The sequence below is a fragment of the Typha angustifolia genome, chromosome 13, assembly GCF_048772165.1.
Source record: "Typha angustifolia cultivar Huaian chromosome 13, ASM4877216v1, whole genome shotgun sequence".
Lineage (NCBI taxonomy): Eukaryota > Viridiplantae > Streptophyta > Magnoliopsida > Poales > Typhaceae > Typha > Typha angustifolia.
In genome coordinates this window covers 11697865-11769241 of record NC_133251.1, presented here as the reverse complement: position 1 = coordinate 11769241, position 71377 = coordinate 11697865, and the positions used below count along the sequence as shown (strand labels likewise).

Below are 71377 nucleotides of genomic sequence, written 5' to 3'. Positions count from 1 at the left end.
TCATACTACTCCTTTATTCATTTTTTGCTTGACTTCCTTCATCCTGATCAACTCGTCAACCCCATGAACCTTTAGGAGCTTAATGAATTGCTTTTCTGAACCTATTAATGAGCCCCTAAAGTTAATGAACCATGAATATATACTTGCGTATATTTGTATCAGGTTCAGGAAAGGAAAAGACAAAGATGCTTGTCATAATAAACGACAGCCTAGCTACTATTTGCATGCATCATCACACAGTGTATGAAAAATCTGGAGTGATGCTCGAAATGATGAACTCACTGCGATTTAAAGCTAAAAGTTGAGAATATTGATTGGATAAAATTGACTGTTTGGTTCACATATTATACTTCAGCACGCAACCTTAGAGCAATCTTGGGAAGATAAGATACTCTAGAGAAGGAAATTGCTTACATGAAGACGCAACTCCGATCCCAGAAATTTGTCTTTATAGATGAGTCAGAGCCAAGAGAAAACACCAAATGAAACTCAAAGCTAGCTATGGTTTAGTAGATCCAAGCCTAAGTTTAACAAGTACAGACTTGAATTTGGTTGCCTCACATAATCATTTGGAGTGAATCAAACGTACTGATCGACGAAAAGTAACGTAGAACACATCAGTATATTTTCAATCCTGGAAAAGATTAAGGCTCAACTTGCGTATGAAAGTTACATTGTCAAAGTGCATTCAGGTGGCAAAATAGATGGGTGGAAGAGCATTTGCAATGTGATGCCCAAGAAGGCAAGAACCATCAAGCAAAGACAAAGACTGCTTTATTGCAGCTAACTGCCCTCCTAATTTCTCTCTGGAATGATGTAAAGCATCACGCTTCTTCTTCCTCCTCCTTTTTCTTCACCAATAGACATCTAATCAGATTATGTACAAGGCATAAGTTCTCCCTTTTTATAGCGTAAAGGCATCTGATTTCAACATGGTGTTTTGATGCAGTTGCAATTTGCATCTCTTAGGGGGAAAGCAAATGAAACTAATCCTTAGAAAGCGATAAACATGGTGAGTACCTTTCATTCATATATAAAAATTACCTGGCAAAACACATCAGCAGGTCGAGTTCTTGAGTGACACAGTATGTGTTTGGACATTAACAGCTCTTTAATCATGTAGCACTTAAGTGCGATGTTTTTGTAGTGATAAATTTGTCGGTAAATTCACATGTAATTGAGTAGTACAAACTTGATTCAAGTATATGATCGAGTCGTATAGTTTATAGATAACTAGATTGTCTAAAAATTTAAGATATTCAAAATAGAAATCAATTTCAGCAATTATTCGAACAACTAGAAGGCCTTACTTAAGAAAATTTAGATGATACGAGAGTAATAGTTCGGGACGGTGTATGCAAGACAATAAAAAATAAGATATCAAAATTCAATTAATAGAATTTCAAGTCAGGCTAGGCCGGGTCCAAAGCGGGCTCAAGTCAAGCTTTGACTCAATTTATCGGTTAAGATATAGATGGGCTTTAAGCCCATGGGCTTTTTGAGCTTTCCGAGACAGAGAGATTTTATACGTTATAAAATCATGTCGTGATCTTTTGCTCTTCAATATGTTTACTTTTCCTATTTTTATTTTCTATTCTTACTCAAATTTTTACTTACCAACTTGAGTTTAATTCACATAGTTAGAGTAAAATTAAGGTCTCCTACTTGGTTTAGTAGGATTTAATTTTCTAAACCAGATCAGTTTTAATATTTCTTTTACTTTTGACTTTGACTTAAGATATTTTTTATATATATTTCTAAATCTAGTCGTTCTAGCAATTTTACCTCTCCCAATATTTCACAGCCTTCAGAGACTTTATTTTCATGTTTATCTCTGCAAACAGAAGGACAGCAACATCCATGCAGTACAGGAGATGTGAAGAGTTACCAAACAAAGCCACAGTCATTAACTACTTCGATCAAGATAGCAATTTCTCTACGCAAAGCTACAATGTTTGGCGCATTTCTGCTTCAGCAATCCACCTGCAGATCTATACATATGGCTTTAGCATGTCAAAAAGTAGTAGAAAATATCCACGTAGAGATGCTCAATGTGCACCACCATGGATTGGTTCCATAGCTCCCAAAGAGACGAGGAAAGGGTTTAGTGGTTTTGATCCCTATTAACTCTGCTGGATGATGCAGTATAAGAACCAGAGATTAACAAAGGATTAAGGAAAAGACCCACTCCAACACTCCAGAGAGAAGGAAAAATACTAAACAGACGCTTAGGCGAAGCTGCCAACATAAGGTAAGCAGGTATAGTTTGTCAATATATATTAGAATATTTTTCTAAATTCTTTTCCTCCCAAATTAATTAGTCCAAGAAACACTTATATCCTATCAAGTAAACTACTAGAAAACTTCTGCCATGACCATAATCAATCTATATCATGTGTCTATATGGATAAACCTAACACTCGACAAATGACATTACAGAGTATGATATATTTATGTGTTTATATCAAGTGTGTGAATAGCTAACAAAAAAAAAATGATGCCTAGCAATCTCAAACTCATCTCTACTTGTTCTGAACTATCTTATTAGAAAGTCAAATAAGTGCTAAACCATATTAGGTACCACCATCAAATGAAGTTGCATCTTGTCGAAATTTGTGAGCCCTATCTAGGAATCTAACAGTGGCCCAAAAGTTTCTTCCATATTAATTACTATTCTTCAAATATTTAGGGCAAGTATTTATTACAACAAGGACACGAAAGTCAACCTACAATATTCCACCAATATAAGCATGCATATAACCTAAAAAAAATTAATAGTCCAAATTGCAGCTCGCATTTGAAAGTTGTAGCTATAAGATGCATGAATACTCTATTTGGATGGAGAGACTAAGAGAAAAGGAGAGAAAAGAAAGAAAATGATTTTTCTTTCACCTTGTTTGGATGTAATTGAGAAAAGAGAAGAAAAATAAATTTACTCTATTTGATTTGAGGAGAGGAAAGAAAAAATAATAATATGATTACTATTATACCATTTATCTCATATTTAATTATTAAAATAAACTAGCTATAATATCTATAAGATTACTCTTTAAAAAATAAATAAAGTAGTATAAACAAACTATAATATCTAATATTTAAATTATTCTCCTTTAAATTTGTTAATAGAATTCTTAAAAAATTAAGTAAACATTGTAATAAAATATGGGCATGTTTGGAATGTTATAATAGAAAAGTAGTATCTTCCTTTCTCCCCCTTTTCTCACTTTCAAAGAGAAAAGAAGTAATTCTTAGAGGCTATTTTTTTCTCCTTTCCTCTTTCTTTCTCTCCTAAAATTCAATCTAATTAAAAAAAAATTATTTTCTCTTCTCTTCTCCTATCCCCTCCATCCAAAGATGTGCAAAAATTTTGATTTCCTCGATCAACAATTCTTCTAACTCATCTATCAAAGGTTGTATATACCCATTAATATCACTTTCAGATGATAATGGACCAGGAATAGATAAAGAGAATAAAATATGATTATTTTATGCACATCCAGAGAGGTAAGTTATATGGAATCAAAACAAAATGTTACGCATAATGTCATTAATCAAAATGGATTAAAGTAATCACATGCTAGTCTTAGTCGTACGATTATGAGATTCCATTGAAAAGTCTTAGCATTTCATTCTTAGTGCATTCTTTGCTATGTTATCTCCAGATATTGTTTTATACAACATGAAAAGTCTTTAAAATCCTCGTCTTAAGAGAAAATTTTAAATATCTTTATAAGTACTCTATGACAATGTTTCTTGGATTTTTCTTATTTGAGGGATTTTTAAATATTTAATAACTAAAGGGACAAATTGAAGCTTCACTTGCTCCATCCTCCTAAATATTTTATCTAGAATAATCTAACAAGGAATGATAGTTTTGAAAAATTTCATGCACCCTGTATAGAATTCTTGATTCTCATCATTCATTACTTGATAAAAAGAAATTGTGTCCCCATTTGTCTCCTCTCTTAGATTATTAAATAAAAAATTATATTTGCCAAAATATGAAGTAAAATAATCAAAAGCATCACTTAACATTTTATCTATTTCATCACATCCATTTTGCTCTCTTTGAAAATTCCAGCATATCTAGCCTTACATAAATCCATCACATATTAAATGTTCATATATAACTTTCTCTTCCTTTGGAGGAAATGTCTTAATCCATTATCATAATCAATAGATAATTCAGAAATTAAATGGGACAACAATTTATAAAATCCTAGAAGGTAAATATGATCATCACCTTGTCTTACTCATCTAGCTCTTATCTATATTTAATTTCTTGTGGTTACCTATATTTATATGATATATAGCACATACAAAATTCAGTACATAGAATGTGCCAGGAAACAAGTAAAGCGTTTTGATTGTTCTAATTTCACTAGTCAAATTACCTAAAATTATAGTAATACAATAGTATTACTTTCAAGGCTGCAGTTATTATTATTACCTGAGTACCAAGAATAACATCATAAGGAAAAACCTATGGATTAACTAAGAATGTAAAGATATAATCAAGATGATGGAGAATATCATGATTGGACGAGAAACAATATTCTAATGAGTACCAATAGCAATCCTAAGAGGATTAGGTCTAATAATGGACTGAATCAAGACTGTAACACAGAATTGAGGTGAGACTAAAATACACTAGCAATCCAATAAGAATGGCAATTACAAGATATTGTAAAGAAGATCAGGGATGAGACTGTCATATTGAACTAACTCACTGAGCACTATTTCAAACACCATGTTTGGATAAGAAATAATATTTAGATCTGTCCCTGTATTATAATACAAAGAAATAGAAACTGTCTTATGATTAGAATAATATCAGGATTAATATAAATTAATTGAGATGAGCTTAAGATAACCATATAAATGTTAATGTATTCTAAGAAATTTTGTTTCTTCATAAATTTGGGGTTTTTCTGTATTTGATTATATAATTAGAAATACTAAAATATAATTTTATATATTCTCTTGTCTAGATTTTATATATGAGCATTAACACAAGATTAATAAATTTTCAAAGTGTAAAGACTGAATTTTGAGTTATGATTCTAATTGTAAGGAATTGGTTAAAATGCATATGATAGAGATTTTTGTGTCCACCAAGCTGCAAAGAGTTTCAATCAGATTAAAATTGAATATGGTAGAGAAAATTTTTCTACAATGACGAAACATTCAAACTTAAAAGCATTCAAACATGTGTATGGATCATGAAGTTTCGATGCCAATTTACATTGTCGTGAGGAGTTCTGGAGCCAATTTACATTGTTGAGGGATAGTTTTGAAATATTTTATGAGAAAATTGATTGAGAGATCTAGAGTTCAAAAAGGCTATCACAAAATATTTTTGAAGATATCTTTCACATAAACCATAGAAGTTTCATTGCTACGGTTACTTTTGACCAAGATCTACTTGATTATCGGAGCTGTATCGTAAATACATTGGATGCTCTACATTCTTTTATATGCATCATCGTCTTAGGGGAGTAAGACATGGACATTTTAACTTTGTGGATTTGAGCAGAATTGATTGACTGTTTCACGATAAGTAACTTATCATGAGGTCTAGCAAATAAGAAGAACTTTAATAATTAATCATGAGTGTCGAGCGTGGAATGGTTTGTAAGTAATCTTGTAACAAAAATTATAGTGCATATGCTTCGATACGTGGTGCGTGAGATAGATCAATCTCTTAGGATATTTATATATTTTCTCAAATTGTTTGACACGTTTTTACGGTTATATTGATACTCTGTAAGATTGGGAGGAACTTAAGTTTTGTTAAGAAATATGATAAATATTTCTTAAAACATTAGAAAGATTATATCAAATTCATTAGAGATAAAGATAAATAAGATTTTAGTATCTTGTTAGAGAGAGTCAATGGATTAGTACTCACACAGTAAAAAGGGATACTATGAGCATTTTTGAATCCCAATCCTAGCTGCATTAGTTTAATTCAAATATCATTAAGTTCTCACTTCTAAAGAGAAAATTTTCCAATTTGATTTAAGATAGAGATAAGGAAAGATTTTTAATGTCTAAATAAAAACAAAAAAGAAATTAGACCTTCCAATACTCAATAATTCTTGGGAATTTTATGGGGCCCTCTCTCACCTCTATCTCTTTTTCTCTCCCACCCTTTATTTTATCTCAATCTCTTCTCCATCTCTCCTTCTCTTGCTCATCTACTATCCTCCCATCTCGTTGCACCTTTCGTCAACTTCCACCTCCGTCGACCTATCCACCGTCGTCCATCCCTCGTCTCTCTCGCTCTACCTCCCACTTTGTTTATTCTATATCTTTTTGAGTTTAACTATTTTATACGCATACTATCCATTTATTTTTTTTCCTGACGCGAAATTCGTGTTTGATATGATATTGATTCGATCTCGGAACCTGCTTATTGAGTAGTGAAGCTAGCCCGCCGCTAGAAATTACTAGTAGGGGCAGTTTACCATGGAGGGAACGAACGAGGACAAACCCCCTCCCCTCCTCCCCTATCGTGGAACCACGTGGGGCACACACTTCTAACTGCCGGTAAGCTCACGTCTTGTGTGCCCGACTCGTGTTCTCCTGTCGCTGTCCACTCTTCGGATGCCTGCCTTCCTATCCTCGTTTCATCTCGTCGCTCCTTGCATGCCACTTCATCCTGGTGCTCGCGTTCTGCTCACTCGCCGGTAGCTCAACGTTGTTCGAACCAAGTGGAGCCGTCGTCGTGGTAGGATTCGATGCAGTGAGAATACGTACGCGCCACTCGAAAGTCCCAGTACTTGTCGACGTGGCGTGAGTTGCTACGCAACAGGTCTGGTAACCTCCCGGTGGATATAAATAAACAAAGCATTCGCCCTTACTCCCCGACGCTGCTCACTGACACTTTTCCCTCCTTTTTTCCCTTGTTCTCATCCAATAGCCCCCGCTCTCTCAGCCATGGCGGAAGAGGAGAAGCCTCTCTTAACCTCCTCTCTCGGCGCCGAACCCGACGAAGAGAACGCGTATGACTCCGACGACAAGGTATCTGTTTACATCTCCGACGACGAACATGACCCCGCGGCCGTGGAGGCGCTGTCGCGGCCCTTTTCGTGGCGGAAGCTGTGGCGATTCACCGGCCCCGGATTCCTGATGTGCATCGCCTTCTTGGATCCCGGAAACCTAGAAGGCGATCTCCAAGCCGGGGCGATCGCGGGGTACTCGCTTCTGTGGCTACTAATGTGGGCTACGGCCATGGGGCTGCTGATCCAGTTGCTCTCCGCAAGGCTAGGGGTGGCTACCGGGAGGCACCTCGCGGAGCTTTGCCGCGAGGAGTACCCGGCTTGGGCTAGGGTTTTGCTGTGGATCATGGCGGAGGTCGCGCTTATTGGAGCCGACATCCAAGAGGTGATCGGGAGCGCGATCGCGATTAAGATACTAAGTGGTGGGACAATTCCGCTCTGGGGTGGCGTCCTCATCACCGCACTCGATTGGTATGAACTCTAATGATTTATCTTGATTCGTCATGGTAATTTTTTGGTGGATGGGTTGGTCTTTTTATTGGGTGATATCTTGTTGATGATTGCGTTATCTCTTTGTTAGATGATGTAAGTTAGAAGCTTTTTGCCTTGAGACGCCTTGCTTTCTCTTTTAAAAGAATCCTTGTTCTTATGTTATCTTAATTGAAGCTAAGTTATGTTGCCTCTTCTTGGACAATTGGATTCTTTTTGGTTTTACTTTTTTGGGTCTTCGTTTTTTTTTTTCTCTCTGACGATTCTGGTGCTTTTTTAAATTGGAAATTGATTTTGTCTTTCTTACTTGTTACTAAGCTTGAACTTTCGAAATTAAATTCTCGTTTTCAGGTTTACTGTTCCTCGTTCGTGGGGTTTTTTTTTTTTTTTTTTTGTTTCTTCCTCTTATGTTTGTATCTCTTCTATCATCAGAGCCGAAGCTGGTTCACACGAATCCTTTTACTAGAACTGAAGCTGGGCTGTCACTCTCCTGACCAAATATTTGGCTATCTAGGATTAGTACATTACTGATTAAATTTTATTTGACTTTGGCGAGAAAGATGGATAGAGTTCAACACTTAGGTTACAGGGAAAAGAAAAAAAAAAGATATGATAAGGACTGAAAGTGTTTATTTTGGTTGCGGATTGCGACACTTCATATGTGCAGTATTCAAATTGCAACATGGGTTTGTATTGGGCCGATGTATAATCGATCGTAATTGAACGATATAAAATTAGTTTCGCAGGAATTTAATTTTGGGATTTCTTGGGTTTTGACTACTATAATGGGATGTTCCACCTACACTTCTTGAACTATTGCTCATTTCTACGTACAACTTTTAAACTTTTTTTTTGTACATACAAACCCCCTACATTATTAGAAATCTCTTCAATTTTCCTCTGTTTTTTCATTCATAATTTACCATATGACTCACACATGAGTAGATTGGGGACTTCTATACACCTTTATTTTTTTAAGGGAAGAAGGAAAGATAAATATTAATATATCATAATACTCTGTATTCAAGGGCATTATGTCTTTTCACTTTTCTGTTAACAATGTCAAGATTGATGGATGAGAAGTTTTCAATAGTTTAGAAAGTTTATGTGAAAAAAAGTTCAGAAGGTGTATGTAAATATTAGTGAGAGTTTAGTGTCTAAGTGAAATCATCCGTAGTATAATTAAAGAAACTTCTATGCTGATGATACTTATTTTCCTGAGAACATTTTATTAGCTGTCTAGTCTTCAATCAGATGTCATAATTTATTGAAGGTTGTGAATTCTGCAGAAGTATCTGCATTATTTCTTGTTGATTTCCTATTTACTCCTTTTGCGCTCCTGGCAGCTTTATCTTTCTCTTCCTGGAGAACTATGGTGTGAGGAAATTAGAAGCACTTTTTGGAGTTCTCATTGCAACAATAGCAATATCTTTTGCAGTAATGTTTGGTGAAACAGAACCAAGTGGAAAGGAACTTCTGATTGGTAGTTGTTCTTTTATTATTGTAGCTTTTGTTTTCGTCAAACTTAGTCCTTTGCTTATTTCCTCTATTGAGCTCTTGTACCATGAGAACTAATTTTAGTTGTACTTTGCAGGCCTTTTGGTTCCAAAACTGAGCTCCAATACCATAAGGCAGGCAGTGGGAGTTGTGGGTTGCATAATCATGCCTCACAATGTTTTCTTGCATTCTGCCCTTGTTCAGTCGAGAAAGATAGATACCGGAAAGAAAAGTCATGTTCAAGAAGCTGTGAAGTATTATTCCATAGAATCTACACTAGCTCTCCTTGTTTCCTTCATAATCAATATCTGTGTAACGACCGTGTTTGCAAAGGGGTTTTATGGTTCTAAAGGAGCTAGTACTATAGGTCTTGAGAATGCAGGGCAGTTTCTGCAAGAGAAATATGGCAGCCAGTTATTTCCTATTCTTTATATATGGGGAATTGGATTGTTAGCATCTGGGCAGAGTAGCACAATTACTGGAACATATGCTGGACAATTTATTATGGGAGGCTTCCTGAATCTTCGCCTGAAGAAGTGGATGCGGTCATTGATAACCAGAAGCTTTGCAATTGTGCCAACTATCATAGTAGCCTTACTTTTTGATACTGAGGGTCCTGCCATGGATATTCTGAACGAGTCACTTAATGTTCTTCAATCTGTACAGATACCATTTGCCCTCATACCCCTGATTGCTTTGGTCTCAAAGGAACAAGTCATGGGAACTTTCAAGATCGGTCCTATTACCAAAGTAAGTTTCAGTAGTAACTAGCATTAGCAAATTTTGCAACTCCTTTCATGCATGCCTGCTTATGTTAACTGTAAGTTCAGGTGGTAACTCTTTGATCCAGGTGATATAGAAGAATCTTCCACTTGCTAGAGGCATAATGCTCTCCTATTTGGAGGATCCACAGATTTTGAGACTAAAATTTTCTTTTGAACCATCATTGTTTTGACTTCATGTCATTTGCAATTCTTGGTTTTCTCTTGTTAAACATTTTATACATGGTACCATGTATGTTGAAATCTAATTTCGCAGGTTTTACTTGATAGACGAACTGCACCTGAAATAATACATACCTGATTGGAGTATTTTCATTCATTTGTCCTTTTCCATACAAAGTTGTGTTAATTTCAATAACTTTAGTAGTAGTACATGGTTTTTGTGGTATTTCATGACCTGTATAGAAACTGGTTAATTTTTGTGGTATTTCATGACTTCTTGGAAACTGGTAAGGCAATACAAACTCACAGATATTTCAATATTTTGTTAAATAGTTATCCTCACACTAACTGCTTTCTGATGAATTTAGTTCTTTACCTTATTATCTTCATTTGAGATTCTGTTTTATATTTCCTTTTTCTTGCATCTATTTGCCAAGTTCTTCAAAATTCCAAGTGTTTAGAGTTTTTAAAATTCTTTTCCTCCACAAACATCCAATCGATTTAAATCCCACTGCAGCAGTAGCTGTGCTGATAAAATATTTTATTCTTTTAAAAGGTAAAGAGTATGATATCTCTGCATCCAGTAGCTGTATCTTCATTATATCATCTTTAATCATGCATTATATTCTTTCTTGTAGGTAGTAAGTTGGGTTGTCACGGTCTTTCTAATAATTATCAATGGCTATCTTTTGCTGGACTTCTTCACTGGTGAAGTTCGTGGACTATTGCTTGGTTCTGCTCTTTCTGTTGCCTTGGCAGTTTATGTGGCATTCGTCATCTATCTTGTCCTGCGAGATAGTCCACTATCTACCCGGCTTGGTACACTCTTGAAGAGTTCTTGAGCGATTCTTACCATCAGGATAGTCTCTCAGCTCAACATAGGTTGAAATATTGTGAATACAACTGCAAAAGTCTCAGATACTAATTCCCTGTCGGTATCTTCTTCCAGTTGTGTGCTGCTGTAGTTGCACTGTTGTTATGAGCATACCTTGCGGAGAAGTTACTTTAGTGAATCTTTACGCTTTTAATTTTTCTATGGCTGGCTTTTCTCTTCACAGGTGTTCCTTTAGATTCAGAGTAAGCAAATCTTGTAATATATGTTAGTAGGCACAAGTTCGTTTTATTCTGTCTTATTTCTGCTATAATATGGTCTCGATGCAGATCTTATGAGCTATGTTATTGAGACAAATTGCAAGTTAAATATTAAGACCAATATTTATTGTCATAAATTTGTATGTACACCATGAATGATTACCTATAGACTATAGTTCAGTACTCTTATGCCTCTTTATTTCCTGAGCCATTTTGGATAGCTGCAGGACTAATCACTATGAGGTTGGTACTTCTCCACACACACATGAGGTTGGAATATCCCAGATCAAAGAATAGTAAACACTTTCTTTTACGTGAATAAAATTACAGTCATGTGATTAGTACGAAGTTACAAGGTCTAAGAATTTCTTGTTCTCTTCTTTTCAAATCCTATGTTTGAATACGAGGATGAGAAAAAATAAATAAAAGAAGAAAACGAAGTGGAGATGATAATTCCTCTTGTTTTTATACAAAAACTCTTCCTTTCTCTGACTTCTTCTACGAGTTTGGGAAGAGAACCTAAGTAGTAGAAAGAAGAAATGAGCTGCCAGGAAGGCTAATTGGTAACGTCAACCTTCTAATCAAATACAAACCTCCATGATATTTGCCTGGATTGAGATCTTAGCCTGGATTGAGATCTTAGCCTCTGTTTACTTATAGAATAAGAATAAGCTTATTTTAGAACAAGCATTTGGCGTGGTAACTAAATATGTTACCTTATTTTAGTATAATAATTTATTATTCTTTCTCATCTTATTTCATACAACTTTAAAAAATAATATAATAATAATTCATAATTACTATTTTACCCCTAAATTAGATAATATTTAATTACAAATCACTTTAACTACAGTCAGATTCTCTCTCTACTATCTCTTGTATTAAGTATCGTTATTTTTTCTCTCATCTATCTCTTTTTTTGAATTTTAAACATCTCATCTATAGTTAGGATTTTTTTGAACTAGTAAATTCTGCAAAAATAAAAATAAAAAATATTAAACTCGCACACTTTTCCTATAGTGCGGGCTTATAACCCCGCATTACATCGCATGCGGGCTTATAACCTTATATTAATCCGCAGTGTCTCTTTATTTATTCTAGTGTATGATTATTTTATATAGAGTGCAGACTTATAACCCCGTATTACCTCGTAGTTTCACTTTATATCCTCTAATGCATTCTTATTTTAGTGCGGGCTTATAACCCCGTAATGCCTCTTTATTTAGTGCATTGTTATTTTATATAAAGAGTGCAATATTATTTCTGCAATGCGGACTTATAGTTCTACATTATCCCGTAATGCATAGTTATTTATTCATAATGTAGGTATATCGAGTATTTTAAGTAAGCAGTTTTAATAAAAGATAATATTATTTGATAAAAATACTATTTACTACTAATTTTTAACATATAGTCAATAGTATTTTCGTTGTTGAGTTTAAAACATCACTAATTCCCAATACAACTTTATATCACATCAAATGATATAATTATTACACCTTATACTAGCATTGAACTAAACATTACAATAACCTATACTAATATTAGTCTTCTTCTTCTTATATTAAAAATTAAAATACTTATGCTTATTCCATCCTTATTCTATAAGTGAACGAGGGGCTTAGTAAGGCTGTCAAAATAATCAACGGGCTCGAGCTCGGCTTGAAAGTAATTTCAAGCCAAGCTTAATATCTAAGTCAAGCTTGATCATAAATTGGCTCAATCAAATAGGTTCCATGAACTCAAAATAATTATATATATATGAGTAATACTTTCAATTATACTATAATTCTATTATAGATTAGAGCAAGATGACTTAGGTTGAGTATGAAGCTTGTCCATCATGGCTATCATCTACTGTGACAACATCAATTACGCTAAAGATTCTAAGATTTATTTAAGTGGATTGTTATGTAGATCTTAATAAAGTTTAGTTATAAATTTTAATATTATCATATCTTCTCTAGAAACATAAATATCTCTATTAGTTTATATTTTTGAATTATATCTTATTTTAAGTTTGATTTAAATCTAAATCAAACTTAATCGGGCTCAATTTAGCTTATTTATTAATCTAAATAATCGAGCTCAAAATTAATTTCAATTCAAGGTTGCTTAAAACTAGTGTCTATCAACCTCGGCTCTATTACACCCCTAGATCTGAGTGCGTTTACTTTCTTTTCTTTTCCTTAGTGCATCTCTCTCGATATGTTTCTCTACCTACTTATTAGCTTTGACCTCCCTGCGATCTATCCAAATAATCTTACTCAAGTACTCGTTGACTTTGGCAATGTAAAATTAAGTTAGTTTCGGGATATAGGGGTGTGATTAAGTTAGTTGTTACGTAGATCTCATATATTTTATATTTGGTATGGAAATAATATACACAGCCAGAGATCTAAATCCGGAATAAGAGTCTTATTATCCTATTGTCTTTATATTAGAAATGAAACATTAAAGATTTAGATATACAAGCAACAATATTTATTAGTTAACTTTTTTTCAAAAGTATTTTTAACCTTCCTATAGTTTTGATTTTAGTTTTAATTAGGAGAAATTTCAAATTACCTGTGTGGTTATGCCTAAATTTAAATTATCTTATGAACTTTCATTGTATCACTTGTCAATAACTCCCACTATCCAAACTTAACAAAATAATAAAGTATAGATTACCATAATATATGTGATATTAATAATTCATTGTTTAAGTAAATATGTGTTAGGAATCGGTCTAATCCGATCTGCAACGGTTTTGAAACTTCGATCCTAGCTTGATAGCCCTCCTACGACTAGATGGATGCTAGGATTAATTCTTAGTATAAAGGGGGAAGTTATTGTGGAAGAGGGGAGGGAAGGGGAGGGGAGGGGGAGATAGAGACTGAAAAAATCGGACCAAATACTTGGACATTAAAAAAGGGAGGTGGAAGATGACGCTAATAGCTAAAGAGAAGAAAGAAGGAGATAGGGCTAAAGCCAATTTAGCAGACTCTAACTAAACCAAATAATCAAATAAGATAATTAGACTCAATCCATTGAACCTAATCTCTTTTGATGTGATTCGATCTGACCCGATTCGCATCAATATAGATCTTTTAAGATGATCAAAAATTTTCATTCCATAATCATATATTTAAAGAAAGATGTGTGATAGTTAACATAATAACTAAAAGAAATATAGAAGAGGTTATATTTTAAACTAAAAAAATAAGATATAAATTTTATAAAAAGAGGAAAGCAATTTATGATATTTTAATATTTATTATGGTGGAAAAATTTGCTCTTATCATTCTTAAAATTTTTTTTACTACTAAGTGTTTGAAAGAAAAGTTAACATATTATGGTTTACAAAATAATATAATTCTATGCAAAACCAATATGAGGCAATTTTAAATTTGCCCTTCTAATTATGTTGAATTGAATGTGTTTGATTTTGATAATATAATTTAAGATTGAGATAATCAATATTAGTTTAAGATAATAACCGATGTTATTAGGTTTTTTTTATCAAGAATAATAATGCTATTTTATTTAGTTATATTATCCATAGTTCTGTAAATAATAAATAGTGAACTAAAATTAAAAGATATGAATAGTAAATATTAAAGGATATGTTATCCCCAGGAGAACTTATTAACGGGTCTATTATTTTCTATTGACTATTGACTCTCTATGCGGGCCCCACCATCTGAGCCAATTCCATGATCCCATCCAATTTGGTTACTCGTCAACGGAGCCTCCGAAGACGCGGAAATCCCCAAATTACCCCCCTGGAAGACTTCGCTTTTGAGACCGCGACCTCCTCCGATCCCCCTCTCTTCTCTTCTCTTCTCTCCTCTCCTCTCTTCTCCATCGATGGCGCGAGAGATAGATCGGCTTGGCGACACCGCCACCGCTGCCGCTGCCGCATTCATCGTCCTCCTCTTACTCCCCGGAGCCACTGCGGCCGCCGCCAAGCCTCCGCCGTTGGTACTCCCACTCGTCCTCTCCTACCCCAACTCGACGCGGCGCGACGCCGCCGCGAACCATTTCCTCCGACTGCGCCATCTCCAGAAAGTGGAGGACCCATCCCACCCGAACGCCCACATGCGCCTCCACGACGATCTCCTCACCAACGGGTGCAATTACCTCTCTCCCTTTATCTTTCGGAAATTTCTTAGCCTTGATGTTTTGATTCGTGGATTTGGAATTTGAATTTGTTGTTCGTTTAGGTATTACACCACCAGGCTTTATATTGGGACGCCTCCGCAGGAATTTGCTTTAATTGTGGATTCGGGGAGTACCGTCACGTACGTGCCCTGCTCTTCATGTGAGCAGTGTGGGAATCATCAGGTGTTACTTGCTACTTTGATGTCGTACTAGAGCGATGTTTTTTTTTTTTTTTCCTTTTGTTCTTTTGTAGAGATTGCCTTTAGAATAAGTGAATTGGTTGAAAGTTTTCTCGAGATCCGGAATGTGTTGTTCGATTATTTGAAGTTCATAGTGGGATATATTTCATGGATTGTTCGTTTCCGGATGAAATGAACAAGAATCATGAATAGTCAAAATATCGCACTTGCTTTATATATTACATATTTTCTTATGAGGAAACAATGACTTGATATGTGTATACAGCAACACCTATGATCTGAAAAATGCTATAGAAGGGTATAAATGGGATAAGTAAGGACAGATTGACTGGATCTTTCTTGAATTCTTATGGAAGAAATGGTACATATAAACAAATTAGTAAAAGGTACTTATCATTGTATGGTCACATTAATGACAAACTAGAGTTCCTATAAGCAAACTTGAACATATGGGAGTGCATTCTTTTGTTGTCTTATCAATCTGAACCTCTGGATTAATATTGTTCATTCATGCACTCTAAGATAAAGGATTCAGTTTTTTGTTAGTTTTAGTCCTATACAGTTTTGGAGTTGAAGAAGTATGAAGAAGGCCCTGGATAGAAAATCTTATTGCCTATAGTATTATTGACTATTTGACTGTATATCTATGTTGTAGAAAAAACTTTTTATAGATGAACCATAAGTAGATCATTTGCTTATGACAAAAGGACTTGAGATCCAGTATGTCACCCCCAAGCAAGTTCAACAACACCCCACCCTCACTAGTATTGCTATTTTTAGTTCCATGGCCATAGCTGAAGCTACTCTTTACTGTAATCCTAGATCCAACAGCTTCCTCTAGTTCCCTGCAGTATTCATCCTGACTTTCCACTTCTGGCATCAACTTCGATCCCATTAGTGTCACTTTCATCTTCTCCATAGCTCCAATAAGTGATTGGAGGTTCACATTAAGTTCCTCAAGGTGTTTAAAGGATTGTAACCTGTCAGCGAGAGTCGTATCTACGAGTCACAGACAAAGAAGGCGAGGGAAAATATTTTTCCGATGGTGTTGAGGGGCAAGATGAGGTTACTAAATACCAAGTAGACAAGTTGGATGTAGTCTTTCCGAGCCTCATAAGGGTGGGAAAGGGGAAGAGTCATTGCTGATAACTAACCGTGTTGACAACCTAATCAGAAGTACAGCTGGCCGGGGACATGAAAGTGGTAAGAAAGGAGGTAGCAACTAGCAACATCAACATATCTCTGTGCATGAATAAATACCAATGTCTAGAAGGTGGTAACCATGAAACAGACTATTAGAGTTTCTTTTCCTCAACAATGAGAAATGCTTGAAAGATAGACATATAATGTAACTACCCATGGAATCACATGCACTGATGCCCATATTGGAAGCTTGCAGGACATGTGTCCTCTGCATAGATAGATCATATTAGTGAAGAGTGAAGACCTCCTCATTCTTCTTCACAATCATCACCAGAATCTTAAGGAACTCTCCTTCACAAAGAGAGTGAGTGGTGTTGGATTCTTCACAATTGTCACCAGAACCTTACGGAACTCTTCATAAAGAGAGTGAGTGGTGTTGGATTCAAACTTCTTGTTTCATCTTTAATGAGAAAAGTGAGAGAACTATGGTGACAGATTTTTTACAAGCAAAAATCTCTCTACTAGAGTAATTTCTGACATGCTTTGCGGGATTACCTTTGGATTTTTTTTCTTGTTTTAGGTCATTTTAGATTCATGAGAACGCCAAGTTTCTCGAACAAATAGGGTTATGTTGCCAATGCAAATCGAGTTCCTCCTACTCAATAGATTGCTTACTGTTTGTTAAGTGTTTTACTCTCCATGGATTTTCCTTTCCATTTTGGTGCGTTTATATGATTATCCTTATTTTGACTGATCTCATTGAACAACATCTCATTTCACAATATAATTGTTTATTTCGCTTGATGCAGAGAGTATAAAGAATAATTTACATTATCTTTATCAGATATAATAGCTTTTTTCTATGGACTTGCCATTTATAAAGCTTCGCTTTCCCTAAGGATATTGATTGTGTAAGTCTTCTCATGTTAATTCAATTTTTGATTGATGAGTAGGACCCAAGGTTCCAGCCAGATCTGTCAAGCACATATGAGCCGGTAAAATGCAATATTGATTGTTCTTGTGACAACGAGAAAAATCAGTGTGTTTATGAGAGGCAGTATGCTGAAATGAGCTCTAGCAGTGGGGTTCTTGGCGAGGATATTGTTTCATTTGGCAAAGAAAGTGCACTTAAGCCACAGCGTGCTGTGTTTGGTTGTGAAAATTCTGAAACAGGTGATTTGTTTACTCAGCATGCTGACGGCATTATGGGTCTTGGTCGTGGTCAGCTTAGCATAATGGATCAACTTGTTGATAAGGGTATAATAAGTGATTCATTTTCTTTATGTTATGGTGGAATGAATATTGGTGGGGGGGCAATGGTTCTTGGTGGAATCTCTCCTCCTTCTAATATGGTCTTCTCCCATTCGGACCCAGTTCGCAGGTACGATGTCATAAGTTCTACAGGTAATTATGAAAAGGATCTTCTTTTGAAGTTCATTTAATAGATTTCCCACATTTACTCTAGTTTCGGGATGGCAACAGCCCATATTACAATATTGAGCTGAAGGAACTACATGTCGCTGGAAAGGCATTGCGGTTGGATCCAAAGATCTTCAATAGGAAGCATGGAACTGTCTTGGATAGCGGAACAACATATGCTTATCTACCCGAACAAGCTTTTGTAGCATTTAAAGATGCTGTGAGCTTCCCTTTGACTCTCTTTTGTTTATTAAATTATTTTGGCTTATTGACTCCTGAAGTCAAGCTTCAAATGATATGTAGTTAAATAGTACTCTTGCTATCCGAAGGCATGCTGCTTCTCAATATTGGCATTTTTCCATATTCCAGCTTAAAATGTGATACATTGGAAACATGGAAACAGTTTATTTTGCAAAGAACTTCCTGCTAGCTGAAAATAGAGTCTCTCTATTAGCTTGAAATATTGTCGCATCAACTTTATGGTGATCTGTTATTGAACATTTGGGAGCAACATGCTTATGACCTTTAGCTGTAAAGAGTTCTGTGAACTCTACCTACAGATTTTTCTTAGGTTTAATGAGTTTTATTAACTTTTTTGTCCTTTGTGTTGATAATGAGAAAAGATGATCATTTGTTCTTGAACCTAAAATACTATTGACTTGTCAAAGCTATTGATAATAGTTTTTTATATACTTAGATGTACCTGCATCTGTGTACCTTATTCTTATTGTTATAAGGAAGCATCTTCTTGTTATGCATTAGGAATATTGAAGAGTTGGGTTTCCGGACAAATACAATGACAGGTGGCAATGTCATGTGTCCATCCAACATCAATTGGATGTGACCTGATTAAGATCTAGGCTAATCTAAATTTGGCTGACTTGTCTAAACTCTAAGGTCTAAACAAAGTAGTCAAGAAATTTCCATGTACATGTATAAAGTAGTTATTGCTATCTTGAAAGAAGTAATTATATTTTCTTGGAAATACACCAAGAATCAAGCTTTTGGTGCTATCTACTTGGGTTGGCTATATATATCTTCTTCATCCAGTAAACTCCATTGAATGCAACATTTTCAACCAAATCAAATTTTTATACTCTTTGCCATGCCAAGTTAGCTCATGCTCTCTCTTAGGTGCCTTCCACTAGAACAATATGTGTGCACCTACTTTACTGTATGGCCTTTATAGGAAATGTGAATCAATCTCAATTGATTTTCCAGTAACTTATTCTCTAGTTCTGCTACTTGTTGTGCCTGATATAATCATTTGTTATTCTATCCTTTCTAGTAATGCCACCCATCCACCACAACATCCTCATATTGGCCAAACTCAACTTTTCTTCTTGTTTCTTAATTGCTTAGCATTCTTGTCCAAGAAGTGTGGCAGGATCCATGGCAATCATATAATATTCTCTCTTTGCTTTTGGAATATATGATGATCAGTCAATCACACGACACGTTAGAGGCATGATGCTTTAAATATTTACCTTAGGTTATAGAAAATTTTACAGTTGATAGTAATATAGGAAAGTAAAACAAGAATAAATGAGATTATTGTATATAGCACAACTACAATAGATGAAAAGGATTTTATAAACAAAGGGTGAAAGGTGGGAGGAAAGTGGATGACAAGAGTGTTGTGGATCTTGCCGGAGTGGACTATTCCGGAAACTTGATATTACGGAGGGTGATCCTTTTGTCTCTGAAGGAAGGTTAAGAATCAGACCAGTGATTTTGAATCTCTGATCATAATGTTGAAGTTCATGTTTTCTGCATCAATTACATGAAGGTAGAAAATCAGATGCAGTGGCTTTTCTTTGCTTCAAATTCACTTTCTATGCTGTCTCATTTGCCATTGCCTTATTGGATATTTGGAGTTATTTTCAAGTGCTATATTTTGGGGAATCTCTCTCTGAATGCAGATTTGGTTTTTGATGTCTGTAATGCATTTTTGTTTCATCCTTTGTGTTCTTCACACTTCTAAGGACCTCAATGATGTATATAGGCAACTAGGAACCTGATGTACTGATGATTTTCATGTTTCACAGATCATGAGCAACCTACATTCTCTTAAGCAGATACGTGGTCCAGATCCAAATTATAATGATATCTGCTTTGCAGGTGCTGGAAGGTAACAGCTTTATAATGATAAGAGTTGTACTATGTGAAAATTCTTCTCTTCTGTTAGACATCATAATCGTAAATGAACTTTTTCAGTGACATCTCTCAACTGTCAAAGGCATTTCCAGATGTAGATATGGTATTTGAGAACAGACAAAAGCTTTCACTTTCACCAGAAAACTACTTGTTCCGGGTAAGATGTTGTTTCTAAGAAATGTAATAGTTAATGGCACTGCCAGGAAGCTGGCTTGCTTGTATGCTTTATCAATACTTCATTCTTATTCTAGTTATCTTGAAGCAATATATGTGATTTATCTTTTCTTTGGTCATGTATTAAAGCACTCAAAAGTTGAAGGTGCCTATTGCTTGGGAGTATTTCAAAATGGAAAAGATCCAACAACACTTTTAGGAGGTATGAAACTTGTTGTCTAGAGGAACTTATTTATTGTACAATGTAATATTTTGTTACGTTATATACTGCTATTTGTGTTTTCATGTGCAATACTTTTAAGTATACAACATAGCCTGAGGCCTGCAATGCATTGGCATTATGAGAAACTTCCTTACTATTTTCATGCTCAATTGACAAATAATCGAGTGATAAATCTGGCAGGGATTATTGTCCGAAATACTCTTGTAACTTATGATCGTCAAAACGAAAGGATTGGATTTTGGAAAACAAACTGTTCTGAGTTGTGGGAGCAGCTGCATACAAGTGAAGGAGCACCTTCACCAGCACCTTCGTCTTCATCCGATACAAATTCAAACATAAATATGGCACCGGCAATTTCCCCTAGTGGACTAAACACTATTCTACCAGGTTTACAATCTGTCTACCTGTGAAATCACTTTATTTCACCTATTTGTTAATGTTTCAAGAGTTCGTTGCTTGCAACCACAATTAAGATGTACAATGTTGCTAATATTCATGTGATTCTAGTTCCTGTTTGATGTAACATCTATGTATCTAAGAATGGTCAATGTAACTTGCAGTTATCAGGAATTATGATGTTAGAGTTTCTTATAAAAGATTTCTTTACCTCTGAAATTGCTTTGAGTTCCAGAGAAATGACAATTGATGCTTTTATAGTTCTAAAACTGACCCCCTTATCACCTGGGCTAAATGGAATATCCCTAGTCTCTACTTAGGTCCTCTGTAGGTTAATATGTATGCTGACCTTGAAATTCGAACTCATTGTACACAGTAATAAAACTTTTGGATTCTAATTGATTAACGTTGTTCTTAATAGAAATGCATTAGGTTTTTTAATGTAGTAATTTTAACTTTGTGTAAACTATTATTTCCTTTATTTGTTTATCTTTTAACCTGCCTTGATTTCTGGACATCCACCTAGGCATCGATCTGGCGCCTAAGCTTAGGTTATCCTGTCTCTGCTTCTCTAATGCCTACACAGAATTTCTGAACCTTGACACCTATCCTATACAGAATTTTTAAACCTTGTCACCTATCCGATCCTAAGATTATAAATTTTAACCATTTATTTATATTAAAGGCTTTATCTCGTAGCAATTTCTTGCACAATGTTTCATTCTTTAGTTTTACTATGTCATGTTGAATTAGCCGAGTAACATGTCGAAGAAATTAACTGGTAAATTGTTGACTTCACATATTGGTTTCAGGATGCTAGCTTAATGATTTGATTTGGGGATATTCTACTTATCAAACAAAAAATGGTTGATTGACAAACAATGTAGTCTTTCAAGAAAAATGATGGATTGCAATGATCTAATAATTATAATTTCTGTTTAATCTTCGACATAGAGCAGGAAACTCGAATAATTTATAGACTGACATATGCAGATTTCAAGAATTTTGTTCTGAGAGAAAATTACTATTGAAATAACTGTTAGGAGAAAGCAGAAAGAAAGCCAGTATCACTTGATTTGACACTGTCATACTAACTTACACTATTGAGATGGGGAAAGGATCCTTACTGCCATCCTCATATGGTTGGAACTAAAAGCTTGATGGACAGTGGCTGTTGTTGTTGTTGTAGAGTATATCTATTGCCAATGCAACAGCAAAGCAAAACAACCTTGGATGAACCAAGAAATGGATACAGAAGATGCAGGTTACAATTATAGTTTCCAACTTTTTGTATCTGGTACAATAAGATGCAAGGTTTCTATCGACATTGTATCACTATGTTGAATACTTGAATTACTATATATGACAATAGTGACTTCTATGTCCTGAATTTGTAGTTTATTGAAATTCTTGCAATTGTTCAGAAACATGCTTTACAGATTCAATGGAGTTAATTATTTTCTTCCTATCTCTTTGCAGGTCAATTGGAAGTTGGCCTCATAAACTTTGACATGTCAATAAATGTAACGTACGCGGAATTGGTACCACACATCACAGAATTAGCTGCGCTTATAGCCCACGAGTTAGAAATTGATTTAGATCAGGTAAAGTAAAACTTCTTTGAATGCTCTAGAAAAATACTCTATCGAGAGCTATATTGTCTTGGCTAACATATCTGAATATTCATTAAAATGATAACAATGAGTTATAATTAATTGGTCAGGACCATTATTCATTTATTATTCTTCAAGCATTTGCTTAACATATTTAACTCCTGTAATTAAGCTGAAGTTTGCTGTCCTTATAGGTACATGTGATGAATATTACAAGTAAAGGAAACTACACCCTCATAAAATGGGCTATTTTCCCAGCTGGATCTGCTAAATTCATGTCCAATAAGACAGCTATGGTAATGCTACATCATCTTTTGGTGGAAGTTACTTGTAACCCTTTATCATTTACATGATTATTCATATATAAACAATGGTTTTCTGCAGGCCATCATATATCGGTTAACTGAACATCGTATTCACCTACCTGATAATTTTGGGAGTTATCAGTTACTTGAGTGGAATGTTGAACCTCCATCGAGAAGGTACTGAAACGTTTGATATGAACTTATGATCCAAATAGGGAAATCTCATGATGCTTATGCCAGATTTTCAATGGAACTGATATAGACAAAGAGCATTTAGGGATTGTACTCAGTTTAAACTTAATGATTCCCAAAATAAATAGAGAAAAGAGACCGATAACTCAATTGATGGAATTAAGATAACAAATAGAAAACTTTCTGGTTCAATATTCTGAACTTAAAGTTTTATCTTACTAGCGTCTAGCACTTTTTAGGCATATACCATTTTGCATCTGAAATATATGTTGCATTTCCCCTCTTTCATCACCTTCTAAGAATCTTTCATATGAAAAGTTGAGAAAGGCATCAGAATTTTCAAGCTCTTAATATATATAAACAAATATTAATCTTATTTTGATCGCAGATCCATTACCTTTACTGAACTTCATATTGCTATTCTCTTGGACAACAAATTTCCTTCAACCTCACAGCTATATACTTTCAGTAATTAAAATGCATTCCATCCCAGCAAAAAACCATTATTTAAGACACTACAAGAGAAATACTTGTATATTGGTAATATAGGTGTTTATTGTGTCAAATTTCCTTTGTTGTCGTTTGGCATCCCAATTTGTTTCTTGAGTTACTGATAGGGTCCAGTTGAACTAGGGAATTTTTCCAGGTATCGTAAAATTGACAGAATCATTTCACAGATTCACAGGAAGCTATAATTTTGTCATAAATACAATGATCCTCCTGGATCAATGTGATTGCTTATTGTATACAGTCTATAGATGTCCTTTTAGAAATTCTCCTGACCTTTGCGGAAGTTTGTATGATTTTAGCTCATTATAGTTCTATACTACCTGCACTTAGGTACCTCTTGCATTTTGATCTGTTAAGAGAAAGGTGAATCATTGTCTTTTTCCTTCTACTAACTCATAAAGATGAACTGTTCTGCAGGAAATGGTGGCAACGACATTTCGTGGCAGTCATAGTTGGGATCTTAGTGGTGCTGATGCTTAGCTTCTCAGCACTTTTGGCATGGTACATCTGGAGAAATAAAATCAGAGGGCCAGGTACATACAGGCCTGTTGGTGCCACTCTTCCAGAGCAGGAGCTCCAACCATTATAATTTATAGCAGTTGAATCAATTATATGTTCAGATGATTCTTTAGTCGTGATACTATCATGAGAGAGCTAACATATCGCACTGAAGCATGTTTGCCGCTGGACTAGCCTGGTTCTCTGCTTACATTCAGTTCTGTATACAAGTATACACTTTACAAGGAGCAAAATACCACCATTCTCATTGTAAAGGTCTGTGCATAACCAGCGCAGAAATTAAGATCAAGAGCTTCCTCCTGTAGCTGGCTATACAACAAGGTCTTTGTCATGTGATATAATTTCCTTCAAACAATCACCAGTTTCAGGCTTTCAGCAATAGTTCGAGAGCTTTATAATGGTCAATTGCCTTATGTATTTTTGGAGAACAAGTTCGATGAAATGGAAATTATAGTCTTCTGTGAAATGCAATGAGATGATTTGACCTTTTCAGGAAACAGTTAAAAATATACTTATGGTCCTTAGGCTTTAGGTGCTGCAGAACCTAATCATTCTGTACATAAGTATATTCTTCCCTTCTTTTCTTTTTTTTCTCTTTTTGGTTTACTGCATATCACTACTTACATATCATCTTATGCCAAAAAAGAAAAAAACTGTTTATATTATCATATTTGCCAATTGACTCATCCTTTTGCATGATTGTCTCAGTAATTTCTCTTATTTTAAATGTATGATTGTATCTGTAGAGTCTCTTATTTGCATGTATAACTTTCTAAAATTGCTTGTATAGTCTTTAAAATCCTTGGTTTTCTGTATAATATGAACTCTAAACTGATAACTGCATATACCCAAAATATTGCTATATTCTCCTCTTCTTATTTGAGATTGGGTAGTTTCATGAACCCGCTTTGTATTGCTTGGTTATAAATTCATAATTAACTTTCGGCAATGGAAGGAGGAAGAGTCCAATTTCTAACTCCAGTTCGAAATCAAATGCAAAAGCATGACCACTAAGTTTTTAGAAGACATCATCTCAAACCAGTATCATTTTCTTTTCCTACATTTATACTCTTCTAAAATCTCTTATTTATATATAGTCCCCTCGAAACTTAATATTAATGTTTATTTTCTTTAAAACATTTTATTTTTACATGAATTTCTTCTTATTATTTTTTTCTAAATACCCTTCCAATATTTTTAACCATTAAAATCTCAACAATCTGAACGAGAAGGATAAAAATACCCTTATTTTTGTTCTTACACGTTCTTTTCAGTTAATAATATTTATAATTTTAAGTATCAAAGATTTAGCTTATATTTGTGAAAGGTAACATAAACAGTATCTATAGAAAAACTTCAGTTTTAAAAGATATAAACATAAATACAAAATTTAAAAGAGCATGTATAGATAAAGAACTTTGAAGGATATAGTTGTAAACATATCCTTTTATTTGGTTTTGAAATTCTAACGTCTATTTTTTTTTTCTCTAAACAAAGCAAATTCACACAATTCTTAAACTTTGTTTATAAGGAACCCTAGAGGGTATAAGTACTACAAAACCCAAAATATATTCTAAAACTTTGTTTATTCTATCCTCGAACTTGCTTAATTATAGTTTCAACGGTTGTTGTGTGGTAATCAAATTAAGATCTATAATGTATTATAGTCGAAGCTACCATTATACGGGAAAAAAAAATCTAATATATTATGTAAATCCAAATTAAGTCAAGCACTGCTTGACTTGATTGTCGATATGTTCTTTTGATCGGCAAATTTCAACCTCTCATGTACCATGCCTATAATTTAAGTTGATCAGCCAAGTCACTTACATGATCGTCTCCAGTAAATTCATATCCAAGTTATTTAGTTAGTTCTAGTGATCAAACTGGAACTCATTATAATAATAAAACACTATCTTTATTTGGCACCCTAAAGTCTAAAGAGTCCCAACTCTACAACCCAAATCATCCCAACTACAACAAAACCCTCACAATTACAAACTACACTACTAGTACTTCACTACCAGCAACATCAATATCCAAGCACCAAAAGATGACCAGTTTGATAGAACACACTACACTAGCCATGCAAACTAAGCCATGGCACATATTAGTGCTAAGAGAGAAGTCCCAGATATATTGGCAGCTTCATGGGCACTTGGGTCTCTTTGTCTTCCAGGAGAGCTTGTCTCTGTAGCATGGGCATTCGTCCTTGTTCCCATAAGTCCCTGAAGGCACACACTTGCACTCCTCGCAGCACATGAGGCAATACCTCAAACACCTGCCATTCTTTCCAGCCTGAGAGCACCTATCCTTGCACTTGGAGTCGCAGAATTCTTAAAACAACCAATTAGCTAGTATTAGTACGCATGCAAAGAATGCTTAAACTTCACCATGGTGCATGGCACCTAGTGGCAAAGAAATGAGATTTTAACCAAATATCTTTTAAAAAATAAATAAAGAGAGAGAAAAGAAATGGGTGTCATGAAATGTGTCAAGGAGTTGATGTAGGAATTACATTAAAAATATAGACAGTATAGGATATGTATTTGGAACTGACTCCATATTGTTCAGCTTACTTAGTATATTATTTGTTAGAATGTAAAGTGGATAATACAATCATTCTTTAACAACATAAGCTTTAAAAATAGTTAGGGTGGTTTGATTTTTCTATTAAAAAATATATATTCCTCTACATGTTTTATCTAGAGAAATAAATTGATCATTTTGTTGTTGTATTTGTTAATTTATTGTATTTTATAATAACATATTTCATAATACTATTTTGACATTATAATCATATAAATTTTTGTGAATGTTTTATTGTCTAAGAATGTAGAACACATTTTACTCTAAAAATAAATAAGATTGCAAAATAAAATAACTATAAATTACTTTAGAGATTTAAAACTCTACTAGTATGAGTTTTAAATCATCTTAAAATAAACACTGATTCAAATAAACACAAGTAAACACTGATTCAAATAAAAATCATCTTAAAATAAGCAACTTCTTAATAAAAAAAATAGAGAAGAAAATCTCCACATTGTTGAAGATAAGCAACTTAGAATTGTCATCTTTGGCAAATAAACAAATAATCTACGTATAGTAGAATACTAAAGGGATTAAGATTTTCTTCTTTTTTACTACTATATGACGAGAAAAAGGTCTCTGTATTTTTAACTTATAGCCATGTTAAATAAACAGTAGAGGGTTTCTTCTTTCCTTCATATTATCCTTCTTACTTCAGCGGTTCCCTTTTTATTCAAAAAGTCAAACTTAAAACAGTCAAAGCTGGTCAAGGGGAGTTTTTATTTTTATTTTTATTTACATATGGTTGTTATTAGTTGATCTAATTCTTTAATTTTTTAAAAAAAAAGAAAAAGAAAAGAAGAAGTGTAACTTTATTAAAATCTAAGCTCCAAATCAAATAATAGAATTCATAAGTTTGATGTGCATGTAAGTATATATATACATGAGTGGCTCTGCAGTTTTGAGCTTCAGGGCCAGTAAAATAAAATTTCAGGTTAATAGCTACGACTGGTATCCAAGAACTACCGAGATCTCTCAAACGCCTTAATTCTAGAGACGGTTAGTTTTAGGATTAAGTGATATATGAACAAGTTGAGCTAGATGTAGCCTTTTGACATCCATTTTAATCCAAATAGAGACAAAAAAAAATAGAGTTTAAATAATTTTTTGAAATATAGTTTTTTAGATTTGATGCACCGAATCAAACAAAACAAAGACACTGCATTTATTAATACAATATGTAGAAATAGCCCGATAGCGAGTTAATATAATATAATATAGTAAGTTCTTAGTTAAATTCACTTCTTAAATCTATCAAAATGTCTTAAACTTACAAATATTATGAGAGTGTATTTAAATATAAAATATAAATATTATCGTCTTTGTATTAGTTTAAAATTTTAAAGTAGTCGGTAAGTGAACAGAAACTTATCTATTATTAAGTAGATATCTCTCACAAAGTATATATCTGAATAGAGATACATAGCTCCAAAATGGTTCATGTAGAAATGAACCTTACGATCTCTTCCTATTAAACATCTTGAATATCAAACCTACTTACTATGATAATATTTCAGGGGCCTTCAGGGCCATGCCTATTCAAGATCTCGAAGCCTAATTTGATTAAAAGAAGAAGAAGAAGAACTGTGGGCATGCAGTACCCATGAACAAAAACTAATCATCTGTGTCTCATTGTTACCTGATGCCATGGTATCTTGGAGGTAAAAAGAAGTTATTAGGAGGAGCACCATGAGAGCCAAGGTATAGGAGACAGGCTTCATCTTCATCTTCAGAGAGAGAGAGAGAGAGAGAGAGAGAGAGAGAGAGAGAGAGAGAGAGAGAGAGAGAGAGAGAGCAGTGATGGTGGTGTGAGTGAAAATGCTGAGTTATGGAAGCATATTTATAGCAAAAACCTGACATTATTTATTATATAATTACATTTAGACCCCTCCTGGATGGTCAGATTTTCGAAGACTTCCTGAACTATTAAAACTATTTTACTATCATAAATAAAAAATACAAAAGAAAATTTCTCTCTCTCTCTTTCTATCTAAAATAAAAGGCATAAATATGTTGTTTATATGACTTACATATAATAAATAATAATAATAAATGAATTAAAATATAGGAGAAAAAGAAAATAATGGGAGCAAGTAATATTTATAGTGAATATATATATATATATATATATACACAAGGATGGGTTGGCAGTGTGGGATTGTTTCTTTTGGGGCAGTGAGCTTCTGGGGTGGCATTAAATATTAATAAGAGGTTTGGTGGTGAGCCAACACTTGGAGTCAGGTTTCACGTGTGACCACAACTCGGATTGGTTTATTTTGATTACAAGGACTGGACACAAAAGCGACCTTCCATTGGAGGGTTTCCTTGCTGGTCTCAGGTCTCTCAACTAGTTGGTCCTTTTAAAAACTAGCTGGTCTTTTCTTTTATCATATTGTCATATATATATATATATATATATATATATATCAAGGTATGTTTGATGTTATTATTTTCATTAGATAATTGTTTAAAGTTGTTTAGATAAATTCCAATATAGCATTTGAACAATTAGACATTTTGTCTGCAAACATGTAGCTTAAGTTAGTAGGGATGGAAACATTTTAAGAGTCAAAGATTGAAGACAAAGAAAAGTATGGCACATATGCTTAGGTAATTGGGTAGCAACCACTTGCTTTAAAGCCAAAGCAAGGGGCAGAGGAGGCTCACATAGGAATTTTCTAGTACACTTCACATGCCACATTTTCTATCTCTCTGCCATTTAATCCAGGTAAATGGGTTCAAATTTAACTGCACTGCAAGATACTATAGATAATATTTTGGCCTCTTCTTTGATATCTCATTGCTGCCTTGGTAGTTGTTACTACTCTCCCACCCTTTTGTTTTTGTTTTTAACATAGATATAGTTTACTATTATGTAATTATCCTTAAAATTATTTTACATCCTTATATTTTAAAAATATATCAAATCAACCATTGTACTTATGATTAAGGTAAGACCGTTAATTTTTCTATTAAATTTAACTAAGTACTATGGCTATTTTGGTCATAATACTTAATTAAGTTTGATAGAAAAATTAACAGTTTCACTTTAATTATAAGTTTAGCTGACTGGTTTGAGACTTTTTGAATATATGGAGGTACAATTAGTTTGAGATTTTTTTAAGTGCGTAGAGTTAAAGTAATTTTGAGCATAAGTATAAAGTGGTAAAATATATTTAACTTTTTATTTATGTTGATAGATTCAGTGCGAGTCAATCTACTTAGATCAATCTAAATTATTGTCAAATGTGAGTTAGTAAATTGATTGCCCGTATATAATCATGATTATACCTAAAATCAAATAACTATTATTGTACCGTTTTGAATCTTAGTCTTATTCGGTGTTAATCTATTCAAAGTCGATATCGATGTATTATCAAATTTTATATTTTACTTGTGATTTACACACTCTTATTTAGATGTTCGTAATTTAACCATTATATTTTTTTATTAAATCACATAAAATCCTATATTCAATGTGTTTTTCGAAAAAATAAAATATAAATTACAGTGGTTGCTTAAGATATATATCTTTGGTATATGTAGTGGCTGAATTAAAATAAATATAAATAAAAATAAGTGAAAAGTGAAATTAGAAAATCTCTAGCATCATGTGTTCCTAATCTTTTCAACTCTAGAAGTATCAATGTTTAAAAAAGTAATTCTACATTTGAAGGAAGCCATCTAATATACAATCCATAGCTTAATTTGATAACTAGAGACATCTAATCTAACAGTGATAAAAATTAAGAGTTGTTAAGATCTATCAATACTATCTAAGGTTAGATAGGTAATTTTAAATTTATCATCTAATAAAACCTAATCGTTTCTCCAACTATAGAAGATAGAAATGTATTTTTAGAATATCTATTAACGACATCTAAGGAGTAGTAATTTTCTAAAAATTTAGTAGGATATTTGTATGCTATAGGAGACAAAGCTATACTGGAATTAAGTCTTTATTTTTTTAATAAAAATATCAAGTGGCGATAATATATTTTATTTTTATAAGCCTCTAGGGATCGTTGTATTTATTTTAGAGAAAAAAATAGATAAACATTGCTAGATAAGAGGGGCAAAACGTCACCAAAAAATAAGTAAGATTATCTATATAAAAATGAGCAATAATTTAAAAAGTCTAAGTATAATAAACCCTTAAAATTAAAACCTAATTAACTCTCCGGGTGGAACTTAACAACAAGTCTTTCTTTGTTCCATGATTTTAGAGTTTTGGTGTCTAATAGTAATTAAGATCTTTGCTTTAGAGATAACTATATAATATATAATCTACATCCATATAGAATGTAGTTCAAAAGAAGCTTAATATTATCATATTTATATTACAAAGTTTTGGTACTTTTATGGGCTCATTTAGACCTCAATTGGCTAGGTATATATGAGTAACAATTCACATTTTAGGCCCAACATGCTTTGCTTTGGGCTTCATATTTTATCTTTTGGAATTTAATTTCGTAAATTAACAACCAGATGGCAAAGGAAATTTGTAACTTCATATGTATTTATAAATTTTATCATGACATAAACATGCTATAAATTTGAAGTATATCACATTTATTATCCCTTCATATATCAAATCTTTTTGTCTCAATTAACATATTATATATTATATAACTTAGAAAAGAGCACAAATTAATATACAAGCTTTTCTATCATTGTGCAAATAGAATGAGTTAACCACAATCAAAACTAAGCAAACAAGCCATAATAAAAAAAAAAAACAATCTACATAGCAAATCCTGTAATGTATTATAGAATATTGTATATAAGGGTTTTAATCTCATATTGAAAAATGAGAGAAAAAGTGAAAGGAGTTTATATACACATTTCAGCATTCACTTAACAACTTTTAATATTTTGGGTTGATTTAGATTCTAAGGCTTGTGGTCAAACTATATTGGGCACTTGAATTACGAGTCATTTATCACTCTAGCAAATAGTTATTAAAAGAATTCTTCTTGAACAGTCAAGGCAATGCTTTAGGTCCGAGCATATGAGATTAGTGTGTAAGCTCGGTTACATTTAATGGAACAAAGGTCTTGGTTTAGGACAATAATATGTGAGATTAATGCACAAGCTCGAACGACATAAATAAGGTATTAGATTGGGCTTGAGAGGGAGTAGAATTGATATTGGGTTCAAAGAGACTAAAAGAGTTTATATAGATATTTTGTTGAGTTTAGTTGTAACATTTGTGTCAAATTTTATTTCACATAGACTTCCTCTATCTCTCGATAAATAAATAGATTATGGTCTATTCATATTTCAAAAAGAAATGGATAAATTATTCCTAGTTTCATCGTTGATCCTACTCAACAGCACAATCTACACATAAGAAATAGGACTACGAGGAGAGTTACAAAAATATAAACTCCTCCTACGGTTGAGAGGGAGCAGAATTGATATTGGGTTCAATAGGAGTAAAAGAGTATATAGATATTTTATTGAGTTGAATTAGTAAGATTTGTGTCAAATTTTAATCTCCCCATCAATAAATAGATTATGGTTGCTAATTATACTATTCATATTCCAAAAAGAAATGGATAGATTATCCTTAGTTTCATCGTTGATCCTTCTCAACAGCACAATCTACACATAAGAAATAGAACTACGAGGAGGGTCACAAAAATATAGAATCCTCCCACAACCTTAATTAATATTCTTAACAAGTTAATTAGTCTTGACTAGGTTCATAATAAAAATTAAGTATAAAAAACATGCTCATGAAGTAAGTAGGAAATTTAATACATGAATGTTGTTATTATTTTCCTTTGTTCAAGGGGAAAGCTCATAGACAAAGAACTTTATTAGTTTCATATAAATTATCAACATAATTTTGTAGGACACTAAGGCAAAGCTGCAACAAAGATTATTGAATGATGGAAGAAGTGAAAATGATACTGCTACTTAAACAACTCTTTGTTGTCACATACTATGACACGAATTCAACTTTATTTCTTTTTTTCTTATCATTTTTGGTTGATGAAGACATAAATACAACTTTTAATTAGTTGTATTCCCCATCACCCACCTACAGATGGTAACATGAATGTCTTATTCTAAGTAGGAAATGAACCAGAGACAGCTTGCAATTCTGGATAGTTGTTTAAAGAATCATATTAAGTTCTAGAATGTGGTGTTTTCTAAGTCATAGCTCTTAAAGACTATAGATATAGAGTAGGTGTTTTCTAAATAGTAGTAGTAGAACTATCTTCCTCAGGTAAAGGTTTGAGGGACCCTACTATTGTTTAACTTTATATAATAAAATAATAACTTTAGACTAATTTGCATGGTGGATTTGCACTCAGATTATATATATATATATATATATATATATATATATATATATATATATATATATATATATTGCGAGAACTTATTCCCTTTAATATACAAAAAATATCGGAAAGAGAAATACTAAAACCCCATTTGGTATGTTTGATAAGATGGATATATCCTGATACTCTTTGCCAAACAAGAATACAGAAATATGATAAGAAAGTGCGATATATTTCACTTATCGAGATATCTTTATCTTGACTTTTAGCTAGGATAAGGAAATTAGAATACGTACCTATTTATCATTTTCAATTATCAAATTGCTCCTCCTAAAAGTCGAATTCTAATACAATATAATAGATTGAAATGTATTTATAGTGTATGATCATTTGTGATGTTATTTGTAATGGTATCTAATGTAGTTCGAACTCGATCAAATCACTTTATAGAGGATATTGTTTTTTGATTTGAGCGTTCGAACACTTGATGGGTTGTTTAAACAGCTTTATGTTGTTGTAGACTGAGAGCACTATTTTTCGATGCGTTTGAACAACATTCGAACACCCAAAATAGAAAGCAACCTTCTTTGATGTAGTTGAACGCTCGACACCAATCTCATTTTAATTAGTAGTTTGAAGGTTTGTTTAAGTTAGGGCTAAGCTCTAAATATGTGAAGAGCAGCCTAGTCTAAGGTATAAAGAATATTGCATATGCCTCTTCCTCTATCTCTCAACTCTCTCGATCATCATCCCTCTCATGCTCTTACGCTAAGGCTAAGCCACCAAGCTGATGCCACTTCCTTCCTCCGTGATTGCCATAACCCTAGACCCATAGTGCTAACTCACTTCCCCCTCATCTTCCTATCTAAATTTCAAATCTACCCCCATGCTATCATCACTATCCATGCACTCACCATCACTAACATATTCACCAAACTACTCAGAATCATCACAAATATCACATAAGATCGGTCCATATCAATATTTATATTGTGTAAATTGAAGTGAATTAAGTAAAATGATTTATTTTCCAAAAATTCTAAAAAAAATTCGTAATATGATAATATAATTGTTATAAAAATTAAATTATAATTTATATTTAAATCTATTTCTTATCTTTCTCTCTCTCACAAAAAAAAAAATCTATTTACATCAAAGTAGGAAAAAGACAACAAAATCAATTTGATCATTTTTATTTTTTTTTTATCTCAACAATTGAAACCAAGCCCTATTTTATCCCATAATTTTATTCCAGCGTTTATTCGTATTTTTTACAACCAAATACTTAATTAAAATTAGAATAAAGTTTTTCTTTATCCTAAGATATAATTATTATTTTATTTCAATTTTAATTCTTCTTTTATCTTGCAATCAAACGGACTATAAGTAGTAAGTATACACGGATGTATGTAAGCTTCGAATCTAAGCATTTGCATGGGACGTTATCTTTAAGAAAAAGAAAATTAGAATTGGGAAGAGATGTTTGGTGTATGGATAGCTTTTGTTACAAGTTTATCTATCCACGACCACTATCCCAACTACTTAGAGATAAGTAATTGGATTATTTTATTGAGCATTGACGTGCTTCAGTATATAGAAATTAATGATCAAGATATATATATATATATATATATATTGCTCTGGCATTTCCTGCCAATTGCACCGACGCTATAACATCTGCATACTAAGGACATAACACCAATTTCATTTTAATCTACAACTATTTTATTTTATTTTTAATATTTTGACTAACTGTCAGAAGAGAGAGAGACAGAAAAACTATAGCTGTTTGGCTCTTTATATATGTAGAAAAATTATATCTACACATATAAAGTTTGGAATATAACAATTCCCAAGACCCAAGCAAATATAATTTCGGCCCATCTGAACCCAAACCCAAACCCAAACCCAAACACACCGAGTTCCATCACGCGACCACCGACCACTCTCTATTTATTCTCACACCCGCTTCTCTACTTCTTCTCCTACAACTTCCTCGGCGATGGATCGGCGGTCAATCCTGTTCGTCGCCCTCCTCTCGCTCGCCGCCTCCCACGCCCTCTCCCAGTCCCCCGCTTCTTCGCCAACTACCACCCCGGCCGCCTCCCCGACTACTACCCCAGCTCCCGCCACCGCCCCCGTGGCTGCGCCGCCCACGAAGCCGGCCAAGACTCCGGCACCGGCGCCTGCTTCCAAGTCTGCCTCTCCGGCGCCGACGCCGGCTCCTCCCGTCCCGGCCCCGGCAGCGCCGCCAGTCGAGCCTCCCGCCGCATCCCCGCCTAAGACGGCGGACGTGCCGGCTCCCGCTCCGAGCAAGAAGAAGAAGCCGCCCCCGCCGCCGCCAAAGAAGAAGAAGAAGAAGAAGGGTGCCAAGGCGCCGGCTCCGGCTCCGGTGGCTCTGGGACCCAGCCCGCCAGCGCCGCCGTCGGAGCCGCCGTTCGTGTCCGCCGAGGCTCCCGGACCAATCGCCGCCGCCGATGTGACGACGGTAAGAGCTTCTTCTTTTTGCTCTTTACCATTTTCCGTTTTCTAACTCGTAGTCGTAGTCGTAGTCGTAGCCTTCTCTGTTGCTATGATACGCCGGAACTTGGGATCCTACGGCCTGCATTGTCTCGCGTTACCGGTTACCGTCACCGTGCGCCAGATTCGGAAGCCTTTTGGCGCGTAATCTTTAGATCTAAACGAGTTGGGTTAGACTATCCGAGCGCAGGATAGCTCTCCCATCGTTAACCTGCGCCGGATTCCAACCCGATTCGCCGCGAGAAAATCCTATCCGTTGGAATCGCATTCGAACCGGCGTTTCGTGCAAGTTAGTAAAATTACCCCTTACCGACTAGCCTACGCCGTGGTCGGAATTTAATATTACAAAAGTCACCGTCCAGGGCTGCCTTGAAACTTATTCTTAAGAAAATTAATCACGCTGCTGCAGATCTAATCACATGCTTATATATATATATATATATTATGTGATTAATAATTAATGATGTTGTGATGCAGAATGGTGCAGAGAAGTTGAGGGCGACGGTGGGAAGTCTCATCTCCACATGCACGCTATTGCTAGGCATCGCCATACTCGCCTAGATCCAAATATTATATTTGTTTTCTCTAATTTAAAGAGTAATGTTTTGAGGAAGGGGAGATGGATCAAGCTGTTGTGACTACACATTCACTTGCATTATTTTGTTTTTATTTTTATGTTTTTTTTAAATAAAATTTTTGGAATCTCTGTCTCTTGTGGTTAACTGTTGACGTGCTTTGCTACCCTGATACCTCTACCAACCACAGTATTATTATTGGCTTTTTTAAGCATAAATTTCCTTTCTCCAAATTGAAGGTCTCCTCTTGGACAAGCGATGGAGAAGCAACTTCAAGTTTTCAAATAAGTATAAGGTCTTCTGTCAGAGTAATCTTGGTCCTTTATGTGCATCTAGAAGGAAATTTCAGAGGAACCCAGTAGGAGATGCAAGCTGCTGCATTAATGTTAATAAAGTTTACACAATAATTTGATTGGGAGAAATCCCAAGATATTAAACTTAAAAGCGAAAAAGTAGCAGGCACAACAAGCAGCCTAAAAGAACCAATAGTTTAAAATATTTCATGAAAGGAAAATTGTCAACGTAAAAAAGACCAGACAAACACACCCAACTGTTATGACTAAATGTTTGAAAAAGAAAAAATCATTCACAAGAAGTCGTCGTTAGAAACTAAATTCGTTTTGTAGCGTAATGTGAGGTGTTCAAACTATAGACAAGATATGACATACGGCAATAATCTGAAGAGTCCAGTTGCCATCAGCTCCAATGCTTCAAACGAGGAAACCAACAGTAAACCGTGTCATGCTGTGAAATAGTTAGAACACGGGGAGGGGAAAGAGATCTGAATTCTGAAGATATAGATGGAGCAAGAAAAAATTGAGGTAAAGTTCTCGCAATGTTTCATTGAGATCAAAACCAAACACAAAGCACTCAATCCTAGAAATATTATTGAACACCCACAGATTCTCAAATGGTGAACCACAAGAGACGATATAGTAGATTCATGTCATCACCTCTCCAGTATAAAGTTCAGTTTTGTAACAACCAAAATAAGTATTAGACAATTTCATCTGTAAGAGTAATTAACAGGTTATAAAAGCCATAATAAATGATTTTTTACAGATCATGGATCAGACTGAACAGAACGGGTTATGCATGTATTGAGCACTCCAAGGTAACCCTATTGAGTAATGGTTTTTCAAGCAGAAAAATATTTCTGACTAAGGACAATTACAATCTCCCTACTACATTACCTCCAACATATCAACAAGCAAGCCCATCTTGAGGTCCAAACTGCTATCGTCGATGATTAAAAGCCAATAGTTAATTTTCCAGCAGTCAAGAATCTATGCTAGCATGTTTTCATTATCTTACACATGAAACTGCCATAAATGCACAGATATGCTTAAGCTGTCGCAGAGTGTTTAATACATATGACAGACAATAATAAGACATCATTTCATTAACATGCAAGTACTATTAATCATCTGCGTCGGAACTGTCATAACCATAACAACTAGTTTCAGCAAAATGTCCTAAGAAGCACCTAGACATGCCATGCAAACTTGAAATTTATCATTTTATGAATTTGATGGTATTATATCATATAACAAACTAGGTTTATAAAGGAAATAATGAAGAAAATTATACAACAATTGAACACGATTGGTTTGCTTAAGAAGAGTAATTAAATTGAGGAAATAAGCTATTTTATTTTAGGACTAATTGCATCACGCAACTACTGAATATCAAGTACTTATATCATTTTTCTTTCTATAGTAATGCTTACACTTGACTATCAGAAATACAATAATATTTGAGATATCAAATAATTGTGAAAAGGGATCACAGGACTGGAAGTGATGCCTCCAAACAACAGCAAAGAATCCTACTTAATTGTCTTTGCCAGATGCTGCATAGAGTTTCAATATACTAGCATTTTAATAGAACTTTTTTATTATCTCAATACCATTTACAATTTTACATTTATAAATCAGACAAACTTAAAGCATAGCGGATCAACTCATGGAGAACACTTGCAAGCCAATGAAGTGGAATAGTACTATATATAGCTAACCTGCACTATGGAGTTGGTGCATGCATATGCACACAAGATGACCCATGAATAACATTTCCACAGACAATTTGTCTTCCACGAGTTGATCCAATTGTATCTATACTTTGTCTTCCAAGTGTAAGTGGTGAGGCGAAGGATGTGATGGGTGTGACCTTGCTTTTGCAGCTTCTTGTTCTCTTCAAAATACTCACCAACAGTGCTATTGACTATGCAAATGCTCTTTCTTGAAGAACTTATAAACTGATCCTCCCCAATCTTTCCAATAATTTGTGCTGTACATCCTCAGATATTCCAGGATTAATCTCAGGAAGGCTAGATATGAATGACACTGCTTCTTCTTTTCTTCCACATTTACAATAGCCATCTACAATTGAATTGTAAGTATTTTCATTTGGTCTGCACCCGTGCTTGATCATGTAGCAGACTAGATCAACAGCTTCCACAAACATCAAATTAGATATATAACTTGCAACAAAGGTATTATAGGTTACAATATCAGGTGTGAGTCCTGAAGCCTGCAGTTCAGAGAATATCCTTGAAGCATCTTTCATACGCCCCTGTCTTCCATAGGCATAAATCACAGTGTTATAAGAATAAAGATCTGGTCGTCCACCCCCTGATTTAATTTCCCTGAGGATCTTTTCGCACCTATCAAAATCCCCCATCCGACTATACATGTTGATCAAGCTATTGTATGTTGTCAAGCTGGGTGCAAAACCACTCTCTTTCATGAAGATAAGGATCTCCTCCACTTTTGCAACCATCCTTCTCCTTCCATAGATAGAGATCATGGCATTCAAGGTTGTTACATCAAGAGAGCAACCTCTCTTCCTCAGCTCCAAGAAAGCTCTTTCTGTTGCCACTAGAAGATCGCTTTTGCTATTGACTAGCACCAAGGTCTTCACTAGCATGTTGTGTGGTTCGATGAACCCTGCATATATCTCTTCTGACAAAGCATTCATTTTATCTAGTTTCTTTGCATTGGCATAAGCATGCAACAATGAGCAGTAAGTAAGCTCATTAGGCCTACAATTACCATCCTTCATCTCCGAGAGTATCTTCTCCGCTTGCTCCCAAAGCCCCCCACGAGCCAGTGCAGCCAAAACAGCATTGTAAGTAGAAAGATCTGGACCGATGCCAGCAGTGAGCATTCTCTTGTATATTTCCATAGCTTGGTCGAAAGAACCACATCGGCTATAAGCACTAATCAAGGTATTATATGTGTCTCTTTCAGGTACAAATCCAGCTTTCTTCATCTCCTTGAAAATCCCTGACACCTCGGTATCCAATCCATTTTGACCTAACACAGCTAACAGCGTATTCCATGTAACGACATCCGGCACAAAGCCACGAGCCTTTATCTCCTCAAAGACTGCCATCATCTCTGGAAACTTCCCACGATTCCCATGCATCTTTATCAATGCGTTGAAGGTACACAGATTTGGATTGCATCCACTTCTCAGCATTTCATCATACACCTTCAATGCCGATTCATCCTTACCCGCCTTCTCAAAACCTGACAACAAAGTAGTGTAAGTGAAAACATCAGGCCTTATCCCCTTTGCCTCCATCTGCTTCTTGAGCTCCACTGCTTCATCCAAAATCCCATCTTTCGCATAAGAAGAGATCAACGAATTGTATGTCACGATGCTTGGAACAAACCCATCCACTTCCATCTCGTGGAGAACATCTAGCGCCTCCTTATGCCTCCTAGACTTCCCATACACATCGAGCAGCGCATTGAACGTAACCTTATCAGGTGCAAATCCCATCTCCTTCATTTCCCTAAAGATCTCGTGAGCCTCCTCGTAGAACGATCCCCGGCGGCAGCAGCTAATGAGAGTGTTATACGTATACCGGTCGGGCGAAATGCCGTCCCTCTTCATCGCATCGACGAGCGCCAACACCTTCTTCCACGGTACAAAGAGCTTCCCGTAAACATTGAGAACCACGTTGTAAGTTATAATCGTCGGCTTGCAGCCCTCCTCCTCCATTCGACGGAACACTGAAACGGCGTCCCTGTACTTGCCATTTCTGGCATAGGCAGTGATGAGTGAGGTGTAAGTGTAGACATCTGCTTCGCAGCCCTGGTCACGTAGGGAATCGAGCAATTCGGCGGCGGTGGAAACCCGGCCCTGTCGACCGAGGATGCTGATGACGGCGGGAACGACGGGGCCTCCGCCGGAGGAGAATAGCCTGGCGTCGCCGTGGGCGCAACGGGCCCAGGCGAAGACGGCGAGGGCGGCGTCAGGCTTCTTGTGGAAGGCGAGGCCTTCGATGACAGCGAGGAGGTCGGCGAGAGTGTTCTGGTCGAATCGGGAGAAGGGCCGGAGGATCTCGTCGAGATTGGGGGGATTAGAGGGGGAGTGGAGGAGGGAGTAGAGGATGTGGTGGCCGCGGAGAGAGGCGCGGGGGTGGACAAACCACGGCTTGCCGCGATTGGGGTCGTGGGATTTGCCGAGGCGGGGTTTGCGAGAAGTGGGAGAAGGGGAAGTGGAGGTTTTGAGAGGGAGGAGGTGGTCGTGGAGGAGAGGAGGGAGAGGAGACGGGGTGGGATTAGGGACGAGGTCTTGGAAGAGGGGTTTGCTCGGGGATGGAGTCGGGACGCGGAGAGGGAGGGAGAGGGCGGGGTTCGCCGCCATGGGGAAATGAAAAGAAAAGAGGAAGAAGAGCGTGGGAAAGCTTCTTCGAAGCGGATTGGGTTTTTGAGGTTTAACAATGGTTGAGGAGAGGAGCGAGCAGTGGATATTTGTTTACGAGGGTTGATATTTACTAGGGTGGGAGGTGTCGTCCTGGCTCGATTGGCCTGCCAGTTCAAATCCAATTTTAGGGTTTAGGTCTGAGACATCCTCAATCCTGGTCTAATGTCTTAGCCACCTTGTGTTTTTAGTTTTTTACTTACAATTTAAGAACTCGAAGGCTGCAAGAAGTAGCCAAATCATTCCTCAATCTATAAGTAGATTGGACAATTGAGCGACTAATTAACTCAGAGTGTACTCAGTACAAATTTAAAATGTTAGATCATGATTATTTTTTAGTGGATAATAATCGACCAAGAGCATAGATTGCCATCTTTCAAGAACTAGATGCAAGCCAATTGCAAGTACATCCTTCTTGAAAAATTCTTGTTTCACATGGTGAGCTAGATCACTTCCCATGCTAATCAAGATCAAGAGCGATGGGAAAACAGATATAAGGCAATGCATCTATATGATTCTATACGTTAACATTTACTAACTATTCTAAATGCTTAAGATGATAAAGAATGATGTGAAGTTATTCGATGAGTACCTGTTGTATATTTAAACAACATATAGGCTTTGGTAACAGAGAACAGTAATTTTTATATTATATATTCTAACATTGACACATCTTACAAAAGTTGAAATCCAGAAATAATTTAGAAGTCCAACTTAAGACTAGTTCACCAGAGATTTAGCATCTTAAACACTAATCCCCAATCAACTCATGTTTATCATGGCTGTTCAAAATATTCAGTTAGAAGCCATCAGCTAACATCTCTGTCATATCAGTTATTTTGTTTGCATTAATATAGAACTAGCTTGCTCACAAGACAGTAGGTCAGTTTCCTGCAGAAAAATAATGTAACACAGAAAATTGCGACTCGCGCAACTGCACAGAATTATGGTAGTAGCCTCTTTAACCGTAGTGCGTATATTAGAACAGTGTACTGCAGTTAATCTAATAAAAGTTGATTCAGTGAAGTAAAAGATACAACGGCGGAACATTTGATAATCCCACCATTAGTTGTGTAATTCATGCAACATCTTAACTTATTGACTATATTCACACTGTTTCTACTTTCTGATTCAAGATAACAGTTCATTGATTTCTTAGGAACGAACTACTTTTTAAAACTGACTTGCTTGAGGCAACGCAATTTCTGAATTCCACTGTAAGAGCCGACTAGAGACGTGTCAACTGGACGATTGGGATTCTTCAGCATACTTTGCAGAAATAGGCACTGCTTTTTCATCTTTTAAGGCCTTATTAAATTCAATACCCTGGAACCTGACTTTGGAATTGAGATACTGACAACCAAAAGCACTGCCGAAGCCCCAACCAAGCCCCATCCCAACACCACAACCTCCCCCTTCAGATGAATTATTAAAGCAAATTATTAGATGATCACAAGTATGAAAGAAAGGAAATTAGCAGTACAGGTGATGAATACCTATGCCTAGACCAAATGTATTTAGAGGCATCCCTGCAACAGAACATAACCAGCAAGAAATGAATAAGCAATTGACTCATAAATTACATAATTTGGAACAATATTGAACAGGATTTAATGAAAAACGGTACAACATCTGATAGCTACATCAACAAAGAGAATTCATGACTGCTTCAACTGGAATTAACTACACATTTAAGTATCATAAAAGGGAGTAAAAACCAAGAAGTTATTTATAATGGTTTTCAAATAGCATTATTGAGATATATGGTAATAAAGTAACAAACTATAGTAGCAATACTCTTTACCAATTCCTGGTAATATACGTAATTAAGCAAAGCAAGCAATCTACATTCATTCATTCTTTCTTTTTTTTTGCATGTCTTTATGTATATTATTTTCCCCATGTATAAAAAGAGAACGTCTATAACAGAGATTATTATTAGGGTTACTATCAACCAGTGAGAATGTTATTCCAGACTACTTACAATCAGATTGCATGTCCACCAAGTAAATTTGATTGTGAGCAAGTTCTGCTATTGAGAAACAATCACACAGTGTTATCTTCTCACACTTGTGAATAAACAGGATTTGATGGTTTATTCAAATTTTAAGTTAACATTAAGAAGAAATCCTACTTAAACTATTGCATTATATTTCCAGGAAATTTAAAGAAGAACAGCTTCAAATTGTTGCATACTTAAATTCTGCCAATATGACCTCTAACATTGTTGTACTCCTTCGAACATCTTGCAGATGGCTGTAAGCAGTTCTTAAGAACTTTAGCCAGAAGAAATTATAGAAATTTCTTTAATTTGTCCAAAACAACAAGGTGTAACAGTACATCACCACAATAATGAAACATGGTTTCAGCTGATTTTGTTTTACATCATCTAACCAGGCAACAATGTTGCAAAAGAAGTCAACCACAAGTAAGATTTAGTGCCATAAGAGTTGATCTATAACTCTCAAAGAAAAGTACGGAACCCAGAGTTCTTTCTTAAGTATCATGGTAGTGGATTTGAGACGAACTACGTAAACGGAATGTGGTCTGTGGTTATTGATCATTGTAGCATTCGGACAAGAAATAGATGGACTAAGAGACAGATCAAAATGTATTTATCTTGGTATCCAAGAACTCATTAAGCTCAGGAAAAGAAAGAAAGTCTAAACCCAAGGATGTTATCTTGGAGTAGTTTCAAGAAGGATATGGTGTAAAACATTGCACATTTTCATTCATGTCAGCCAGTCAAGAGCATAAAGCAAAATACAAGATTCTACACTACTTTACCTATTCTGAGTCCATCAAAGAGAACATATTATATTAAAGTTATCATTTATTTGTTACTTTTCTAGTGAAGAAGTATCACAGTTAGCTTTGCCAAAAAATGTAGAACTCAGTGTACAAATTAATTCAGTACTCTCCAACAAATTACCTATTCAGAAATAAGTCAATAAATAATAAACCTATAGCCCTAGACCCTCATTACAAAGGACAAAGCAAATGAGAACTCTACCTTGAGCATCCTGCAGGGTGGTAAGTTCAATGCAATAGTAACAAGTAAGAATTGGTGCCTAAAGGCATGCATAATTGTTAATTTGAGGAACCAAAGCCTTAGGATGAATTATTCAGTCATTTCAACTTGGAGGAAATTCCAGAGCTAACAGATGAATAAACTTCCACTCGTTAAAGCAATTTGCAACTATGTGCCCTTTGAAATCCAAAGTTCTTAAAAGTTTAAGTAGCTTACGCTAATTTACGGTATAAAACTACATCTTAGTTTTTCTTGTTAGCTGGCAACCCGTTGACACAAGTAATTGGTGTTTTGTGAGCTCTGGCAAAGAAGAGGCAGGAAATCAGAAATGAGGTATCATATGTGAGTTATATTTCTTCATTAAGCCAAAAACAGTTAAAGATGCTTTAAGAGATGAGTTAATGTTTTTTTTTTCCCATGGAATTATAAATAGAAACTTCTTATATTGGCTTCTTCACTTGATAACTTGTCTTAGGTTCCAAATTCCTCCTAGATGCCTCCATCACTTCTAGGAATGCAACAACTTGCCTTTTTATTATACTGCATGATTTACTTTATAGGGTTAAATACATTTTACCCTATAAAAAATTGTATCGGATAATAAAATAATTTTATGTATAAGTATAGGGAGGTAAAATACATTTAACCTTACTTTATAATTAATTTGCCACAGGAATAACCTAAGATTATCGATATATACAGAGGAAACAACGTCTGGAAATCTGATTATTTACACAAATTTCCTTACTAAAGAAATAAGTTCTGAAGCATAAAAGTTATTTCTGGTCATGCGTAGCAACTGAAAAGAGAAGACCAATAATGAGCTTCAGATTAGGATATAAAATGATGCTAGAGCAATCAAAATGATTGCGTTCTTTTAGGATAATTATATTTAGGCCCCGTGAACTATTGCTCATTTTCACATAGGCCCCTTTAGAGATGGTAAACCTTTGAAATGCCTCTTCAGTTAGTTATCCATTAGATTTTAATTAAAAAATAACATGTAAATGTCACGTAATTATTTTTTGGCTCTATAAAGACCATTTGCTTTTATTTTAGAGGGAAGAAAGAGATGAAAATTGAGAGTAAGGTTACCATTTGATGTTTTCTGTTAACACTGTCGGAGATGTGAGAGATTTTCTGTAGTTCCAAAGGTCAGCATGTGCCTAAAAAAATGAGAGGGTGCATGTACAAATAGATAATAGTTAAGGAGGTCTTAGTATAATTATCCATTTTCCTTTTTTTTTGGTCAAAGTTTATATTCTTTTATTTTCCTTTTCACTTTTCTTCCAAGCAGTTGTGCTGCAATGTCCATGACAGTTCAGAATCAAGAAGAGAAAGCTAGACAAAAAAGGGAATATAAAAAAAACGAATCAACTGACTGTTAATTATGCAGTAATCTATCATTTAGTTTATGAAGTGTAAATTCCCCATACCATCAATCTAACAAAAAAACCAAAAATGCAATCTTGTGCTTTCTTTTTCATCAATAGCCTCTTGCTATCTATCGTGTTGGAAGAATTAAATAAATACGATGAGGGGAAAAGCTATCCCTGTAGTGAACAAACCATCTATATTCATCAGAATTAAGCCTAACAGCCCGATCGGTTTATTCTATAATTCACCATGCTTACTTTTGTTTTCACACAAGTGCATATCATCCAATCCTATTTCTAACTCCTTGATCATAAACCAGAGTTAGCTACCCACAAACATCTCAGTGCAGAATGTTTACCTATGGCTAATATATTAAAAGGCAATAAAATGACTACCCTCGAACGACATTTTCTTTCATCGAACTGCAGAAACACCCAAATAATGATAACAATAACAACAGTAAAACTGACCTCCAAAGCCCCATCCAACTCCAAACCCGCAACCGATGCCAAAACCTGCAACAAATGGGCCAATAATTTTGGAAGATTACGTATTGCGATAAACCAAGAGGTCTGAAATGGGATACCTAGCCCGACGCCAGCGCCAGTGAAGTTCGTGAGCACCATGGTTCCAATCTTTAGGATTCACTTCCCCTGGAAACCCTTTGCAAGTTGTGTAAGATATCAAATGGCTCACAAGGCTACCAATTGAGGTAGTGAGCTCGGAGGAGAATGGAGATGGAAGATCCTGGGATGAGCTTAGAAGAGAGGGGCATAAAATGAATGAGCTTTTGACCAAACTAGCCCTCTTCCAAAACTTTTTTACCAGAATAGACTTTTCTCAAACTTATTTACTAAATAAGTCTAATTAACTGTAGCCCTAACAAAACCGTTGAACAGTTCAGTATTTTTTTCTTAGGCAAAAACGCTGATCTGTTTAGCATTTCTATCTAGTCCTAAAACGCTGAACAGATTAGCATTTTATATATATAAATCTCTTTAACTTAGTTTTTAAGCAATTTAGGAAAAAAATTATCTAGCATAAAAACGTTGATCAGTTCAGCATTTTTATTAGGGCTACAGTGAATTAGACCTTATTTGATAAATAAGTTTATGGGTAATTCATTTTGGTAAAAATAAAAATAAAAAAAGGAGGCTATTTTGGTCAAGAACTCTAAAATGAATTGGAACACGTGACCATGTGGGAGTGGGACAGTGGGAGAGAGGATTCGGATCCTTAGCCGATAAAATCCATTGGGCCCCGGGTAAGGTCCTCATAGTGAATAGAGGACACTAGACTAGGGACTAAGTTCCAATGACTCCAAATAGTGGGTCTGATATGCCTATCAGTGACTGTCACTGAACCCAGATTTTTGGCATCGAAGTCTTATCTAATTTGGACTTAGATTTGTTTATCCATTAAGATCCTGACAAGTTCATGATGGTAGAAATTTGTGTACTAAAAAAATTTTAATGCAACTTTTTTAAAAATTAATTTTATAACTGACTGCAATACTATATACAACTATACAAGAGATGACACAAGAGCTTAATCTCACAATTACGAAAAATTATGTGTAGCTAAGAATTTATTTGATTAAATGAACTACAAATAATTTTTCATTAATGAGATTTATTACCCTACAAGCACGGATTAAAAAATCCTTTATCCTAATTAATTTTAACGACGTCGTGTTAATGTGCCATAGGAATGCAAATTTTGTCACGTCTCACGAGTGGAAAATAGAAGCTTCCTTCCTACCAGTCAAAAGAGTTGAACAATAATAAGAAGAAGCTACCTCTCCGTCCTAAAACGGATTCATATCATTATCAACTCCCTAGTGCTACTCTAAGCCCCCGAGAAATTAAAATCAATCCGACTCATTTCATCTCAACCAATACAATTCTTATGCGTAACGTTCTATGGGTGTCACAACCTGATCACAACTTTCTTATACTAAATGGACGGTGATGACAACCAGTTAAGACAAAAGTTCGTCGTCCCTATGGACCCCATCCTTTATCTAATTAATCATCATCCTCGCTGTATCACCGAAGTCCTATCCCGCGATGCACACCTACATGTATCGCGTGTCTATTTAGTTATTATCTCACGCCATTCCAAACACACCGCTCTTCTCTTCCACGCCATAAACTCACCGATCTCCGAAAGAGAAAAACTCCGTCGTCTCCATGAGTTGGTGGTGGGCCGGCGCCATCGGCGCCGCCAAGAAGAAGCTCGACGAGGACTCTGGCGCCGCCGGCGCGGGCTCCTCCGCCGTAAAGTTCGAGAGCGTGGCCCTCGTCATCGGCGCCACGGGAATCGTGGGCACGAGTCTCGTCGACATTCTCCCCCTCTCCGACACCCCCGGCGGCCCTTGGAAGCTCTACGCCGTCTCCCGCCGCCCTCGCCCTTCCTGGTCTTCTCCACTCTCCGATTCCCCCTCCGTCGAGCACGTCATGTGCGACGTCTCCGACCCTGACGACGCCGCCGCCAAGCTCTCCCCCCTCACCGACGTTACCCACCTCTTCTACGTCGCGTGGTCCGACCGTCGCACCGAGGCTGAGAACATCGCCGCCAACTCCGCCATGCTCGGCAACGTCCTCGCCGCCGTCGTCCCCTCCGCCCCCAATCTCCAGCACATCTGCCTCCAAACCGGTCGCAAGCACTACCTCGGCCCTTTTGAATCGCTCGGTGTCGTTAAAGCCCACGAGCCACCCTTCCACGAAGACCTCCCCCGCCTCGACACCCCCAATTTCTACTACCATCTCGAAGACATCCTCTTCGACGCCGTCGCGAAGCGCGACGGCGCCGTTTCCTGGTCGGTCCACCGCCCCTCCGTAATCTTCGGATTCTCCCCCAAAAGCGCCATGAATCTGGTCGGCACGCTCTGCGTCTATGCCGCGATCTGCAAGAAGGAGGGCGAGAAATTGCGGTGGCCTGGCGGTCGGGTCGCTTGGGAGGGGTTCAGCGATGCGTCGGATGCCGACCTTATCGCCGAGCATCAGATCTGGGCTGCGGTTGATCCGTATGCGAAGAATGAGGCATTCAATTGTAGCAATGGAGATTTGTACAAGTGGAAGCATCTGTGGCCGATACTGGCGGAGCAGTTCGGGGTGGAGTGGGTTGGTTACGAGGGCGAGGCGGGGCGATTTAAGCTCGAGGAGGCGATGAAGGGGAAGGAGGAGGTGTGGGAGGAGATGGTGAAGGAGTACGAGCTCGTTCCGGTCAGGCTGGACGAGGTCGGGAACTGGTGGTACGCGGATATCGTGTTCAACGTGGAGGGGGAGCATCTGGATATTATGAACAAGAGCAAGGAGCACGGATTTTTGGGGTTCCGTAACACGGTAAATTCTTTCAGCTCTTGGATTGATAAGATGAAGGCTTACAAGATTGTCCCTTGATTTCGCATTTCATGTGTACTGCTTTTCATTTCCATCGTTGCTTGGTATGCTTGTCATTGTTGTCTAGTCATGAGAGGCATTTGTCATATGAGATAAATGTGCTCGGTATAAATGATTGAATGGAATAATGATGTGAAGTCATCGCAGGATGTGCTTCTGTTGATATGTTGATTTGAGGGCTTTATAGAAATTTATTTTGTAGAACAATTCATTATGGTGGTGATAATTTCAGTTTTCTAGCTTCTACCCTTGCGAACTTTACATTGACAACGTACAAGTATTGGTATGACCATGGATCATGCCTGCGCTCATGTTGGTTGATATGGATTAACTTGTGAACATACCATTCTGCCAATAAGGATTGATATTTAAGTTCATCCAAAATTCGGAGCAACTTTAACTTCAAATTGAGAAAAAGTTAATATCTCTAATTTGGTTACCCCTGAAAAATTAAGCATCTGAAGATATTAGATTTAAAAAATGAAGTTTATGACTGTTGGAAGCTAAATTGTGTAGGTTACCCTTTAGCCAAGGCAAGTAAATAGTAACTATAGATTGAGTTCTGTGAAGCACATTTGTTATGAGATCTTCTACTGTCCATTCAACATATTATATCATGAGGTTGATTAGCCTTGCCTTTGCTCTTGTCATCTCCCCCTCATTGTCTTCTTCTTATCAATCTTCGACTTTGAGAAAGTCATATTGGTCGGAGTGATTCTTGTGTCAATCTATTTGAGGTAATGTATGGCCTTCTTGCGTCCATAAGTGATCCCTTTGTACTTTAGGTTTGATGAGTTACATGAATAAGAAACTCTGTTATAATTTATATTGTAAATAACCTGATGAAAGATGGAACTTAGTAAGAGGCCAGAAAATTGAGAACCATTGGATCTTATCTCCAAGAGTTTTGAAGAATGAAGATTGATTATGGTCTTACTGTTATGGCAAAAGGATGAATTTAGATAATTTCTGATTGGTTTCAAGCTACCATGAAGATTGAGATATCGACAAATTAGTGAATTACAGTTTTTGCTTTCCAATTTTATTCAGGATAGTAGGACAGAAGCTAAAGGAATAGATTGCTCTGTTGGTTTGTGCCACACTGAATCCTCTATATGTAGTCATGCTGAAGGGGCTTTACACAAGAGTGCATTGCATATGCCACAGGGAGAGCCTTTTTTTTTCTTGTTGAGAAAAGTGGGAACTTAAATGAATAGAAGTAATGCCACAGGGAGGACCATGTTGACAATTAACGTATGACTTTGTGCCATGAAAAGTTAACTCTTGGTTAAAATGACTGGGAAATCACTCAGCCATGGATAGAAGTGCATAAACGTGGCACTTATTTAGGTTTCTGTATGAATGACCTTATTAGTAGGCATGGCTGGATCATGTCAAGTCATGCTGATGATGTGCTGATGATGTGCTACATGCTATAGTTTGTCGCCACATTAGTATATCCATACTGTGGCATGCCGCCTGTTCCAAATAACCAGCATGCCTTGTTCAGCACTCAGCAGCATGTGCCATGCTAGGTTGGTGTTCTTGCTGTTTGTGGGTTATGCAAAGAGTTTTCATGGGTCATGTCCTAGAAATAATTGAATGAGTATAAGTTTACAGTTTTCCTCTGCATGTATTGTGACATTGATTAATGAGCTTTATTAATATTGTTTCTATGAGTGAATGGATTCATGATAGTGCTGATTTAAATGCTCTACCTGGTTGAACTTTGTTGAGCTTCTCAATAATGCCCATTTCAAGTATGTGTTCCTTCAAACTTGAAAAGATATGTCCAATGGCTATTTCAAGTCACTTACATTGAGAAACTGCACGGTAAAAAATGAGGTTCACAAACCCCTAAATTAGTGGAGTAAGCTAGCTCTATCTGAAAATAGTGATTCAAATTTCGAAGTGCTATTCCGCTCCAATCTTCAAGCAGTGGAAATTGTCACAGCAGGCCAGCATCTGTATATGAGATGATTCATGAATTTTCTTTTTTCTTATCACTTTAAAAAAATGCATGTTTCCCTCATTTTTTAGCACTTGAGATCCCTCTGTCTTTTGTATTTTCCTCCTTTTGTGGTCTTAGAAGAAATATGTATGGGCATATGGTGCATATACTGTATATCTTCACTTTAATTGCACAGTTCTTAGGAATGCAAATAGAGAAAACCATTCTTGTAATCAGGATACTAGTTTCTTCAAAGCCTGGAGTTCTTATTGATTTGCTGTCTGATATTTCTTGTTTTAAGCTCCATTTTAAATATTAGTGCAAGTACCAATTCTACTATCTGACATATTCCTCTCCTTGTTTTCTTATTCTTCCTTGCATAAGTTATCTAATGGAAGTATGATGTTCTACCCTGTGACTAAAATTCTTGGTTTACATGTTTAGGGTGGAAATAGCTCTTGCTTCTCTCAAAAGATTTGCGTTTTTTTATAATTTCTAAATCAGTTATTATCATTCACATTCGTTTTGCAGCTGGTTTTTCTTAATTCTTCTAACTTACAGCCAGTCTCTTGAATAAAATTAAGAACATGAAGTATGACTAGGAAATGAGAGTCCATTTCTGTGGTACAAGTGCTACACACAAGCCTGATCACCTGATTGATTCTCTAAAAGAATATGTAGGATGTCTCACTTTTAAAATGCATTTTTCTTCTTTGAATTTTGTTTTCCTTTCTGTCATATATGTTTCAAAGATTTTTTATCCAAATGTGCAGTGCAGTGTATCTAGCACAAGAACCAAAACTATAACACAATATCTATTTTTTTTTTCCTAGTTGTATACTGTCAGGGCAGTGAGTAGTGTTACTCACTCATTGAAGCTCAAAATCAATTTGGTATGTCTCATCATGCTATGCATGAGGTGTGGCTGTTATTGGCAATACTATTACATGGATGTTGGTCTGATGGCATTAGGTAGGAACAGGCTAAGTAATATCATGCCAAATTCTAGCACTGGCATGCTAAACCTAGAAGCCGATCATGTTGAGTTTCTTATAGTTATAATAGCTCATTCTTTGTCACTCAAAAGTTGAAACCCTTTTGAGTAAATTTATTTTCTCATCTTTTGTAGTAAATTTGAGATATCTTTATTCTGCATTGCATATTAGTGCATCTGAGGCTGACCTGCGATTCTTTATTCTGCATTGTCGCAACAATAATGACAATAAACTAGCTATATTATAATCCTATAATGCATATGCAAGTACCGAGTAGACTACTAGAAGGATTCTGGTTTTCTAGTTGCTTCTTATTTTGCTTGATTATATCCATATTCTTCCTTATGAATACTGATTCAGGATTGATCTGTAGATCATGCAATGTTATGGAATTGATGCTAGATTGTAGTCTCTTCTCTGACGTCTTGATAGAAGAGTGTCATTTTGAAAGTAGATGACCATTCTTTTTTTGACTGACTAGCTCAATTTTAAACGCTAAACTTAGATATCACACGGGTCTATTTTATTGTAGCCTTAAGTAAAATACTTAATTGTTAAATATTTTATTTATCTAAAATTAAAATATCTGATGTTTTATTAGGTAAATCTAAAAGACTTGATACGGAATATTATTTTAATAAAAACGCTAATGAGATTAGTATTTTACTTAAAAAAATATAAAAAGCTAACGTTTATCGGCATTTTAGATGTTATCTGTTTTAGTAAATAAATTTAAAAATAAATCTAATTTAAACAACTCGGAATAGAATGGTATAAAACCTCTCACATTTATTTTTCCTTGTGGAACAAGAGTAGAATATAATAACACCTTTTCTAATATAAGCTTTTTTTTTATAATGATATAGCAAGCAAATAATTATTGATCTCAATATACTGAAATATAAATAAGTCTTATTCCACTATCGCATGCTCTGTTTCAACTCATTTAGTCTCAAGTTAATTGTTGTGATGATTTATGCTATTTATCAATTTGCCACGATCACTGGGCAATGGCAAATCAATTGTTGGTTGAGAGGTTAAAAGAGCCAGTAGAACATGCTGCAGATACTTAAAGTTAAACTAATTTAGGCTACTTATTAGAACTCCATCTGCTGGAGCTGCTGCAATTCTACTAACAAAGAACTAGAGAAAGAATAATGTGCTTCTTTTGTGTGGAGAAATTAGAGAGAACGATGTGATGTTATAGGCAAATACTTTTATCCAACGGCTGTAATAGTAGATGACAAAGAGTTCTATATATGAAATCGGTACAGTTAATAACATATCGTAATACCCTGTCAAAGGACTAATTAGACATTATAAGCTAATCTCTCATTAGAAGTAATGCTAAGCTACTTCCCATTATTTAGGTATACAAATTGTGAGTTAAGATTCCCTTTTATAAGCTAATCCCTCATTTGATCTCTCTCCTAGTATGTATGTGATATATAGTAATGAGTGGATAAGCATGGAAAGGAGTTTAAAATGTAGAAATAATCAGATCCCTTTTATTTTTTAATTATTCAAGAGTAGCCGAGCCGAAACATTGAGTCAAACCAATAAATTAGTAAATAATTTTTTTTATAATAATTATTTAAAATTTAATTAGATTATTCGATGTCCTTGGTTAGTCATTCTAAAAAAAACTTTCGATGTGGCATCATCGTGACCATTGATGCTTTCTATCTCCATCTTATAACTATCACTATCAATCATTTTAGAACGATTCCATATCATCTTATTGGTAGAATATTTATATAGTGTCTGTAAGCTTAGCATTACTTCTCTTTTATGCATGGAAGAAGAGCTCTTGTTTATAATAGGAGAGACACCAGATGGGTTTACTTATTTCTATCTTCTTTTCCATGTATTACTATCAGAAGTCATTGTGTGGTAAAAGATATTTCTGGGTTGGAATCTCGGTTAATACAATTGAACATCAAACAATGAACAAATCAGTGCTTTCTTTTTTCTTAAAAAAAATATAGTTCATAGACTAAATCATTCATTTAAAGTTAAGGTTACAATGGAAGTTTGCCTAAGGATTAAAAGATTTGAGACTGCGAATCTAACAAGACTGTCAGCTATGACCTTTGTTACTCATACTAGTGCAGCAAAAAGAGGCTTTTGAGATCCATTGACGGCATTCCGAGACCAGAGACGCCATGATCCAATCAATCTTGTCCAGGTTTGGACTATATCAGTAACTCTAAATCCAAATTTTTCTACCCGAAGTCAAATTATGACTATAGAGTGAGCTTGAGCTTCTCCATGTAAAGCATTTAAACAGTGCTTCAAAAAAGTGGCTTTCCCCATGCAAATGCAAATAGATGTAGGATGCTCAGCCAATGCAATGCCAGCTTCACCCACGTTAGAGCCACGCCATGCAGCATCGGACCAGCCGACGACGTCCCCATCGCAAGGGCCGGAGCAGTCCAAAGAGATAGCAAAGTTAGCTTTTCTCCTGAGGTTGAGGATGATCTAACGAGAACAGTCCTCTCTCAGCGTGGTCAAGACGGTTAATTGCCCTAATGTTAGCGTTAACAATGGAGCGGCTTATAGGTTAGCCAGTTTAGCTTCTCAAGCTTGTAACTCTAAAGTGTGGACTGATTCATCGACAGACCTAAATATAAGTGTTTTGGAATGAATATTAAAAGTATAAAATAAAAAAGAAAAGAAAAGAGGATGATCTATCGTGCAGCTCAGAATTTAAAGCTTCTATTTCTTCCATGTTTATTGTTCTAATAGGACGCGGTCCTTCACCTTCAAATAAATATTTGTTCCTGCTCTTCCAGATGCTCTAAAGAATAGATAGGGAGTAAGTGAACATCTCACGTCCAGCAAGGTCGGAGTGGAACTTGAGTAACCATTTATCCAGCCAACCTGAGAGACGTGTAGTCGTAATATTAGTGCTAGCTCCCAATGTTAAGTATTCCAATTTCATTAACCTAATCGTAATATCATGAAGAAATTACTCCATATAGAGTACTCAAGATTCACAACTTTTTGCGCAATATTTAAAACGAAAACTAACAAATAAAGGAATGCATCCTAACACAACATTTACCTGATTCACATGAATACAGACTACTATTTAAAACGATTTATACAAAACTAAAATGGACTTTTCTTAATCTAAGTTTGTTTTCACTTTGATTAGTTAGATTTATGGAGAATAGCATTTTTAAGGAATTCAATGATTTGATTATAATTCTAATATTTTAAAAAAAATCAATGGCAATTATGTAAAAATTAAGAGCTTCAATTATATATATAATTTCAAGCTTATCTGGTCAAGCGAGAACAAGCTGACTTGTGCTTAGACTCGCTCAAAATATATTTCAAAGAGTGATATTTCTTTTTCTGACTGGGCTCATTTACATTTGAGTGGAGCCTGGGCCAAGTTGTACCCAACCTGAGCTCTAGAGGTTACTATCTCCTTCTGGATAAATATGATAAGAAGAGAACGTTTGAGCTTCCGAGGTTCATGATTTATGGTTTACTAGTGCTATAAGATCAACACAAGGCTCTTGATAGAGGAAAAAGAAACTTTCTATCGAATAATTAGATGAGATGAATATGAATGGTTATCTAGTATTCGAGTTGGTATTCGTCCTTAAGGTTACTCCGGAGAAGATGTTCTTTTGCATATGGATAAAGCTAGAGAATATGTACCAAATCCCAACTATTATCAACTGGGTCTTTGTAAAGAGAAAGTTGTTCTCTTTAAAGACTAAGTAAGGCACCAAGGTCTTCTATGGTGAAGCAGAATAAGATCATTATTGATGTGCATATTGATGAAAATTATGTTGGTTTAGTTACATATTTTGGTTTGCATCAAAGAAGGTTCTCTTGACATGGACACTATGGTGAGTAGTGCACTTCTAGGGTATATGAACTTCCGAAAAAGATACCAAGCTATGGGAGGTTTTGTTAAAAAAACAAGGGGTTGATACTTCATGGAAGCTCCTTGGGTGGAGTATTGATTCTGAGGAGCAATGATTCAATACTAATCAATTAGTTATTAAAAATAATTTTTATTTATTGATAAATTAAAAGGTATATAAGACTAGATTAATTAATAAAATAACTAAAATCTAAGTATTTTCCTAATGCTTATTCTTATAACTATTTTCTTAATAATAGGAGCGTTTAACTTCTATACATTTATTTTTTTTTATTTTTTTTTAAATAGACAGCTAAGAGAGAGAAATTAAATATAACTAATTTACTCTTACAATTTAAAAAAGTGATCAGTACTTCTGGTTCCTATGACTGATATTTTTAGTTAATTTTATTTAATATTATTTAATCTCAACCGTTCAATTATGAGAGAGATTAATAATTTTTATTGAATCATTTCTCCTCGGAGGAGAAGTTAAAACTTGTGGGTGACACCTAGAAGGTCAATCGGTGATTTTGCTATCAAGGTAAAGATTGTTGGGTTTGTAACATCAAACTAAGCAAAGTATATGGTCCATGACATCCGATTATGTACTAATGTGATTAATTCACCCACATTCTTTAGTAATTATGGAGCATTACTGCATTGGAATATTACCATTATTCTTCAAGTTAACATAAACAATAACGCAATGAGTAAAGCTTGCATGTTTCCACTAACAAAATTGCTAATATTAAAGCAATCTGCTGGCAATGCTACAACCTGAATATTACCAATTTTAAAGAATGAATTAATCGCCTTACTTTTCTTTTTCTATGCAACAAAGAAAATAAAAGAAAACAAAAGGGAAAAAAAGAAAAAGGAAAAAGAAGAAGTAAAAGTCCAAATGGTCAACCCAATCGCTGCTTCTTCACAGGGAGAGGACTCAACACCTCCTCCTCCTCCACCCAGCTCCTCATTCCAAACTCCACCGAAGCCGGCAAATTTAGATCAAAGTCCCTAACGCTCGATACCGATACCGACGCCGATCCAGAAACCGACGACGACCCTTCCAAATAATGCCGACGCTTGTGTCCACCGAGCGCCTGGCCCGTCGCAAACCCACGGTGGCAAACGGAGCACCGATGGGCGCCGCCGCCGCCCGACGCATCAACCACCTCGGGACGTGGGATTGGTGCAATATGCTCGTGCCCACCGGGCTTCCGGTGGCTCGACTTATGCCCACCGAGGGCTTGGTAGGAAGCAAAAGACTTGCCACAAATGGAACACTCATAGGAGAGCTCAGAGAAAGGCAGTGATGGCGTGGAGCTAAGGCAGTCTAACTTCTTGCTACCATGAGAGAGCATGACGAGGCAGAGAGCGAGGCAATCGTCTTGGCTGATGGGGTTGAGGAGGGCGGAGGCGGAGAGCTTAGGAGAAGGGAGGGAGAGGGTGGTGGAGTTTAAGAGCGCATGGGGAGCCATTGGAAATGGAATTATGAGAGAGTGGAGTAGTAGTGGAGATTAATGAAGACGAAGATGAGATGAGACAACTGCTTGTGTCGATTAGAATAAATATAGCAAGATTACTGGGGTTGCACAGAGCTGTTTAAAAGAGAAGGGAGGAGGGGATAACGATGGTTGGTGAGAAAAGCCGGTCAAAGGTGCGTGCTACCTCTGCATGCTATCGTGGAATCGATGACAGTTGAGTTTGGTTCGGTCTGTGGTTTTAAAATTTAAGAAAACAAATCTTTCTGTTTAGGGTCCTCAATTAATTAAATTTTTGTATTTCCAACACGTGGCGAGGTTTTGAACAGTAATTATTATTTTTATTAATACGAAAAAAATAAAAAGGGAGATGCATCTGGGCTTAGACCAAATCCTAGCTTTTTTTTTTTTTTTTACAAGTAGAAAATTTAAATGGGTATATATTCCACGTTAGACCGGGGAAAAGGATGTGGGTTTTAACACGTGGGCGATCTTTATTCGATGTTTCCTGGAGGTTTCTATATGACTGGTTGTGTCGTTATCTTTCTCAGCTCACCTCGTGCGCTTAAATTTTATTGTCAGCTATTTAGTATACCCGAAATGACTAATTCTCGTCACTCCAGAGGAGAAGAACGGCAGGAACTGAGGAACATAACAATAATGGTAAGAACACGTGGTGTTAGTTAGATTAACATAGAGTTAGACAATATCCAGTTGTAGGGGTCGTGACTCGACTAGTGATTATGGCGTTCAGTGATTGACTATTTATTTGACTTTGTGGGACCAAACCAATGGGGATTGGGGAGGTCGATCTAATGGCCTTCCTCTTAAGTTTACTATCAAATCCATGTACCTTGATTATTTTATCAATTAATTAATAGTGTAAAGTCCAAGTAGACCAATCTAGAGAAGGGGGTTTCATTTTCTATTTTGCAAGAAATGCAGGGTGTAATCTGCAAAGAAGACTTCAAATTAGACACAGTTATGATTTTGTGGAGGCTGCTCATTTACACCACAAACTGGACCTAGTGACACAGAAAATGTTTAAAAGCCAATTAAAGTCCTTGTCAGTTTTGGCAACAATGCTTCCTCTCATCTAGAAGTTCCCTTTTGAGGACCCCACCTAAATACCTAACCAATTAAATTAAATTAAATAGAACCTAACTGCCTAATCAATAAAAAAAAAATTAAATTTCTCTCTCCTAATCAAATGATTGAGATTAAATAATATTAAATAAAATTAATAGACGGTTGTATGAACTAAAAATATCAATCACTTTTTTAAATTGTAAGAGTAAATTAGTCATATTTAATATCTCTCCATCAGATATCTAATTTTTTATAGAAAATAAAAATAATAATAAATTGGTAAAAATTGGCACTCTTATTATTAAGGAAATAGATAAAAAATACTTAAATTCTAATTATTTTTTATCAATTAATCTAGTCATAATATGTAGAATGCCTCGTGTACCTTTGTAACTTATCAACTGATAGAAAATTATTTTAATAATTAATTGTTTAGTATAGAATCATTGCTCTTAATCCATTTTAAAAAAAATAGAAGTTGGATCCGTACCCCAAAAAAATACAGTACAATTTTAGAAGAAATCAAAGAGGAGGTTCATGAAGCTTGCACGGTTCTAGTTCGTCGCATAGCTTCATATGTCGAATTGAATGTATCTACGATTCTAATCCTCCAAAGTTCTGGATAAGCTTGATCAGTAAGCTCCAAATCTACTTTTGATCCAAGCTTGACTGCAAGTTCAATTAGTATATAATCTTATATAATGTATAAAAATGTAGTAATAATATCTGCTTAAAATATTTATTACTTGTCAATTTAGGTTGATACACTTAGTTAAATCAAGCATAATTCAACCTTAACTGACTCAAGCTTCATTTAGTCCGATTCGAGCTTGATTTAAACTTAAATCTACTTAATTTTGAGCCGAGCTTTCTCTCAATTACACCCCTAGTCACCATTGTCAACCATGAATCTTCCAATAAAGAGATGTGAAGAAGTCAAAGGGCATACACATAGTACGCTGCATAATGACATCTTTATAACTGAGTAATCCTGCTAATGACTAATAGCAGTTAACAGTATGGGCTGCCACAAGTTTCCGATTTACATCATTTATGGAACATTATTACAAAGATAATTTAGCCTGAAACTGAAGAAAATTAGTAGATGGGAGCAACTAAGGAGTGTACAACGTATCCTTGCAAGAATTTTAGCCGCCTTAGAGTTGGATGTCATAACGTATGTGCTTAAGCAGAACAGGAATGACACTATCTGGACAGCTAAGCTGCGGGAGATGACCCTCAGAGGGCATAACCTCGACAATGGAGTAACCTCCAATGTTCTTGTGCAAGAACTCCGACACGACCACCGGTACTGCAAGATCCTTGCTACTCTGGAGGATGTGACAAGGAACTGTAACAAGACCGAGCAGCTGCCGGACATCACTTTGGAAGATGGTCTGAGCTACTGTCAATGCAATATCAGGACGGATATTGAATAGTGTCCGACTAAATTCCTGGACGGCAACAGATTCCATGTCTCCTCCCACAGCCAGCGGGGCAAAGCCCGACACCCAAGCCTTGTAGTTTGATCTCATCGCCTCAAAAAGCTGGTTGAGATCCTCCTGTTCGAAACCCCCAAAGTAGTCAACATCATTCAAATACCTGTTTACATCAAAAGAACAAAGATAAAGTTAACATACGAGAGAACTTATCAACTATCATGATTATATTCCTTAACCTACAAACCTTTATCAAACTGTTATAGGTCAAGATACAACCACTCATGTTTGATAAACAGTCACTGTTCCCTACCAAACTGATAGGGTGCGTAAGGAATCTGCACTGCAATATGGAAAAGGATGATAACACTAATGATCATGTTCATTGCAAGGGAATAAATCTGACTTATCTAAAGAAGAAGAAGAGAATATGCCCGTCGAAGTAGAAAAAGAAAACATGTTTGTAATTAGGAAAGGATATAAAGCAGAACGAGAGGGGAAAAAAAAAAAACCAGAGTAGGCCACCTCTCTGAATGACATTGCAAGTGGCATCAGAATTTAGTGTATATATGTATGTATATATATATTGATATATATAGCAGAGGCCTCACATGACTTCTCCACGGGCCAAAGTTCATGACAGGTAAATTCATGCAACATGAGTCCCTTTAATCATTTGGGGACTATCCCATTGGCGAATAAACCAAGCATGTTAGTTTACCTATAATGATAATAGGCAGCAAGTTAGACTAAACATCAGTGCACTTAATAGAAAAATATTAAAAGGTAAATAGTGTTCTAAACTGATCTTTTACATTGTTTTTACAAAAAACAAACTTGACATATAAAGTACAAGATCAACACTTAAGGAAGTCAAAAGTTTCATACAAGAAAGTTAAATAACTTAGATCATGAGGTATCCGTGGATGTTAGTAGTGTTTTATGGCATTTCAACAAGGAAACTAAGCCAATAATGCAATTTTCTCTCAAAGTTATTTCCTTAATAGCCTTCCTTATCAAGTATGAAAAATCCCTTGTAGGTGGACTTCATAATTAGTTTCTTCTCTTGTTGTATTACGGCACCATTTTTTAATCCTACCAGAAGATGGGGCATAATTGCAAAGAGATTTTTCACATAATCACCTAGATAATTTCAGGATGAATATCTTCTCTAAGTATCAACTTCATAGTAAGCAGTGCTCAATCATGGCACTTCAAAAACTTTTTGGCTTCAAGCAAGAAATTTTCTTTTTTTTACATCATCTGGATTTTTCTCTACAGATCAGGTTCATAGCATGCAGATGCCGTGACCAATCATGGCACTTTGAGAACTTTTTGGCTTCAAGCAAGAAAAGTTCTTTTTTTGCATCATGTGGCTTCAGAAACTTAAGATTTTCTTTTGGCACGGGACACTCTTATAGCTGGTTGTTCCAAATAAAACTTGATCTCATTAAGAGAATAGTAATTGGATAGGAAAAATCTGAATGGTGAACAAAAATGATTGTTGGACAAAATCTGAAACTAGCTTAGGCAAGTAGGATATAAATGAGTTTGAAACCAGAGATTGCTTAACACAACTTATGCATTCTCGAGAAACTTAAAAGATCGATTGTCACACATGATTTAGTTGTCGACAAACATTAAGTAGATGACCAACAAAGTTTACAACCGAATACTCTGAAAATTAATGCACTTACAGCAAGGCCAGCTTTCAGGTAAGTCTAAGAAAGATGTGTTGAAATAGAAGCTAGCCCATTTGACTAGTCAATTGGATTAATTGGCTAGTACAGTACTAAAAAATAATTAATATTGATGATTTAATTTTGAGGTGACTTTTGATCTTCACTATACCTTGGAGTTATGACAATTTTTTGGGTTCTCTAGAGGTTAAGAATCAAAGAGTCATATAGTGGCCCCATCCAAGCCTATCCCGAACCTGCACGATTTAACCAAGCTAAACCTAGTTTGATATGTTCAACATGATCAACATGATCGAGTGTCTGAAGTGTGTGCACTTAGAAAGCATCATCGGGACTCTTTGAAGTGGAAAAGTTTAAAAGGCATCTAAACCTCTTGAGTTTGTTAATACCAATTTTTGCAGCCCTATGCACACAACATCCATTAAAGATAATCATTATTTCTTTACAAAGAGGTGAATATATTTCACAAGATTTCTTTCTTCAACAAGCGTGACATAAAATATTAAGTTACTACTTGCTACACACTACAATAAAACGAGGTGGCGAAAAGAAAAAACCAAACTATTATGGAGCTTGTTAGAAATATGCTAAAAGCTAAAAGGATGCCTAATATATTTTGGATCGAAGCCATTATATGTGCGGTTTATATTTTGAATTGTGCAACTTCTAAAACTTTGTATGACATGACGTCCCAAGAAGTTTGGAGTGGATACAAACTTTGTATCGCTCACGTGAGGGTTTTGGTACTTGGTAGTATTGCCTATGCGCATGTGGCTAATGTAAGAAAGAAGAAATTGGTTGTCAAATCTGAAAATATATTTTTGTAGACTATAGTGAAGGATCCAAAACCTATAAACTTTTAAATCTCATTACCAAGAAGATTATTGTGAGTAGAGATGTAAATTTAATAAAAAAGAAGCTTAGTGGTGGGATGGAAAAGAAAAAAACGAATATTCTATTCTTGCAGGTGAAAAAAAAAAATTCAAGGCAGTCATCCTAGAAGAGAAGAAGATAGGACTTCACTTACGTCTATGTCATCTTCTTCCATATCTTCTCTAACGTCTTTATAATTGAAGTCTCCACCAAGTAAGATGAGCATACATTTATTACGCGGCAAGAAAAGTATTAAATAAAGATATGAGCAACTCTACATTATCTATTAATATGGATCCTATTACTTTTGAGAAAATAAAAATGGAGACATGTATGTATCAAAAAATTAATTCAATCACAAAGAATCATGGTTTGCCGGATCGGTCGAACCCAATCACGATCCAAGCCTAATCCGAACTTTATCTCTCTTTCTCTATTTCACTTTCTTTTCATTCTCTCTTTTACTCTTTTTCTTTATTTCACTTTCTTTTTTTCTCTCCTTATATATGATCATTGTTTCTCTTACGGAGAGATCTAGCTCTGACAAATTAAGATGAACTCCAGCGAATTCTGGTATATAATTTATTTATTTAATTATTAATTTCTCTCTCCTTTTTTTTATTTCTTCCACTCTCCATTTTTTTCTCTTTTCTTCTTCTTCTTCATTGCATCATGGTTTTTTTTTCTTTTGCTTGATTTTCTTCCACTCACTCTCTAATCTTTTCTTGTTTTTAATTTTTATTGCACCATAGTTTTTTTTTTTTTGGTAAACTTTTATCTAAATTTTTAGATGTTTTTCTATATTTGTAAATAATATTTAAAATTTTATGTAATTAAAAAGTCTGATTCGATCCAAGTGACCGATCCGGCCGATATGTATCGTTTTTTCATAAGGCCGATTCCGATACCGATCCCGATTTTTTAAACCTTGCAAAGAATAATACTCAGGATCTTGTAGACCTTCCTATTGGACACAAACTATTGGCGTTAAATAGATTTACAAGACTAAGTTGAATGAAAAGGTGAAGTTGAGAAGCATAAGACTCGATTAGTGGCAAAAGGTTGCAATGAATAGTATAACATCGACTACAATAAAGTCTTTATTCATGTTGTTTGACTTGAAAATATTCGCATGGTCTTAGCATTGATAGCTCAAAATAGATGAAAAATACATCAAATGGATGCCAAATCAGTATTTCTAAATAATATTCTTAAAGAGGAGGTTTATATTAATTAACCTCTAGGCTATATGAAGAAAGGTGAAGAACATAAAGTGTGCAAGTTGAAAAAAGCCTTGCATGATTCAGAAAATGTAATTGAGCATTTATATTAAAAAAGTTGCACATGGTGAATTCTTAATTACATGCAATTATTTTGATGATTTGATCCTCATTGGCATCTATCTAAAATTTTGTGAAGCTTTCAAAAGAAGCATGATGCACAACTTTGAGATCAGACATAAGACTTCTTCATTTCGTTTTTAGTGTGGAAGTTAAACAAAAGGCAGACAATATTTTCATCTTATAAAAAAAGTATGCAATGAATTTCTTGAAGAGATTTTGAATGAAAGATCCTTTTCCTATAAGCACATCTATGAAGGTTGGTTTAAAATTAGAAAGGTGATGATAAGTTTGTTAATGCTACTCTTTAGAGAAGTTTTGTTGGCAGTCTATGTACTTAACAGGCACAAGACTCAATATTTTGTATTCTGTTAGTCATTTATGCATGTTCATGAGAACACCAAGAAGTTGCCATTAGAATGCTAGAAAAAGAATTTAAAATATATTAGTGGTACCTTGGGTGAAGATATTACTTATAAAAGTACTCATAATTCATGTTTAGTTAGGCTATTGTGATAGTGATTGGAGTGGAAGCATCGACAATAGTAAAGGTACTTCCAACCAATGTATTTAAAGGCATTTTTGGCAGCCGCCATGGCGATGACCGTCTTGTTGGGGTGGCACACCGGCCGCCCCACTAAGCCAGAAGGCCCAGTGCAAGGTGGGTGACCACGTGCACAAGGAGAGGAAGAGGACTTCTTATTCTCATTCTTCTTCTTGTGCTGCCCCACTAAGCCAGAGGGCACCAATGCAAGACAGGTGACAATGTGCTCAAAGAGAGGAGGATGAGGACTTCTTTTCTCCTTCTCCTTCTCCTCGTTATTTTTCTCCTTTTCTTTCTCTCTCTATATTGGAAATCACTTTTTGTCATTGGCTCTAAACGACCACTCTAATTAGCAAACTACTCTATAATACACTCATACACCCACCTCTCACTAGTGTTATGCACTACTAACAGTAGATATATTAATAAAATACACACACATATATATTACATATAGACAAATTTGTGAACTATAAATGAAAATTAAGTTACATTATTAAAAAAGTTATACATAAATATTAGTAAATATGATAAGTCATATATAATTATTATTTTTATTATTTACATATTAAAACTGCTAGCCTGTCTTGACGCCCACCTTTTAATACATTATTTATAGCTATGTTTTCAATGTCAGTTTTGGTGCAATCTCATAGGCTTTAAAGAAGCAAGATGTAGTGGCTCTCTCTATTATGAAAGCAAATTATATTTGCTTGACATTGACAAGTTGTCAAATATTATGGCCAAGGTAGATTTTGGAAGAACTCAAGCATGCACAAGAAATCAGCAATTACACTTAGAAAGAACCCAGTCATACTAGGTTTAGGTATCATTTCATTCAAGATTTAATCAAATATGGTGAAATCGAGGTCAAGTACATCAAACCTAAGATCAATTAGTGGACATATTCACCAAAGCTCTAGAGATACCTTCACCAAATTGAAGTTGGGCATGAAAATGGTCTAACTTAAGAGGAGAATGTTGAAATATAAGCTAGCCCATTTGACTAGTTAATTAGATTAATTGACTAGTGTAGAATTCAAGAATAATTAATATTGATGCTTTGTTTTGAGGTTATTTTTCATCTTCTCTATGTGCGTAGGGTTATGACAACCTTTTGGGTTCTATAGAGATTGAGAAACGAAGAGTCATGTAGTATAACAAAAAATGAAATATGATATATCAAAAATCATGTAAACCATTATATATATGTGCTTATTCTATAGAATGGCAGACAAGTGAAGCAATAAATGTTTTAAGTTTTTCTCAATTTTATCTTGTGCTAAGTATCAAGAAGATAATCTTCTTCTCTTAGGCCTTGTTCACATGTAGAATAGAATTCAAAACTTCAAATAGGAATAGCAATTCCTATAGGAGAAAACCAAGAGAAAATGAAAAAGAACTAGAAATCTTTTATGAACACTGATTAATAAGTAGTAACTAGAAGAGTCGTCCTTCTAAAGATAAACTACGCTTTGATAGAGGTTCTCCCTAACATCCTATGTATCTTTTGGGATTAAACAATCCTATGAGGAGAAATCACATACATGGATAGAGTTACACACGAAAGTAGAACAAAGTAAACTAAGCCCTGCTCCGAATTTGCTCATTGATCCAGAAGCATAAAGAGCAACGAGATTTCAAATTAGAGAGCTGCCAAATAACCTTAATGTCGTAATTGAGTTAAATCTCGTTTGAATTAAGTTATTTGAGTCTTTTTGTCCAGTAACGTCATCTCTCTTGGCTAATTTTATGTATTTTGGAATATTTAGTAAGCTTTTACTTATGAGGGTGAGTGTTTTCCAGTATGATTTCGTTGAGCCAGCGTGATCCGGTAAATATCTACTTCTCTAGTCTATTCTTCACTATTCAATTTCCCAGAAAAAAGGGAAAAAAAAGAAGAAAAGCAGCCAAGAAAATTCCCTTTTTGGCCTTCAATAGTTGATCTTAAAACTTCCTAAAACCCAATTAGCTGGATCTAACAGTAATAGGCCAACATCAACTCTTAGAAATGGGAAAAAACAAAGGAAGAAGGAGATTAAGAATTCGAGACCTGGGGGAAGCGGAGAGCAAGACGAGCTTGGAGAAGAGGTCGGGCCTGGAGATGGAAGCGAGTGCGCCGATCACGCCGGAGACTGAGTGGCCGACGAAGACGCAGGACTCGATCCCGAGCTCCTGGAGGATGCTGAGGAGGTCGAACACGTAGCCTTCAAGCGTGGAGTAGCGATCGAAGTCGAAGTAGTCCGGGTTGGTGGGTCCGGCACCCATGTTGTCGAAGATGACCACCCGGTACTCGTCAACGAGGTGCGGCACGAGGTGCTTCCACACCGACTGGTCCGTGCCGAACCCGTGGGCCAGCACGATCGTCCGATCGCCGCGCCCCAGCACTCGGACGTTGTGCGCCTCCTCCACGATCCCCATGGATGTCGGTAGAAGCTTCTCCGGTAATATTTCTTTAATTCCTTTTCTCTTGCTATTGGTCGATGGAGGAAGGAGGAGGAGGAGGAGGAAGGAGGAGGAGGAGGAGGAAGAAGAAGGGTCTTCTTCGCTTTCTTGGTCGTTGACAATGACATTGAATATAGAGGGGGGTTGGGTTTTAATGGTTTCCAATCTCCACCACACGAATCGCGAACTGGAGAGGAAGTAAAGCGGAGAGTGTAAGGGGCGGTATTATGACACGCGGCTCACCGATTAATGTCGTTTTTCAAGTCAACGTACTCAAATATATTGCGCCAAAAATAACTTCCCAAATAAGAAAAAGACAAATAAATATATTATGTATGAAGTTTCTTTTTAATAAATCATATTTCATGAAACCAAATATCATATAACCCATTGATTTGCAGGTTGTAGGTGTCGCAGCTCGGTCATTTTTTGCCGTGGCAATACCTATTCAAACTGTTATTAGGGCAATGGTCCACTCGAGCATTATCAAATTATGGATAGAAGTCCACTTGTAGATTTTAACCAATCTACTTAATGGAGTTACCTAACTACTTTAAAAAAAAAATTAGATCTATCACTAGAATGTCTTACAATCTTTATGAAGTCTCTAACCTTATGAAAATTTTCACACTTATCGAGATACAAACCTCGCGGCTAATTATCTCACAAATCTTAATTGACGTCAAGATTTTAATTACACTTCGAACGGAGTGAGAGAGTGTTCCCTTTTTGTTACTTCAGGTTTTTGACATCGGATCTGAACGGACCCTTCTGTATCTAAAGCACCTTTTAATTAAAGTTTATTTTATTTTTAAAAAAATAACAGATAATGTTGTTTATGATATTGAATCTCCACAAGGATAACACTTCTATATTAGTAATTAAAGAATCTCTTAATATAAACCAGATTCGTTTTGCTGGTCAAACGTCAAACTTTTATATGATGTTGATAAATATTTTCCAACGGTAAGTATAGTCTATGGGCGTGATAAAAAAAAAAATATCCTGTTTGAGTTTTCGTGGGGGAGGTTTTGGGTGCGTGGTTGCTGCCCAGTTATTGTCCAGGAAAACTGTTACGGCGCTACAGTTTACACGGACGATTATCCCGCACGAAACGTCGTCTCGGTTCAGACGTAGGTGTGGGCCCGTGGAAGTTGGGCCTTGCGAAGTTTGGATACTTGTGGACATGGACGGAGTACGTCATTCTCAGGAACAATGTGTGGCCATGGAAACTTCATTCAAGAGCTGCACCTCTTGAGACCAACTTTTTACTACAAGCATATTTATATACAACTTTTTTTTCAGGAAAAAAAAATAGTCTTTACCTATTTAAATTTGGCTCAATTTTATAATATTATTATGTATTTTTAATTTAAGCACTTAATCTCTTTGTTATTTAAAATTCATTTGGTATTATTTTATATGAGTTACAAAGCTCACCATAATTATTTTCTCTCATTAGAGGCTCATCGGAGAAAGAAGATCATTTTTCATCTTGTAAGAATAAAATTTCTCCTTTGAATGTTGAAATTTTCTTCATAAATTCCTCAAGAGCCCATTTGAAGAAGAGAGACCGGAAAGCAAGATCGAGATGAGAGGATAGAGGCATGGAAATTAGAAGACGGAGGAGATAGTTACAATCAGTTAGGTCCTAGTCGAATCGACTAGAGGAATCGGGTAGATTTGAGTTGGCCTCCAATATAAAATGTGGAGTGCAACTCAAGCTTACTATGATTTAGTCTAATTATGTTCTTTCTTTGATTACCAACTGCAAGATTATTAAGTTATAATTTATAATATCCATGCTGAACAAATGATGATTAATAAATCATTCTAAGTGACAGCTATTATAGAAAAATGTCATCGTCTTAGAGAGATCAAAAAAATTATTTAAAATGCAAGTGCAAGGAGATCATAATTGAGGAACTTATTGCTAGGAATAAGAGAAAAGAGGTCAATCGTACTTCTAAATAGAAAAATGAAAGTCACTGTATATGTCTAAGACAATTATGGTGGAGTCTTCAAAAGAGAAGAAAAGGAAGTACATCGGCAAAAGCCATAAAGATTGCAATGTAAAAAAGTTCAAGGGCATTGTGCTTAGGATTGCTATTTGTGGAAGAAGAAAAAAGAAGAAGAAAGAAGAAGAAGACACAAGTCAACATAACTAAAGTGAAGAACTTTTGTGTTGATGTGGATAACATGCTATTTCTACCGCCGTCTCTAAAGTGAACCTAGTTGGAGAAAACTATAAAGAGTGGTGGATAGGCACTAGAACTACGTGATGCATTTGTGTCAACAAGTGAATGTTTTCATCTTATCATAATATGATGAATAAAAAGCTAATGGGTATAGCTTACTTTCAGCGACTTCTAATATGAAAAATACGAGGGAAGGTTATGTTAAAGTTGACTTCAGAAAAAGAGCTTATCTTGATGATATAAGACATGTGCTTACTATTTGTAAGAATATGATTTCGAGATCACTATTAAGTAAGAAGGGTATTAAACTAGTATTTAGGTTTAATAAGTTTGTTTAAAAATGACATGCATATAGAAAGGTGTTACTTGAGTAATAATCTTTTTAATATGAATATAATAACTATAACTTTAAAAATTAATAAAGATAAAAAATTTCTTCTGCTTGTTTATTCGAGTCTTATGAAGTTTGATATAGTAGATTAAGATAAGTTAATTACAGTACATTTTATAGATTAATTTTTCTTATCTAGTTTTCATATTAATTTAAATAATAAATATAAAATATATATGGAAGCCGAATTAGTTAAGGCTTCCTTTTATTTCTTTAAAAGAAAGATATAATCTTTAGAACTTATATATACCGATATATATATATATATATATATGAGTTAAAATTTATTCAAACTAGATGTGAAAAAAATATTTGATTATTTTTATTAAAGATTACACTAGATATTATTATATATATTTGCTAAGAAAAAAAAATGAAGCACTCGAAATATTTATAAATTTTAAAACTGAGGTTAAAATTTATCTTAATAAATAGATCAAAATACTATAAAAAGTGGTATCAGTGAGTATGAGAATTCAAGCCGGGTTTGGGTGGGGCAGGCTAATTGATCAGCTCTGTGGCCTATGGACTTGATTGGTTGAGATAGAGGTCTATATTGTTTTGTACTTGATGTCAGTCCATTGTGTTGATGGGCTTCGATAGAGGCAAACAGAGGAAGCATCCATTATATTAATGGACCTAGGGATATTTCATGACTTAGGTCTTAGGGTTAGGGATTTAACGTTCTTAAGTAACACATTCCCTAGTTGAACACTTCACATCGTTGTAGGATCTAGTATAAAAAATCCAAGGAAAGTTTCAATAAATACTCCCTATATTAATTTAAGTCAAGTGCTATACCATCTCAATCTTTCTCATCAACCCTACCTCTCCCCCTCTCATCCCTCATCTCTTGCCCACTTTCCTTTTCATTTTAGCATCTCTCATCTCAACTTATAAGTAATAATCTTCGTCGAAGAGTGTCAACCTCGGTCCGGAGAAAACTACAAGGTGGTGCTCTCCGGTAAAGACTTTTGATGGCCAAGAGTTTGAGATATGTGAGAGAGAGAGGAGACAGAAGATGTCAATTTAATATCCTAATTAGATTGATGCTACCAAAATTTAAACATCAAAATACTTATACAATATTTGACCTCAACATCAATAACTCCTCTAGTAGATAGTGGCTTAAACATCATCCTTCTCGCATTCCTTAATTTTAGAATATTAACTCCTAATTTGGACAAACCATCACAATCACCAGGACCACTCCTATCATTTTATGTGCCATAGTATCGACATTAAACACGATGATGATGAATGGCTTGTCCAAATGGTTTTGGATCAAATGTTAACATTAAGCACGTTTCTCTTGGACCCAATGTCTCCTAGATTACTAACAAACTACTCTAATTAGAAGATATTTTATCACTAAAAAGTGGCACAAGAAAGTATTCATTTTTTAAACATTTTTAATGTTTAGTTACAAAAAAATTAAATTAAAGAAGTAACCTTCTAATCTATCAAAAAATAGTTTTATTTTTGTTTTTAACTTCCTTTCTTTAAGCATTTTATTAAATTCTATATTTTAGCAACTAAACACAACCTTAAGCAATGTGATTGGTGCATATCAAGTGAGACATATTCCTTGGTAGGATTGATATCAAGAATGGAGGAGTAAAATGAGTGGGATTATTCATTGTTACAGAGAACTGGATAACTTATTTGATAAGTTAATAATAAATAATTTTTCTTGGATAGACCTCCTTATTCTCTACTTTCCTAGATAATAGGAACCTTCTATGGATTATGCTGAATTATACACACCATCTTAGATCTTTCTACTATTTTTAGTTTCTCAATTTTTTTTATCACCTGTTTAATTCACCTTAAAATTTAATATAAAACTAGTTGAATTAGATAATTAAGTACCGAGATAATAATTTTTAAATATAAGTAGCTGACTCACTAACTTAGAATTTTTTTTCATATAAATTATTAATATAGTCAGCGACTTATACTTAGAAATTAGTTAACTTAAAAGTAACTTGTATGAAAATATTTTTTCCCGACATTTAGTAAACTATTTTAATAGTTTCATACTATGATTTTTTAACTCACTTAATCTCATACTTAAATTTTAAAATGAGTTAAATATATTTTAACCCCTTATACTTGATTCCATATTACTTTACTCTATATACTTTAAAAAGTCTCAAACCGAATGCTATGACTATTTTGATAATTTTACTATACTATATTAAAATTTCCGTGTCTTCTTTAACAAATACCATAGACTATGTACTTTAAAAAATTTCAAACCGAATGCTATGGCTATTTTGATAATTTTACTATACTATATTAAAATCTATGTGTCTTTTCTAACAAACACGGTAGAGATATTTTAATTATTTTGACATTATTAAGTTAAATTTAATAGAAAAACTATCAATTTTACTTTAGTCATAAATATAAAAACTGATTTAAAATTTATTAAACATCGTGCACGTTTATCGTATATTAGATAATTCACCGTGTTACATATATCCTCTGAATATTTTTATTATC

General features: G+C 35.3%; 8 protein-coding genes across 8 annotated transcripts; 4 read left to right on the top strand and 4 right to left on the bottom strand.

Annotated features, from left to right (window-relative positions):
- The first annotated feature begins 6174 nt into the window (after positions 1–6174).
- On the top strand, positions 6175–11163 carry LOC140774455 (metal transporter Nramp2-like). The gene is made up of 5 exons (XM_073117462.1): positions 6175–6817; positions 6926–7475; positions 8840–8976; positions 9088–9740; positions 10573–11163. Exons 2-5 carry the CDS (start codon positions 6943–6945, stop codon positions 10774–10776), a joined length of 1527 nt encoding a protein of 508 aa, XP_072973563.1. The 5' UTR covers positions 6175–6817; positions 6926–6942; the 3' UTR covers positions 10777–11163.
- Positions 11164–14819: 3656 nt separating this feature from the next.
- Positions 14820–24675, top strand: LOC140774671 (aspartic proteinase 36-like). The gene is made up of 12 exons (XM_073117760.1): positions 14820–15141; positions 15235–15355; positions 17469–17896; positions 17998–18154; positions 19983–20065; positions 20152–20248; positions 20395–20467; positions 20669–20875; positions 22364–22488; positions 22692–22793; positions 22882–22979; positions 23922–24675. Exons 1-12 carry the CDS (start codon positions 14879–14881, stop codon positions 24091–24093), a joined length of 1926 nt encoding a protein of 641 aa, XP_072973861.1. The 5' UTR covers positions 14820–14878; the 3' UTR covers positions 24094–24675.
- Positions 24676–34807: 10132 nt separating this feature from the next.
- On the top strand, positions 34808–36163 carry LOC140774357 (uncharacterized). Its single transcript, XM_073117321.1, has 2 exons — positions 34808–35399; positions 35909–36163. The coding sequence occupies exons 1-2, from the start codon at positions 34914–34916 to the stop codon at positions 35990–35992; spliced, it is 570 nt and encodes a 189-aa protein (XP_072973422.1). The 5' UTR covers positions 34808–34913; the 3' UTR covers positions 35993–36163.
- Positions 36164–37876: 1713 nt separating this feature from the next.
- LOC140774104 (uncharacterized) lies at positions 37877–40738 on the bottom strand. The gene has a single exon (XM_073116961.1). The coding sequence runs from the start codon at positions 40663–40665 to the stop codon at positions 38257–38259; it is 2409 nt and encodes an 802-aa protein (XP_072973062.1). The 5' UTR covers positions 40666–40738; the 3' UTR covers positions 37877–38256.
- Positions 40739–41657: 919 nt separating this feature from the next.
- LOC140774861 (protein TRIGALACTOSYLDIACYLGLYCEROL 5, chloroplastic) lies at positions 41658–45889 on the bottom strand. The gene is made up of 4 exons (XM_073118014.1): positions 45717–45889; positions 45601–45645; positions 42219–42251; positions 41658–42137 (listed from the first exon to the last, which is right to left on the bottom strand). Exons 1-4 carry the CDS (start codon positions 45754–45756, stop codon positions 41962–41964), a joined length of 294 nt encoding a protein of 97 aa, XP_072974115.1. The 5' UTR covers positions 45757–45889; the 3' UTR covers positions 41658–41961.
- Positions 45890–47208: 1319 nt separating this feature from the next.
- Positions 47209–48741, top strand: LOC140773908 (3-oxo-Delta(4,5)-steroid 5-beta-reductase). The gene has a single exon (XM_073116688.1). It carries the CDS (start codon positions 47323–47325, stop codon positions 48532–48534), a length of 1212 nt encoding a protein of 403 aa, XP_072972789.1. The 5' UTR covers positions 47209–47322; the 3' UTR covers positions 48535–48741.
- Positions 48742–56095: 7354 nt separating this feature from the next.
- Positions 56096–56940, bottom strand: LOC140774376 (zinc finger protein 36-like). Its single transcript, XM_073117355.1, has one exon. The coding sequence runs from the start codon at positions 56845–56847 to the stop codon at positions 56275–56277; it is 573 nt and encodes a 190-aa protein (XP_072973456.1). The 5' UTR covers positions 56848–56940; the 3' UTR covers positions 56096–56274.
- A 1954-nt stretch (positions 56941–58894) lies between these two features.
- LOC140773563 (probable esterase D14L) lies at positions 58895–66435 on the bottom strand. The gene is made up of 2 exons (XM_073116183.1): positions 65889–66435; positions 58895–59541 (listed from the first exon to the last, which is right to left on the bottom strand). Exons 1-2 carry the CDS (start codon positions 66254–66256, stop codon positions 59097–59099), a joined length of 813 nt encoding a protein of 270 aa, XP_072972284.1. The 5' UTR covers positions 66257–66435; the 3' UTR covers positions 58895–59096.
- Positions 66436–71377: the final 4942 nt, after the last annotated feature.

Coding starts and splice junctions, on each gene's coding strand:
- LOC140774455 (XM_073117462.1), top strand. CDS start 6,943: ATGGCGGAAGAGGAGAAGCCTCTCTTAACCTCCTCTCTCGGCGCCGAA. Junction 7,476..8,839: donor CTCATCACCGCACTCGATTG/GTATGAACTCTA, acceptor CGCTCCTGGCAG/CTTTATCTTTCTCTTCCTGG. Junction 8,977..9,087: donor TGGAAAGGAACTTCTGATTG/GTAGTTGTTCTT, acceptor TGTACTTTGCAG/GCCTTTTGGTTCCAAAACTG.
- LOC140774671 (XM_073117760.1), top strand. CDS start 14,879: ATGGCGCGAGAGATAGATCGGCTTGGCGACACCGCCACCGCTGCCGCT. Junction 17,897..17,997: donor CATTCGGACCCAGTTCGCAG/GTACGATGTCAT, acceptor GGATGGCAACAG/CCCATATTACAATATTGAGC. Junction 22,489..22,691: donor TAGAAATTGATTTAGATCAG/GTAAAGTAAAAC, acceptor CTGTCCTTATAG/GTACATGTGATGAATATTAC.
- LOC140774357 (XM_073117321.1), top strand. CDS start 34,914: ATGGATCGGCGGTCAATCCTGTTCGTCGCCCTCCTCTCGCTCGCCGCC. Junction 35,400..35,908: donor CCGCCGCCGATGTGACGACG/GTAAGAGCTTCT, acceptor GTTGTGATGCAG/AATGGTGCAGAGAAGTTGAG.
- LOC140774104 (XM_073116961.1), bottom strand. CDS start 40,665: ATGGCGGCGAACCCCGCCCTCTCCCTCCCTCTCCGCGTCCCGACTCCA.
- LOC140774861 (XM_073118014.1), bottom strand. CDS start 45,756: ATGGTGCTCACGAACTTCACTGGCGCTGGCGTCGGGCTAG. Junction 42,252..45,600: donor AGTTGGATGGGGCTTTGGAG/GTCAGTTTTACT, acceptor GTTCTGTTGCAG/GGATGCCTCTAAATACATTT. Junction 42,138..42,218: donor TACATTTGGTCTAGGCATAG/GTATTCATCACC, acceptor ATTCATCTGAAG/GGGGAGGTTGTGGTGTTGGG.
- LOC140773908 (XM_073116688.1), top strand. CDS start 47,323: ATGAGTTGGTGGTGGGCCGGCGCCATCGGCGCCGCCAAGAAGAAGCTC.
- LOC140774376 (XM_073117355.1), bottom strand. CDS start 56,847: ATGGCTCCCCATGCGCTCTTAAACTCCACCACCCTCTCCCTCCCTTCT.
- LOC140773563 (XM_073116183.1), bottom strand. CDS start 66,256: ATGGGGATCGTGGAGGAGGCGCACAACGTCCGAGTGCTGGGGCGCGGC. Junction 59,542..65,888: donor TTGCTCTCCGCTTCCCCCAG/GTCTCGAATTCT, acceptor TGATGTAAACAG/GTATTTGAATGATGTTGACT.